Source organism: Myotis lucifugus, unplaced genomic scaffold (assembly GCF_000147115.1).
Source record: "Myotis lucifugus unplaced genomic scaffold, Myoluc2.0 scaffold_53, whole genome shotgun sequence".
Lineage (NCBI taxonomy): Eukaryota > Metazoa > Chordata > Mammalia > Chiroptera > Vespertilionidae > Myotis > Myotis lucifugus.
The window spans coordinates 997,651-1,069,739 of NW_005871101.1; the positions used below are offsets into that span (position 1 = coordinate 997,651).

Here is a 72,089-nt window from a genome sequence, read left to right on the forward strand (position 1 = left end):
CCTTCTATGGTGGGGCTCTGGGAAAGCTGGATGGAGAGTTACTCTATCATTCCTCTGATTTTCAAGAAATGTTTTAGAAGGAAGAGAGATTTACATACTTAGCAAGTTCTCCACAGCTCAGATATTCTTGGCCTCATCTTTAAAACTGTTCATCAAACCCTGGCTGGTATGGCTCAGTTGATTGAGCGTCATCCCATGCACCAAAAGGTCACCGGTTTGATTTCCCTTCACAGCCGATCAATGTTTCTCTCTCTCTCTCAAATCAATAAAAAAACATTTAAAAAACAAAAACAAACAAACATACAAAACTTCCCATCAAGTAGGTGTTGGAAACCATAACCTATTTGGAGAAAAGAAGAGGTCATATCAATAAAACTATGAAGTCATTCAAGTTACTTCTAGGAAAGAGATATGTTCTTATTTAAAGTATTCAATCTCCTTCACTTTCTGGGAAAAGACTTTTTGGCTGTCTTAGTTAAATAAATTCACAGTAATTCCTAGAATTTATGTGGTAGAAAAAATAAGCTAGGTTGTCTTTAGCCCTTCTGATAGCTACATTCATCTTATGACTTCATACAACCTAGTCTTTAGAAATATGGCCTGTAGCCCTTGTTATTATATATCAATTAATGTCTGGAAGACTTTGTAATCTTAATATTGACTTATTTTTGATGACTATAATTATTCTCCCCCCTTACATATCATTAAGGGCCTATTCAATTAGAAAGGACTTTCCTGCCCCAGGAGATTTAGAGTCAAATGAAAAAGTCATTTGGGAAGTGACACTCCAAGGCAATGTCACTATGATAATCCAAGGAGAATGTAACTGCAGGACACATTTCTTTTTCATTTCATGGCTGGCATGTTTATTACCTATTTATTTCACTCTGTCTATCTCTGGAAAAAGCTTGACATTTAAGATATTTTTTTTTCTTTTATCAAAGTGTGTCTTTGGGCTGTGAGGAGGAAACTTGAGCACTTATGGTAAGGCATTTGGCTATGTGTACACTAATGAAAACCAGCAATTTTACCTCCTTGTAGCAGGTTTTTTAATTTCATAGTATGGAGGATACTGATTAGTTGGTCTTCTGCATTAATAGCAGAAATCATAATAGGTGACATTCATTAAGTGTGGTCCATATGAGAGGCAGTGAGACCACTACTTTACATATAATCATCTGCACAACAACACTATGAAATACTAATAGAAAGTCTATGCTACTACTAAGGTAATATCATCTTCAGTGAGCAGATGAATGAGAGTGAGCTTAGGATGGGTAAGGGAATTGCATGTGGTCATGGGAAATAGAACTGGAACCAGAACCTGAGCAGTTTTATCCAGAGGCAGGTCCTTGGCCCTTCCATGAGCTACATCTATCTGCTCTTTCTAGGTCAACATTTGTGCAGATAGGAGAACATCTTCCCATAGCTAATAGGCTGTAGCTCACTATATGTTGAGCACTCCCTCTATGTAGAGTACTAAAACTCATAAACGCATGAATAAAAATCCAAAGAATGAAGTTTAATTTATGATGAAGAACATATGTATGCTGAAAAGACCAAAATAGTAGGGCAGAGTTTCTTTATTTTGGTGGACGAAAATTATTATTTCCTCAAAGCCTTGAAATCGTTGCTTAGGAAGTGCCAGTCTGCCAATATCTAATAGAAGGAGGTATAATGGTCTCTCCCCATCCCCTACCAGCAAAATTATCTCAGGAAACCATGAGGAGTTGTTAACAGGAGTTGCCACGTAACAGTCAGTGGTTTAGGAACCCCAAGAATGATATAATAACCTTAGGGAAGTTGAGATTTGAGAAAGAATTAATGCATACAATGGGTCAAATTACATTATATATGTGTGAAAAATGAATCTTGACCTCTTACCTCACACCACACCAAAAAAAGTATTTTCAGAAGAATTGTAGAACAAAATGTGAGAGGAAAAACAATAGCGCTTCTAGAACTTAACATAGGAAAATATGTTTATAACTTTGGAGTAGAAACATATTTCTTAAACAAGGCACAAAAAATACTAACAATAAAGGAAAAGACTGGCATATTGGACTTTGATAAAATTAAGAGCCATCAAAAGGAACCATTGGTAGTAAAAAAGCAAGCCACAAAATAGAAGAATATATTTGCAATGCACAAAACTCAGAAATGGCTCCTAACCAGAATATTTAAAGAACTTCTATAAATCAATAAGAAATAGACAACCCAGTAGAAAAGTGTGTGCAAAAGACTAGAGCAGAGGTGTCACAAAAGAAGATACTCAAATGGCCAATAAATATTATTAGACATCAGGAAAATACCAATGTAATTCCACTACACCTTTACTGGAATGGCTAAAATTGAAAAGACTGATAATACGAAGAACTGGCAAAGATATAGAGTAGTACACAATTGCTGGTAGGAATGTAAGTTGGTACAATCACTTGATTTATTTTTTCATTGTTGTTGTTAATCCTCACCTGAGGGTGATTTTTATAGAGTGGAAGGAAAGGAGAGAGACACAGAAGGAGAAATATCTATGTGAGAGAAACACATTGGTTGTTTACCTCCTGCACACGTCCCGACCAGGGCCAGGACTGAGCCTGCAACTGAGGTACAAGGCCTTGACTGGAATCAAACCTGGGAACCTTTTAGTCCAAGGGCAGATGCTCTAACCACTGACTCAAACTGGCTAGGATGGTACAATCTCTTTATTTTTAAAAAAATATATTTTATTGATTTTTCACAGAGAGGAAGGGAGAAGGATAGAGAGTTAGAAACATCGATGAGAGAGAGACATCGATCAGCTGCCTCCTGCACACCTCCCACTGGGGATGTGCCAGCAACCAAGGTACATGCCCTTGGCCAGAATTGAACCTGGGACCGTTCAGTCCATAGGCCGACACCCTATCCACTGAGCCAAACCGGCTAGGGCTACAATCTCTTTAGACAACAGTGTGGAAGTATCTCCTAAAGCAGGACATATGTAAGTGCTATGATTTTACTCCTAGAGATATACATAATAGAGATGCATTTATATGTTTACAAAAGACATATTTATACCAACATTATTCATAATAGCCGAAAATGAAGAACAGCTCAATTGACTATCAACAGGAAAATGGAGAAATGAGTTGTGGGTATATCTATACAATGGTATACTACAGAGCAATAAGAAGAAATGTACTACATGCAGCAAAATGAATGAATCTCATAAATATAATGTTGTGGGAGATAAGTTAGACACAAAAGAATACATACCATAAGATTTTTCTTTACATGAAGTTAAAAGACAGGCAAGACTTAAGAGCAATGGTGATGGAAATCAAGATAATGCTATTGCAGCAGAATTTCACCTACCCTAAATGATATGCTTCCAGAAATGCCACCTTTTCTCTGACCACTTCTGCGCAGAAGCTTTACAATTTAGTAAGATTGACTTCCCCGTGGTTGCTCGGACAGTCTAGAGCAGTGATGACGAACCTATGACACGCGTGTCAGAGGTGACACGCGAACTCATTTTTTTGGTTGATTTTTATTTGTTAAATGGCATTTAAATATATAAAATAAATATCAAAAATATAAATCTTTGTTTTACTATGGTTGCAAATATCAAAAAATTTCTATATGTGACACGGCACCAGAGTTAAGTTAGGGTTTTTCAAAATGCTGACACGCCGAGCTCAAAAGGTTCACCATCACTGGTCTAGAGTAAAGATGTCATGGATCGGAGCACCCTTTCAAACCATGATGAATAAGTAGTAGGAACAAAACATAAACGTAGGTTATCTTCATGTAATTAAAAGTCTGACTTCATTTTTTGATGTTGGAATGCTGACATCTTTCAAGCCTCACCCCTCAAAGCAAGTCACATGACTGCTGTTCACAAAGGGGTAAGAAGAGTGCCATCTACCATGCGATGAGCAGGAGGAGAACCAGAAGTACTTGAGTGAACTGTTGTCTACCACAGAGCATTGGTAGGTGAAGAAAGAACACTGTTGAAACTGAAAGAATAACGTGAGGAGAGATGTGGAAGGGTGGGTGGTGTGGCTCAATTAGATAATGCCTAAAATGAACATGTGGCACTTGAGATGAGAAAGAAGGATAGAGTTTAGTAAAAAAAAAAAAAAAAAAGAAAAGAAAGAAAGAAAGAAAGAAAAGAAAAAAAGACTCAAAAATTAAGCATTTTGGACTTGTGGCATGGGTTGCAATGTACAATTTTGAGGATATTGGACGTGTGTTTTCAGTAAGATGGTTTCGGTAAAATAAGAAGTTGGGACGTTATTGTAATAGGTGAAGAATGGATGAAGATTTGAACTAGGATAGTGGCAGTGAGGATAGAAAAGTGGAGGTTGGGTGGAGGTCCAATTGGATATGAAGTGAGAATGGATAGTGAAAATTATTCCATTCTGTCCTGGATAACTGGAAGAATAGTGGTGACATTTCATAGGGCACAGAGGACAACATGGGGTAAATTAATAAAATTTCTTCTAAAAATATTGAGTTTAAGATGATGAAAGGACATTATTATTGACTGAATGTTTTATCCTCCCCCAAGTATTAGTACATATGTAGAAATTCTAACGCCCAAGTGATGGCCTTAGGAGGTGGGGCCTTTGGGAGATGACTAGGTCATGAGCATGGAGCCCTCTCATAAGTGGGATTAGTTCCCTTTTAAAAGAGACCCCAGAGAGTAAACTGGTGAATATAATAGAACCAGGGGCATAGAAAGGGAGTGGACTGACAATTCTTGGGGGGAGAAGGGTGTGGGGGTGCAGGAAGAGACTGGACAAAAATCGTACACCTATGGATGAGGACAGTGGGATGGGTAAGGGCAGAGGGTGGGGTGGGAACTGGGTGGAGGAGAGCTCTGGGGGGAAAAAAGAGGAACAACTGTAATAATCTGAACAATAATGATTTAATTTAAAAGAGACCCCAGAGAGCTTCTTTACCTTTTTCTGCCAAGTGAGGACACAACAAAAAAACAGCTGTCTATGAACCAGGAAGCCAGTCTTCACCAGACACCAAATCTGCCAGCACTTTGATCTTAGAATTCCAGCCTTTAGAACTGTTGTTTATAAGCCACCAGTCTATGGTATTCTTTATAGTAGCCTGAACGAACTAACATAGATATTCAAGTGTAGAGGATCATTGAAATGTATTGTCTAGCAGAGAGAAGAGTGAACTTTAGATCCAAAAGTCAACATGGAACTGGATAAAGTTGCTCAATGAGAGACTATAAAGTTAGAAGGAAAGAATAACGAAGACTGAACTTTGGAAAACATCTACCTTTAGGGAGCATGCCAAACAGAACAGGCATGAACTCTGTCAGAGACAGAGGAGAAGAAGCTTCAGGAATAGAGAGATCCAAAAAGAAGGGGAGTGGCTCATAGTGTCCCTAGTGCCAAGAGGACAAGCAGAAGGAGCACCAAAAAGACACCATTGGATTTGGCTGTTGAGAGGCAATGAGTGATGTTTGGGAAAGCCATTTTAGTAAAGAAGTGAGATTACACAGCAGGAGGAGGGCGGCAAAAAGGAGCAAGCAAATGTAGATTATGCTTTTGGTAAATTCAGTTTGTGATTAAAAAGAAGGTGACCTATGTGTGGGGAAATAGCTTAAGAGAAAGTTTCTGGAACGCTTAGCTGTTTAAGCATTCCATCGTATACACTTTCTTTAGTGCAAGGTTTTAATTAAAAATAAATTGTGTTGACCTAGCCAGTGTTTCTCAATGGTTAGAGCATCATCCCACTCACTGAAGGGTCTCAGGTTGGATTCCCAATCAAGGGTATGAACCTTCATTTTGGGTTCACTCCCCACCCCTGGTCGGGGCATGAGTGGGGTATGTGCGGGAGGCAACCAGTCAATGTGTGTCTCCCTCTTTCTCTCCCACTCCTTCCCTTCTTTCTACTCTTCCTGAAAAGCAGTGGGAAGAAATATCCTCAGGTGAGGATTAACCAAAAAATAAAAATAAAAATAAATAAATAAATAGTGTTAAAATCTAACTATAACTCTTGGTAAGTTCTATATCCTCAGTGCCTTATAGGTGTGGCCAAGGAGAATCCCACAAGGGTGGCACATAACTCAAGAGGGACAAGACAGAATCAGTCCCAGGACGTGTCTGCAGTGATCCAGAATTCTTCTACTGGCTTTGGAAACTGGCCAAATGTAAGGGAGAGCTGCCAGTGGCCATTTTCCATTACATGGGCTAGGCCTGCCTGAGAAAGATGCCAACACTGGGGAAAACAGTCTGAGGGTAGACGCCTAGCCCCAATGTGCCCCGTCTTCTAGCTGTGCCTGGAAGCAAGTTCTAAATTGTACATTTCTGCTCTGTAAGCCAATCCATCTCACTTTTTATTAAAACTAGTTTGAGTTGGGTGTTCTGTCATTTGTATTAAGAGAATCCTAAAGCCACGTACTTACATCCTCTGCAAGCACCTTCTACATCACAAGTGAGATTTTAAAGAAATTAACATGTGTTAGAACCTGTGAAGCTGTGATTATGAGAAATTTTGAATAGAATAGAATTGAACATTTGTCTTTAGATTTTTGATGGGTTTCATTGTAGGAAAAATGTAATAAGACAAACATTAACTTTTGAGTCATCAGTGTACACAGTTTCTTTGAGATTTAGTTATGGGAAACATATGCAGGAGATTATTTAGTTGTTTTCTTCAAATGGAGTCTTAAAAAAAAATTAATGGCATTGCCACTAACAAAGGATAAGTATTATCTTTGATCTTTTTAAGGGAGAAATTTTCCATTTTTATGATATAATTGCAAAGTTCCACAATCTGAAAGAATCTTTTCCCACACACGCTGCATGAGCTGGTCTTCCTTATTTGTTTTTGGATTAGTTCCCAATTGACATCAGACACAGCGGCACAACCCTTTTCTCTTTTGTGTGGTTCGGGCAGCATCAATCTGTGAGTTGTAAATACCCAACTCTCCCCTGAAGATTAGCCTTAACAAAATTGCCCTGGGGACAAGAGAGGAGGAATTCTTCCACTTGGAGAATTTTTTTTTTTTAAATCTAACTTTCAAAAGGAGCAGGAAGTAGCTTGTCCATAATAAATCACCAGCAAGCAAGTGTTCTGAGGAGGAAAAGGTTGATATTAACAGAGGCGGCATTTTTCTTTCAGCAGAAAAGATCTTTCAGTGAATTTGAAACTGACAGCCTTGAAAACCTAGTCAGCTAAGAATTTGAATGCCACAAACTCAAGAAGAAATGTTATTGTGTTTTATATACTCGAGCATGCTTCTTCCTCTAATTGGAAGGTAGTTGCATTGAAATGTTTAAATCATCTACAGCATTTGTAAGCTCCACACATGTAAGACCACAGTTCACTTTTTGTTTATATGTCAAGGAGTTTGACTAAGCCATTTAATTACCAATGGGAATAAGGAATAAATGGGGAGAAAATTGTGGCATGATGAAGAGTTGTTCTTTGGTCCCTGCCTGCAATTATACAGAAATTTTCTTAATACATTATCATATGTTAAAAAGAAAAAGGCAATGGCCCCAGGCAGGGGGAGGGGGGCGTCAGAGGATTGGTTCTTAAGTCTCACTTTACTGCTACCAATTTAGAATCATGGATAAATTAGCTAATCTCTCTGGATCTCAGTTTCCTCAGCTGTTACAAGGGTTATTGGGGAGGATTCTATTGAGACTTTGGTTAATGTCTGTTGCTATTGCCATGTAACAAATCACCCCACATTTACTGACATAAAACAACAACCATTTTACTGTGCAAACAGATTCTATCCATGGGTTAGATATCCATGCAGGGCTCAGCTGGCCAACTGTTTTGCTTCCAGAGGCAATTACTAAGGCCACGCAAAGGTGCTCAGCTGGCAGATCAGATGGTCTGGAGGGTTCAAGACAACCTTAGTCACATTTCTTGGCAGAGATGAGCTCAGTCTGTGGACTGGAGCACCTGCACCTGGCTTGTCCATCATGGCGATTTTTCCAGTCCGGTGGTCCCAAGGCAGTCCAACTTCCTACAGAGTAGCTGAATTCTCCCAGAGTGAGCAAACCAGGAGACCCAAGTGGTTGCAGCCTAGCCTTGGAAATCACACACCACCATTCTCACTGCATTTTGTCACAAGACTGTCCAGATTCAAGGGCAAAGGATACGGATCCCACCTTTTGATGAGAGCAATGTCACAGGATTTTGCGATTATATTTTAAAACCATTACACCTATTTATCAGATCCCAAATAGTATTTCTATTATTCTTTTCCAACAGTATGTCCATTCCCTTCTTCCTTCCTCTCTCCCTTCCTCCCTCCCTACCTTCCTCCTTTCCTCCCTCCCTCTTTCTTTCTTTCTTTCTTTCTTTCTTTCTTTCTTTCTTTCTTTCTTTCTTTCTTTCTCTTTTTCTTTCTTTCTTCCTCTTTCTTTCATCAAATATTTTAGTCCCTACTCTGGCCAGACATATTGGGTAGCCTATAGTAAAATTGAAGAACAAACAGGAGCATGGAGTTTATAGTGCAATGAAGGACACACACATTGATCAAATGCAGGTAAGTATCTATATATATATAAGGCTAATATGCAAAGTCTCCCCTTGGGAGTTTGACTGGGAGACCGAGAGTTCGATTGCCCACTATGACGTGCACTGACCACCGGGGGTGGCGTGGAATGAAGGAAGGCCCCAGCCGGCAGCTGGAAAGCCCCAATGGGTCCTGATCACCAACCAGGCCTAGGGACCCTACTCTTGCATGAATTTCATGGACCGGGCCTCTAGTTTAATTATAAATTCCACTAAGTGCTACTAAGGAAAGATACAAGGATCTCTATGGTGCCACCGCAGAGGGACATGCCTTAATCAAGGTGCCGGGAGTCTTCCCTTAGGAAGAAATGTTCACTTTGAGATCTACAGAATGTGTTGAAGTTGTCTAGGTGAAGGGTATCAATACATCTCCACTCAATACTTTCTCTGGTTGCTCTGTTGCCCCTCCTCATTTAGAAGACCCTTACTTTCTACCCTACTTGACTGCTCCTTAGGAGTTGTTCATTTCAGAAGCTGCATGTTGACATTGAACATATCCCCAGCCTCCTATTTGTTCTTGCCCTAATGAACTTGCATTGGCTCCCTGCTCCTAGCTGAATCAGTAGGTTTAAGATGGCATTGGAGGCCCTTCCTACACTGGCTCCATCCTAACTTCCTGGCCTCATCACCTCATGCCTTTTTGGATTCCATTCTCCAGCCATACCAGTCAACTTGGTATTGCCAGGGCATGAATTAATTTCCAGGCATCTGATCTTTGTTCTCACTAAGTTCTCTTTCTGAGATGACCTTTCCTTTTGTCTCTACCCTTAAAATGCTTTTCATTTTTCCAGCTTGTGGTCAAGGGTCACCTCCATTATGAAGCCTTTCCTAATCCCTGGGCATAATGACTCTATCCTCCATGTGTTCTGGGTAGCCCTTTACTGATAATCCTTTCCCATTCTGCTTTGTTAGCTGCTTCCTCACTCCCACTAAATGTTGAGATCCATGAAGGCCAGAACCATTAAGAAATCATGCCTTTGTTTTCAAAAGTGCCTATCACCATAGTACTTTCCCCATAATAAGCATTCAGTAATTGTTATAATTGTTTGCAGAATGAATATACCATTTTTATCAGATTATAGGGCTATGAAGTATAGTGACTTTTGCTACCTTTTTATATATTTCGCATTTAGTATGGTGGGTAGAACCTGGGAACCCTGAGGAAAAAAATAAAGCAGAGCTGATATAAGGGACACACTCAAGAGGCAGAATCAGGTTCGGAGGAAGCCGGAGCCGGACCCGGCTGGGCCGGCAACATGGAACCGCTGTACCAGCAAATGCACAAACAGGTCCACCAGATCCAGTCTCACATGGGACACCGGGAGACGGCAGACAAGCAGTCTGTGCACTTAGTAGAAAATGAAATCCAAGCAAGCACACCAGATATTCAGCCAGTAAGAACGCCTGGAGATTTTGTCCAGCAAGGAGCCGCCCAATAAAAGACAGAATACCAAACTTCGTGTTCACCAGTTAAAGTATGATGTCCAGCACCTGCAGACTGCTCTCAGAAACTTCCAGCATCGGCGATACGCAAGGGAGCAGCAGGAGAGACAGTGAGAGGAGCTTCTGTCTCGCACCTTCACCCCCAACATGGGATGCGGCACCCCCTGCAAGGCTGCAACAGCCCCTGCGAGGCCGAGACGGTCCCTGGGAGGCTGAGACAGCCCTTGTGAGGCTGCGATGGCCCCTGTGAGGCTGAGACGGTCCCTGTGAGGCCGAACACAGGGACATGTTGTGGATGGAAATAGCTACATTTTCCATGTGTATGACCCGGCAACAAAAAGCGTACACCTATGGATGAGGACAGTGGGGGGGGTAAGGGCAGAGGGTGGGGTGAGAACTGGGTGGAGGGGAGCTATGGGGGGAAAAAAGGGAACAACTGTAATAATCTGAACAATAAAGATTTATTTAAAAATAAATAAAGCAGAGCCTAGCAGCCATTTCTGCACAGCCTGCACTGAACTGTCTGCCTGTACTGTGCTTCTGCCATCTGAACCAGCCCTTTTAAAAGGAATTCCTGGAATCCTATTTCAACCAATTGAACTGAGGCTTTCATCATCCAATTGGAACTGTACAACTCCAACCAATCAGAGCGGCTCTATTCTGGCCAAGCAGGACAGTGCCTTTTGGATCAATCAAGCTGTGAAGATTTGGAGTCCTCCTTTGCATGAGGACCAACCAGGGGCTGGGGTGAGGACTTCTGTCCATTATAAGCCAGCTCCCCTCTAGCTTGGAGAGCACACTTTCCCTTTCTACCCAAGGTTGAAGACTGCGATGTCCCACCAGAGCAGAGTGAAGCAGGCCAGCAGTGCAAAGCAGATCCACACAGAGCAGAGCAGACCTGGAGGAGCACAGCAGAGCTGTGTGCCTGGAGAGGGGTTGCTTCACAGCTGAGCAGTTTTCCCAGCCAGGCTGTATCACAATTGAATTGTTTTGCATAAAGTTTCCTTCTTCACCGCACCCCAAATTGGAGATTCCTGATGGTGTTGAATTGGTGCCAACTACCATAGGTTGACACACCCAATATTGATTTTTGAGTGTAAAAACGCTTGTAGCTTCCATATGTACATATTTTAGATACCACTGAACCAAAATGTTTTGTACACAATGTTGCTAACTTTAAAAAAAAAGTTGTTTTTTTTTTTTATTGATTTCAGAGAGAAAGGGAGAGAGAGATAGAAACATCAATGATGAGAGGGAATCATTGATTGGATGCCTCCTGCATGCCCCCTACTGGGGATCAAGTCTCCAACCTGGGCATGTGCCCTCACTGAGAATCAAACCATGACCTGGTTCATAGGTCAACATTCAACCATTGAGCCACACCAGCTGGGCAATGTTGCTTACTTTTTTAAGCACTTCCATTAAGTTATAAATTCTTTGGGATAAGAAATGTGTTTTCCCTACATTTGTGTCTTTTATACTTCCAGATACTTGTTTTATATATAAATCACTAAAATGAAATTAAAAATGCTTGTAACTATTTTTAAGTTCAAAAAATAATTATTTTCACATTTATTATACAGACATCACTGTGCTAAGCAATATGTAAATAGGGGTGCACATCCTATATAATAAAAAGCTAATATGCAAATTGTCCCCTCAACCGGGAGTTCAACCACGAGTTTGACTGGGAGTTTGACCAGGGGGCAGGGCTGGCTGGAAAACCGCCCATGGCCTCTCCCCCCAGCCAGCCCCACCCCTGATGGCCACCCCCCTTCATTGGGGGCTAGGCCAGCTGGCCAACCTCTCGTGTCCCCTCCCCCTGGCTGGCCTGGTCTGATTGGCCCTGATCAGGGCAGGCCGGCTGGACTCCACCTGTGCATGAATTTGTGCACCATGCCTCTAGTACACATATATATTAAAAGGCTGTGTTGACCTGGCTGGTCTGGCTCAGTGATTAGAGTATTGGAAAGGGCACCAAAGGGTCATGGGTTTGATTTCCGGTCAAGAGCATGTACTTGGGTTGCAGGTTCTATCTCCAGCCGGTTGGGGTACATTCAGGAAGCAACCAATCGATGTGTGAGACACATTGATGTTCTCTCTCTCTCTCTCTCATTCTCTCTCTCTCCCCCACCCTTCCTTCCACTCTCTAAAAACCAATGAGGGGAAAAAGTCTGTGTAAACACAGTTTGCCATGGATTTGGATATGCTATAAAGGAAGTGATCTAGCCTGAAAAATAACCACATTTAGCAATAAGCCTTTACTATAATTCAATAATTCTTAAGTAGGTCTCAATCTTGTCCTTCAGTACTGTCATTATACTGTGTTTCTGCTGTACTTGTTTGCATATTATTTTTTGTTACTTTTGAAGAGGATGATATGATGACTGTGTGTGGAGTGGTGGGGCCAAATACTAGAAGCAAAATTGATAGTCATAAAGTGTCATGCGATTAGAGCTAGAAGAGGCTAGAAGACTAGTGAATCCAGCTCCTTTATTCTACAAATGGGGAAACAGAAGTTCAGGTTCACATCTTTGCCTTCATAATTGAGGATGCTCAATTTCTGGGAGCCTGACATAAAAAAAGGAGACTTCACAGGTTAAAGGAAGCACAAAGTTTATTGACTGTTTTTCCTCAGAGGGTTTCTTCCAAACAACACTGTTCTGCAACATGCAGTTGGATCCTAGTCAGAGCTTAGTAAGTGCACACTTATTTATACCAAAAACGACATCATCCATTCATCTTGGAAGCTATGGTGCTCATCCCCACAGGTTCTCAGCCGTTGCTAAGAAGTCCCCTGATTTCATTGACCTCTGTGTGTCCTAGAGCCTTGACCTGTAAGGCTCCCTGGTGCCAGAATGTCTGCAGCTGTAAGATCAAAGACCCTCAGGGGGAAAATCCACTCTTAACTGAGATAAAGATGGGATGAGTTATTAGGAAAACCAGCTATATGCCCCAGAACCCTTGTTCATCTGGAAAATGCTTTGAACTGTATCCCCAATATAAACATTAAGCCCTACGACTTAAACACAGCACACGCCAGAGACACAGTCTTCTGCCGGGCCAGGCCACATGCCACCTGCCCTCCAAAAGGACTGGATATGCCTGGCACATAGTAAATGCTTAATAAATAATCTGTGAAATCAATGAATGAATGACATATACGTAATGAAAGTCACAAATATAGCAAAATTGTTAAAAGCAAAAGATCAAGTGAGAAGTTAAAAATTAAAAACAGGGTTCTGCCTAGCTGGTTTGGCTCAATGGATAGAGTGTCAGTCTTCAGACAGAAAGGTCCTGGGTTTGATTCCAGTCAAGGGCACATACCTCAGTTGCAGGCTTCTCCCTGGCCCAGGCCCTGGTCAGGGCTCCTGCAGGAAGCAACCAATTGATGTGTTTCTCTCACATCAATATTTCTCTCTGACTTTCCCTCTCTCTTCCACTCTCTAAAAATCAATGGAAAAATATCCTCAGGTGAGGATTTAAAAAAAATAATAATAAAATAAAAATTGGATTCCTATTTAAATGTAAGTCCTGAAATTGATGTCTAGATTCTGTTTCCAGCTTCCTGGCAAGCAAGGCAAAAAGGCAATGCAGTGGGCTTCACCTAATTCTCCTTGTGGAAGAGAACACAGAATTCCAGGGTGTCATATGCTTTCCTATTTCTGTCATTTATGTCCTGAGAACATGCAAAGGTCCTTTCTTGGTTTGCAGCCAAAGTGATTGTTTGCAACAGATTGATAATAACCCTTTCAAGTGGTGGTTGTCCAAAGTCTCTGTTTTAAGAGAGCAACTCCATTTTCGTTACCACCGCCTGCCTGCCTGTAACTGTTGTTTCTGCACAGTCCTCAGCCAGGACCCACTGTTTGAAGCTGAGCCCCAGAGCATTCTTAAAATATTTTCTAGCTCCTCTCTACTTACAAATGCCCTTCCTCCACTAGTATTATAGGGTAGATGCTAGGATATTTTTGCAGTCTGCTATACTTAGCATGGCTTATAATCCTTGGCCACAGTTATCTCAGGCACCCCCTTAAGAATCCCTTTACAAATAAAGTAACCTGAGTAGAATAAAATCCTTGGTGATTGATTGATCTGAGACTCGCAGTTCACTCACAGCTCTCTGCGCTGGCTCCCTCCTGACTGGTCTGTCTATTCCATTTAGATATTTTCTCCTATTTATGGCCAAGCTCCATAATTTTCTTCCTGTTGTTTGCTATGTCTATAATAGCATCCATCGCTTTATCTGCAGTCATCATTCAAATATGAGCTTATCTTCCTCATGCTATTTGCCAAACAGAGCATGTGAAGGTTGGTGCACTTTAAATTCACTCTTCACACTGACAAGTATTTCTTTCAGTTCCAGAATTTTAGATCTAAAGGGACCCTACAATTAATTTTGGCTCCTTCATTTTACACATGAGGAAACTAAAAGCCAAAAAGGTAAAATGATTTGCTTTGCAGTCCTTAGCCTGGTAAGTATTGAACCCTTTAAAGCTTTTTTATGGTGTTTATGTCTGTATCATCCTTGTTTTGTGAACTAGAAGATTTCATTTCCCAATTCATTGTACCTTGTACCCTGGAGGGCACTCTACATATTTTTCAACTGATAATAAATGAATGAATGAAGTAAAATAACATCATCATTTGTTTTACATTCTATTTCAATTGAAAAAGGATTAATGAATTAATAAGTACAATAGGGTCACTTTAAAGTAAAAATAAAATTCATAAGAACTTTCAGTCATGTTATTTTATGGCAGAATTGATAACATGAGTTTCTTCATTGTTCTATTTCAGCCTTATTACAGTATGTGAATTCTAAATACCTTTTTAAAAAATCTAATTCTGACAATTCCTTCTACTACAAATATCTGCTTTAATATTAGGAATTGTACAGATCATCATAATGGAAAGACTCTATCCACATAGGTAAATCCCCTCTTCTGGAATGCCAAATGGTCAGTGAGGGTCTTGCATATAAGAAGTGGATTTATAGAATAGAAAACAGTTCAGTCTTTGCAGAAGCTTCTACAAACAGGAGATGTGAGCCATGTTCGGAACAAAGAAGGGGTCATCTCCTGAAAACACAGGAAGCTTTGATCTTTTTCCTTGCCTTGAGCAAGGTGAAAGGGTAGAGCTTAAAGAAGTCTGATCTGTGTATTTAAGGTGAATGACAGTTTCAACATGTATGGACAAATGGTAGGGTTACTCAAATGGCAAAAAATACAGGCTGCAGATCTTGTGACTATACAAATACCAATTGTAAAATAAATTTTTTAAAAATAGGTTTAACAATTGGAAATAATGAGTTCTTAAAAGGGAGTGATTAGGTACTATGAGAATTCAGAGTAATAAAAACCCAGTAATTTCGGACAGTTTCTGTTCTTGTTCATAATTTAAAGTTCAATGGTTCTTTCTGGACTTGTTATGCTTCTTGGACTTGTAACCACTGATACTTTTGACAGACCTGGGAAACAGTGACTCATTTATGGAGGCCCCCACATTTGAGAGGTCACCACAGGGCAATGAAGGAAAGGTGTGACAGCTTTGCTTGTGTTTTGACTCATTCCTGGGAAATGTTAAGCCCTTCGAATATTTGCCAATTTTCCCGGAGATAGCATATTTGTCTCTGCAAGGTTCATCCAGTTACTGTGCAATGATTTGTGGAAACACTGCTGATATGTGAGTGTTGTGTAGATAGTGCCTGGGAACATCTGTGACACCCACCCACTCAACTTCCAAAGAGAGCTTAAATCTGTTTGGCAAACACAGCACAATATTTTGAAACATTGCTTCTAGTGGATAAACTCATCATGGATACTAGGATTTCACCTTTCTGAAGTCTTAACGGTTTGACTTTGAAAATGTTTTTGTAGTAGAAACTTCTCACTCCTGCTCACTCTCCTTCACTGACGGAAAGTGACTTAGTACTGATTTTGTTTTGAAATGGACAGAAGAAGCATCAGGAAGCTGTTCTCTTCGGTCACATCTGCAGTCACAGTCGTTGCTTGGCAGATTCTGATAACTCCCAGGAGAATCCAAGCAGGGCGACCAGAAGCAGCAAAATGAGAGAAGGTTCTAACACTAGACCCCTCATTCCACTGTCTCTAACGGTAACTCAAGCGAGTAGATCCACTCACCTGCCACCCAGTCACTGGAACCCATGTACAGGGCAGAAACCCAGTTATCCAAACCGAGTCACAAGGCCACAGATGAAGAAGCAAGGGCTGTTTGATGTAGAGTCCCATTGTATTGGCTCAAGCCCCTAAATCCTTCTTGCCTTGATTCAGGTCTCCACGTTGCTCTGGAGCAGGCCTGTCTGCATGTGGAATCCAGAGCAGGGTCTACCGTGTGGGGGACCAGGCGTGCCACTACAGTTATGCAATTTGCACACAGAATCACATGACCAGACTGAAACGTAACCCTGAGCCCCTGCTCTCCAAGCCATGTGTCTCACACAGCCTTGGCTCCTTGGCACCACCTGTTTGTAAATTCCCCCAAAAGTCTAAGTGCTGGGATGACCATGCCAGGAGGCTGTTTTGGCCCAAAACTCACAGACAGGTCCTCACATATACATTTCTGGAGATACCTCCAAAAGATGTTATACCTATAGCTATAGAGACAGCACCTCGGATTGAAGGCAGAAAACTAATTCATCATTCAACTTAGATCGTGTGCCAAAACAAGACCACCTATCTCTGGTCGTGAGACCTTTATGTGAATCTGAGAAAGGCAGTCCTGTACCAGCAAACATGATGGCAACAGAGAATGAGCCAGATTTAAATCCCTGCTCTTCCCCTGGGCCGACTTGCACATTCCTTCCTGGTGGCGCTACCTATACACCACTTTAAAAAATAAATCTGAAAATTATTTTGTAAGCAGCAAAATTATATTATATAAAATTTAAGACTTTTTGTCTTAAAGTGTCCATTGTTTTTACAATGATCAAAATTCCACAATTTTTGTAACGAAGCTTAGCATACGTTCATTTTAAATGTCTCAGGACTATCATAAAATAAAATGGCCTGGGTCTCTCCCTCTGACCTCTGAAAACCCCAGCCAAGGACCAGGAGGGAGGAAGAAAGGGGCTGGAGGGAGGCAGGCCTGACTGCACTCACTGAGGCTGCCTGTCAGTTCTAATCATTTTTCCTACAGGAAATGTCATTGCTTCATTGCATTGCAAGAAAATGATGTCATAGTGTGGGGGCCCTGATCCATTTCCTGACTTTTAACCTGAGTCTTGTAACCTTTTTCAGCTGTACTGCTCCCAGAGAAAATGAAACACATTGAAATGTAAAGGCCAGCGTGTCTCATAAAGGCCTTTGAGGCCCCAGGGTGGGGTTAACGTCTGCGTAAGGATTAATGATTAAAATACAGCTTTGTTTGGGTGTCACATCCTGGGTATGGCATGGACCCAGTACGTAGGAAAGCAAAGGGGAAGGAAATAGTATTCAGGATGCATTTGTAATTTCTTGGCAGAAACCCTTCCTTTCCCTATATTGAGTTTAATTAGTAGGGACAATGTTCAGTTTAATTAGGATGCCTTGTTTGGTTTGTTTTGGTGATGTTTTTTGTTGTTAAACTCTCTGTAAAAATAAAGAGTGGTCCCAAACTGATATCTTACATCTTACATACTGCATTTGTGTCTCTGTGTCTTAGAATTGGTTACAACCTCAGCCTAAACGATATTATTAAGCTATTTCCTGGAATGTCAAGGGCTGAAATTGCCCTGTCAAGAACGACTCTGTTCTTTCAGGGATTTCAGCGAACAAGGGCTCAGATTGCACTCTTGCTCTGTTATTATAAGTTTTCCCTGGCCGGAAACCACTGGGTCTCAGATAATTTGCATATAGCCAATAAGAGTGATCTACTGTTCTATGGAGGTTTTCACGATTGCATGACAACACCAGGGAAGAATCTCATATGGGGAAAGGGGATTTTTTTTCCCCTTTTCCCTAAGCCCCATTTTAAATAGTTTCCTTCCCACAAGCTGATGTGTCCACATTCAAAGAATTATAAGTAACCCAGCCCATTTTCCTGCCTTGGCCTCTGTCACTACTCCAGTAATATTAACAGCCAAACAAAACTGGAAACAGGCTGTTAAAAGTAAAGGTGCCGTATTCCTTCTGGTCTGTAAAGCAGACTTCTTGGCACAGAATGGTGAGCGTTAACCATTTAGTTTCCTTTAGGGAAGGGCATAGCAAAATGCCTGATTATTTCTTTGTGCACGCAAAGGCAAGAAACAACTCACAGTTCCTGATATCTGACTATACTTTTGAACAGGTTACACATAGTATTCCAGTTAAACCTAAAGCACTTGATATTGGACTACTTCACTTAGTGTCCATTTGAGATCCCCAGAATTTTGCACATTTTCCTCTTGCTAAAGTTCCAGGAAGCAACTATTGGACTTCACTAGTCCTACAGTTGGTGCCATAGCAGCTGGAACTTCAATTCTTAATAAAATGCCCAACAATCACCTTAAATCCTTTCAGAACAGAGTGGAATATGAATAAGAAAGCAAAATGTAAGTAAATAAGTAAATAGCCAAGGCGCCCAATATTGTATGGGAATGCTCAAATAATATTAAAACTAATTCAGACTCAATACTGATAAATTTCAAGCCCCTATTAGTGTAATCACCAGGCCAGGACTAGATATCATATTGTTGCATTAGGTGACAGATAATGTATTGATTGAAGAGCTGAGGCCTGGGAGGCACCTAAGGACCCCCAGACACCAATAGTTGATCTGTGTGTCCTTGAATATGGGACTTAGTTTCTTTGAGGATCATATTTTTCATGATATGCCTAACATGTTATATCTAAAATTTTCATTCTGTACTTGTCCATTCTCAAATGAATGGACTTTATAAAGACTGATGTTCAAAGGCGTCTGATAAGTGTGCTGAATGAATCCATAACACTAGACACCATTTTTGAGTGGGTAAGTTGCGTTAGATTTTCTGCTATATGCTTTGCCTTTATCATTTCACTGAATTCCCTCAGCAAGCCTGGGAATTACAATAGCTCCATTTGATGAGGGAGGAACTGAAGCTATTGCCTGAAATGACAGAGGACAAGGATCTGAATCCAGGGTGTTCTTATTTCAAAGTCCCACCCACTTTCTGTTACACTACACCAGTACATCAGAATTACCTGGAAGAGGGCTTCCTAAAACAGATTGTTGGGACCCAGCCCCAGAGTCTCCAGATCTTATGAGTTCCCAAGTGATGCTAATGCTACTGGTCTGGGTATCACATTTGAAAACCACCCCACTGTGCTGTTAGGAGCTACAGGTGGGACCAAAGCATAGAGAAGGTAAGAAGCAGATCTCTGACCAAATTAAGAAAGACTTCTTACATTGAGAGTGTCTCAACAGCTGGGTGGGGTTGCCTCTTGGGAATGGTTGAGCTGTTGGGGGCATATAGATCTTGGGACATTTCATGAGAAGTTGGCCTAAAGGGCCCCTAAGATCCCTTCTAACTATTAAATTGTTTGTCATGAGATGAGCTACAGAGAGGCCAGGAGGGAGGGTTATACTCTCCCTGCAGGGGATCCTTCTCATATGGCCACTATTCAAGGTTCCAATTGTGTTTGAAGATCTAAAGTCACTTTGGTAATTAATGGCAATGAAGAAATGCTAAGAAAAATGTTTCCTTAATTTAGGTAGGAAGGAATCACAGCTTAATGAAACCACTCAGGAATAAGAGGAATTTAAAGAAAACATTAATTTGATGCAAATTTATATTTAAGGTTTTAAAATTTTGATGCCAACAATGATGAAATTTCAATTTTTAGAAATTATAACATGTAAATCAGAAAAAACAAGGTTAACAATAAAAAAGAACTAAAATGTACAATAATTTCAATTTTTATTTTATAAACCCATAGAGGAAAAATGTTCAAATATCAAAATTATTTGGCAAATATTTCAAAATCATGGCCACAGATATAACAAATTTAAGAGGAACATTGCTTCAAATTTATTGTCCATTCTTTTGACCCTAGGAAGAAAAGAAAAATAAAGTAGTATTTATTTCTACAATTTATCAACGAGAATAGAGTGTCACTTCTGACATTTAATTTAGCCCCCTTTTTATGTCACAGGAACCCAATGAAGGATGACTCAAGTAATAGCATCATGGTACCACTTAAGAATTTAAGAGGAACCACCAGAGACAACAGAATTGGTTATACTGGAAGAAAGAAATAAAAAAGAAATATATGTGTAATGAAATATCTGGCGTAAGCATAAAACAGTCTAGAAGAACTGTTACTTTTGTGGTCAGGGGTTGTCTAAGGATGTGGGGAATCGCTGTTGAATATCTCTTTTGGTCATTTGCTGTTTGTTTTGTCTGGTTTGGATTGGTTCAGGGCTTTTCGAAAATTAACAGAAAGGGTAAAGAGCACTTTCTGAATGGCAGCCAAGAATTTAAATCTGATTAGAAGGAAGGGGAAGATAGCCAACATTTCTTGAGCACTTATCAAGTTCCATGCCAGTGTAAGGCTCTTAGTAGTAATTACATCATTTCATTTTGCAACATGTGAGGTAGGTGTTATCTTCAGTTTATAAATGAGGAACCTTAGGCTCAGAGAGGTCCAATATTGATTTGAACAAGGCTACTCAGATAGTAGGTGATAGAGGAAATAATTACACTTCAAACTGTCCGACTCCAAAAGTACCAGGGCATATCAGGTTCTCCATGTGTCATAAATAATGCTAAAAGCAATTTTTCTTCAATAAACCACTGCTCTTTGGTATGAGAATTCAAATCTACTTTGTTCCTTGTATTCCTTCTTGGAGCTTTTTCTTGGATTCCAGCGACCGTAGTAAATTCCTTCATGTAAATTGTTTTAAAACTTGAAATACTCCCGCTATAGGTTTAGGTAAGATTTTAGCTATGGCTAGGAAGACATAAAAATGACATCAAGTATTGCAATCCATGACTCTGTTACTCTTGATTTCTACATTCTTAGTCCCACATTTCCTGCTTACCTTAGACATTCCCTGTCCTCAAGGAACTCACATTCTTGGAGAGGAGCTGTATGCCTATGGATGTCACATGAAGGAAGTTGGCTGTAAGCTGAGTGTGAAGGGGAGCCACAGAAGGATGTAAGCCAGAGGAATAATAACAGCAGATTTGAACTGTAGAGAGCTCATTCTAGAGCTCATGCGGAGGATACTTCTAAAGAAAACTAAAGCTGCACTAGAGGCACAGAAGTCTTAATGAGAGAAGTTGGACGCCTGAACCAGGACCATCACAGATAGTACAGAGAAAGAGGAACACAGTGGAGAAATATTTAAGAGGTGCAGTTGTCAGAATATGGTGATTGACTCAGGTGTGAGGAGTCAAGGATGACCCCAAGTGTTAGGCTTGTCCTGAGTGTCCCGAGTGTTAGCAGCTGAGCTGGAGATACAGGAAGAAGAGCAGGTGTTGGGGATAAGGAGATGATCAGCTCCATTATGAACATCTTCTGTTTGATGTGTTTGCAGACACCCAGGAGAGTGTCCAAAAATGATCAGATGTAGAGCTCATTAGAGCAGGAGAGGAAACTGGGCTACATATATAGATGTGTGGGCCATCAGTCCAAAGGTGGTAACTAAGGCCACCAGCCTTTAAGGGTGAGCAAGGAAAAGAACCTTCTAAGAAGGTTCCTAGAGGAGGAAAAACCACAAAGAAGGAAGAGAACCAAAGCAAAAGGTCCATGGAAGTCAAAGGGAAGAGGATTTCATGGAGAAAGTGGTCCATAGTTTCAAAGGCTGTGGAGAGGTCAAGGAAGACTGAGGAGTTCATTGGGCTTTGCTATCTACAGGTCATTCATGGGCAATCCTTGTCATGGGAGATTCAGGAAAAGAAAAGTTGTTGAATAAATATGGGCTACATTGAAACTGTCTTAGCACTAGGTGTATTATAAACTCAAAGCAAGTTATCATTTTCATCTGATGTGTGACCAACAAAAGTCATGGAGTGTCCAATGGCAAGATCTAGTACCTCATTGGCCAAAGTCCTCTGATTTCTTCTAAATTTTCACAATGGCTCTTAATTAATGATGAGATATGAAACTGAAAATTTACCCTAAATGAAAAGAGTAGGACTCACACATTGAATCCAATCGCTCTGTCCTGTTTCTCATGGTCAAGAAACGCTTTTGCAACTTCCTGGGCCTCTCCCTTGCCCCACAGGCTAACTGTTATTAAGTCCCATTGATTCTACCCCCTAAATATCTCTCATGTGCATCACCTCTTCTCCATGTCCACCACCACTCCCTAATTTAGATCTTGTTCTTCATTTAGGTTATTGGTCCTCCTGGCTCAAGTCTCATTTCCTCTCAGTCCCTATAAGTCAATGGAGGACCTGAATGTGTGTTGCTCATCTTTCTGTCTCTACCCTCTAGCCTTTAGCATAATATTTTCCACTTAATATATGCTCAATAAATGTAGAGGAACAAGTACAAGTAACAAATATTGTATTTAGGGCTTTGGGTTCATACTCTTTGACACATGACAAGAGAAAAGTCATGTACTAATATAGTACTAATGAAGAGAAGATATTCCTTTTATTAAATAGGTACCTCATAATTCATTGCTTTAACTGGCAGCTTTCCTTTTCATCTAGGTTAGTTATGTGATGTAAGAGAAGAAAAACATTTTAAAATAATTTTTTTTTTTGCAAATAAATTGGAGTTTCTACTTATTCAATAATATAATGGTACGTTATTTGTTTTTTTTTAAGACAGCCGACAAGACAATTCTGGTTGGTTCAATCTGACAAATTGAGTATTAAGCAAAGAAAGCTTTTTTCCTAAAATGGTTAAAGTGATCTGGGAATCTGTAACAACTCTCATACCATCTCTCATGAATAATACTGCTGGCGTATATGACTTCTTGAGCTAACATAGTAAGGCCATGTGGTGTAGCCCAGCAACCTATCAGTGTGGCATGGGCAGGTAAAGAGCCAGCCATTGCTGCTCACATTTCTCCCTTCTGAATGTTAATCTTTTTCCTGGAATAGAAATCACAGGCTGAAACAGATCTGGAAAGGTCTTAAGATCTGGCTGGCCACGCTCTAAGGCAGCGGTTCTCAACCTGTGGGTCGCGACCCCTTTGGCGGTCGAACGACCCTTTCACAGGGGTCGCCTAAGACCATCCTGCATATCAGATATTTACATTACGATTCATAACAGTAGCAAAATTACAGTTATGAAGTAGCAACAAAAATAATTTTATGGTTGGGGGTCACAACATGAGGAACTGTTTTAAAGGGCCAGAAGGTTGAGAACCACTGCATGGTCTTAGAGACGAGGAAGCCAAAGTTCACCTACTGATGTGTGCCTTGTCCACAGTCCCCACTGCTCCCAGGGTCAGTTTGGGAGGGGAAGTGTCATTATGTCATTCCCCACCCTACACAACCCCATTGTTTTTCACCCTAATTACTTCCTCTGTTTCTCTCCCTTCTTTCCTATGGGGGGTGGGGGTTAACTCAGGCACCCAATAATAGCCATCAAGTATTCTCCTCTTTAGTTAACAAAATTTAAAGTCTCTAACATTGTTACATTTCTAAATGGTTTTGTGCTCCCATATTAGCACCACTATGATCATTCTGAAATATTTACTAGTATAAATTCAGTTTTCTTTGTTGAAAACTTAATTTATGTGATTATAGAGAATGGATGTTTCTGATTTCTACTCAAATTTCTGCCTTTTTAGAAAACAAATTTTTTTTTGTTTTAAATATATTTATTTGTTTTAAGTATAACACATTTTGATTTAAAATATATTAATAATAACATTTTGCATTAAGAATAAGGAGCGCCCTAGCTGATTTCGCTCAGTGGATAGAGTGTTGGCCTGCAAACTGAAGAGTCCCACGTTTGATTCCCGTCAAGGACACAAGCCCAGGTTGCTGGCTCGATCCCCAGTATGGGGCATGCAAGAGGCAGCCGATCAATGATTCTCTCTCATCATTGATGCTTCTATCTCTCTCTCCCTCTCACTTCCTCTCTGAAATCAATAAAAAAAAGATTTTAAAAAAAGAATAAGGAGCAATATTTTATATTAAAAGACTAAATTGACTTCATGTCAAAAGGAAAATGCGTTGATAATAATTTATAAAGTAAAACTTGACAAAAAGCTATTCTCAGGTTACTATCCCCTCCCCACCTATTGCTCTCTCTTTAAAAAAAAAAAATCAAGCATATTTTAATACACTTCAGTCTCATCCCTTCTCTTAGTAAGTGGCTGTCACCCTTGGCATGGTTCCACTGATTAAATAAAGTAAAAATATCCTGGAAAAAATAGCTTCCAATTCTAAAATATGAGTTGTTGTTGTTGTTGTCTGTGAGAAAGATTGTTCATGAAAAGCAAGACTATGCAAGGTCACTTGGCATAGGTAGTGATGAAGATGTATCACCTAAGAGGTGTGGCCCAGCTGCAAGGAACCTAGGTTCCTTTCCCTGCAAGACCTGGGAGAGAATCCTGGCTCCTTAACGTCCTCATCTGTAAATGGGAATAATGAGCTTTGAAGTTTTGTGAGGAATAAAGAGGTAACGCACCTGAAAAATAGTAACTGCCCAATAAATAGCACCTACAATTATTCTCCTATTATCCAGTTTTATGCCACTGCTATTATTATTCCAGAGAAAATGATGAGATCACAGTAATCATAATGCCCTGAATTGTGATGTTTTTCTAGATTGTTATTTTATTTATTTATTTATTTTTAATATATTTTTATTGTTGATGGTATTACAGATATCCCCTATTTGACACCCCCTCCTATTCCCTCCCCTTAGAGTTTTATTTTTCTACTGACCAATTTGAAGAGACCACATAATGGAATTTGTGAGGAAGAAGTACAAGGGATTCTCACTGTTCCGTGGTCCTGCTTGAGTTTTACTTGAGTTTAGCCCAAGGGGATTTAGTTCCCAGAGGCACCAGAAAGACCTATTATAGCCCACAGGAGGCCTCAGACCTTGAAGATGAGAGTCACAGGTAAACTTATTTCAAAACATATTTATATTGTTATATTGTATTTATACTGCTAACGGTGCAGTGCAGGTCCACTGGAAGATTTTAAGCCAGGACATTGCTGCTTGCTAATTTGTCTTCATTTTGGAAGAAGAGAGTCCTCCACTGATAAATATTCTGTCCCCATATGTTTTCAAACTGCATTTAAAGGGTTTACCTACATCTTTTATGGAAAGCAAGTATTTCTCAATTCATTGAAAAAAAATCATCTCACAGGATGAGGGGGAAAATATTTTCTTTCCCCCTTTCATTAAAAAAAACACACACAAAACCCCCAAACATAACAATGAATAATGAAAGGAAAACAAATGAAGCCATTCCATTCCATGGGGGAGGGGCGGAGTAGCTGCAGGGGACAGCTGCAGTGCGTCTGCTGTCCCAATTCGTTTCTTTCCCATCACTCGATGACTTACTGAACCAAGAATGTAGACAATTCTGGCTATGGTTTAGTTTCTCGACTTAAATTCTGTGTTGTGCTCATTTGCTTCCTGCGTTGTGTCCTAAGCCGGCAGGGTCACTTCAGCCCGCGTGCAAGGAGCCACACAGGCAGGGAGCTCCTACTCCTTTCCCAGCTCCACCCCTTCCCCTGAGGGCCTTAAAATTTGGAAGGGCTCACTGTCTTAGCCAGCTCGGCTACTATAACAGACTACCATAAACTAGGTGGCTTATAGAACAAACATTTATTTCTCATAGTTCTGGAGGGTGGAAGTCCAAGATCAAGGTGCTGGCTATCTCTCCTTATTTGGTGAACAGAGAGAAATCTCTGGCCTCCTCATCTTCTTTTAAGGGCACTAATCTCATCATGGGACTCTACCCTTCTCACCCCATCTAAGCCTAATTAGCTCCCAAAGGCCCCACCTCCTAATGCCATCACACCAGAGTAAGGGCTTCAAGATGAATTTGGGGAGGGTGACACGGACATTTTTAAATTGATTTCAGAGAGGGAGGGAGAGAGAGCTAGAAACATCAATTATGAGAGAGAATCATTGATTGGCTGCCTCCTGCACGTCCCCCACTGGGGATCAAGCCCACAACCCAGGGAATATGCCCTGACCTGGAATCAAACAATGACCTCCTGATTCATAGGTCAAAGCTCAACCACTGAGCCACGCTGGCCGGGCCACACATTTAGTCTGCAGCACTCACCCAATGCCTTTATAAGTATTTATCAAAATCACCAAACCCTTTGTGACTCAAGCATTTCTCCCTGTGGTTTTGGTTGGGTATCAATCAACTGCACGCTCATACCCCATCACTGTGTGACCTTCAGCAGGATGTTATCAAATGTTTGTGCCCCCTCCCCCTCCCAAATCCATATGCTGAAGCTCTAATCTCCACTGTGATGATATCTGGAGGTGTGTCATTTGAGAGGTAATAAAGTTTAGATGAGGTCATGAGGATGGAGCCCCCAAAATAGGATTAGTGCCCTTATAAGAAGAGAGAGGTCTTCCTCTCTCCGGGAGCAGGCACAGGAAAGGCCATGTGAGCACACAATGAGAAAACAGTCATCCATAAGCCAGGAAGAGAGGCCTCACCAAAAACCAACCATGATCCTGGACCTCCTGCATTCAGAACTGTGAGAAATAAATGTGTGTTGGTTAAGCCATTCCATCTATGGTATTTTGTTATAGCAGCTCGAGCTGACTGGGATGCAAGATGACTTCAATTCTAAGAAATAATGAATGTGGTAAATCCTAAGGGGTGTTTGATTCATTTCTGAAAACTTTTTGAACTTACAGAAAAAACTCTTAGAAAGATATTTTCTAAAATATTGATGGTGACAAATGTATCTAAAAAATGTATTTTGTGCTACAATAAAATAAAGTACAACTACAATTTTTTCCAAATCTTCCTTCAAGCCATCATTTATTTCTTTTTTACAAATTTTCATAGTTCTTTAGTTTCCTGATATGTACTATATTCATGTACGAGAATTTTAATTTTCAGACAGACACTTAAAAGTACAGCTTTTAAAAGCATTTTTGGGCCGAACCGGTTTGGCTCAGTGGATAGACTGTCGGCCTGCGGACTGAAGGGTCCCAGGTTCGATTCCAGTCAAGGGTATGTACCTTGGTTGCGGGCACATCCCCACTGGGGGGCGTGCAGGAGGCAGCTGATCAATGTTTCTCTCTCATTGATGTTTCTAACTCTCTATCCCTCTCCCTTCTTCTCTGTAAAAAATCAATAAAATATATTTAAAAAATAAAAAAATAAAAGCATTTTTGGTGTTTTGTTTAGAAATAAAAGAAGCATGAATCAGCAGCATATTTTACAATATTCAGTATAGTTTTCAATTAAATTTTAAAATATTACTTATTCCTTTTAGTATGTGAGGAATCTAACAATGTAATTATATGGAGGCTCATTAAAATAGAATCACTATATAGAATTCTGTATCCCAACAAATGACCCACCTTTCCTTCTAAGAAAGTTGTGTGGCTTCTAGAATTTTGAGAAATTAATACATTCATTTCAATGCTAGAAATGGTGCGTCATATAGCCCAGATTTCTACACAGTAACAGAGGTTTGCTCAGGCTGCCTGTGCTCCTTGTGGGCTCAGGGCAGTGCTAGTTATTAATACCTAACATCATCCCCCCATGTCAGCTACTCATCCTCCCGAATGAAACATGATCTGCCACCACTGTGGAGTGTGTGGTGTCAAGTTATCCAAAAACACTCACTAAAGACATGCTCTTATTAAATTTATCTGGAACTCTCCCCCAAACTAGTGCTGCATTCTAGGCAGATGGGAAAACTGAGATGCTGTCCAGAAGTGACACTAAGATAATTTTGTGTGAGGAAGAGAATTTTCATCAGAATCTCTTGGGTCATATGTTAAAAATGCACATTCCCTGCCTCCAAGCCCAGAGTTTCTGACCTAGTAGGAATGGTCTTGGATTAGATCCAAAAATCTGGTTTAATAAGATTCTGATGCCACTGATCCACTTGGAGGAACATGCTGTACAGGGTGGGACAAAAGTAGGTTTACAGTTGTGAGTACACAAAAGGCTTTATTCTTGAACTATGATTTATTCATCTTTGTATTATTTTCCATAGGAACAACTGTAAACCTACTGTTGCCCCACTCTATAGTTGTGCTGGATTCTACACCTAGCTTAGAAATCACACACCAAGAACTATACCCTGAGCAAGATGGGCCAAGGCAAAACTCTGAAGTTGGAGAACTTTGCTCTGTTTTCAATTAATTTTCTTTTTTCCCAGGCACTTTAGGTGGCCTCCCTGTTGGGTCTCCATGGGACTGACTTACCCAGTTCTTTGTAAATGTTTAATTTTTTTCTCCCTGCCTCCTATCTATGTTAAACCTAGATGCTACGAGTGTCATGCCTACAATGAATCAGGTATCTGATTAACTATCTATGCTGAGGGGTTATGGCTGCCAACACTTAAATGTGTTTTTCTCTTAGGCATATGTTCCTTTTAGCAAAGGGCTTTAGAAATTTGTGGCAAAGGGCTTTAGAAATTTAGGATGTTTACCAGAAGGGATAAATCTCAAATACTAAACTTCTAGATGCCCTGGCAATACAATAGGGGAGGTAATTTTGGTCTGTTCATCTCAAGCCTGGGCAAGCCTCCTTATATAATCAATTCTGTTCTGAAGAATGTACGGATTTCCTTTGCAGACTTATGTAGAACTTTAAGAGGACAAGAATGACCACAAAAGGCATTGAGAGTGTCAATTCTTATCTTTTTAGCTTTGATGGTTGCTGTTGATAGGATCAAATTGGAGGGAGGGAGAGAATTGGCTAACATTACTTAAATTCACCCGATTCTGCCTGGCTAGTGTGGCTCAGTGGTTGAGCATTGACCTATGAACTAGAAAGTCACTGGTTCGATTCCTGGTCAGGGCACATGCCTGGGTTGCAGGCTCAATTCCCAGTGTGGGGCGTGTAGAAGGCAGCCAATCAATGATTCTCTCTCATCATTGATGTTTCTATCTCTCTCCCTTTCCCTTCCTCTCTGAAATCAATAAAAATACATTTTAAATTCACCTGATCCTAATATAATACTGACTTGAATCATACAACCAGTATGAGAGTTTTCCCTGGGAAATAGTTCTTTCCAGAAAGAAGCTGTTCAACTCACAAAGCAGTGACCCAGGATCAATACCTGTAGAAATTTAGAATCAGAAATCACTTGTGCTCTTCTCCAATGACCCTGCTGTAATCCTCCTGGGGGTCAGAGCCATGCATATTAATGGTCTGGCAGAGGAGGAAAGGTTGAGTGACAAGGAGGCACAGAATCCATCTGGCCTGATTAAGAGAAATGGCTCTGGGTTCTGAATCTAGACGCACTAGGGTGACCTTGGGAAAGTTATAGAAACTCTTTAGCCTCAGTTTACCATCTGTAAAATGGGAAGTACCCTGATACACAGTAAACGTACAGTTCACTTTGCTATTATTTCATACAGTTAATATGGTTAGCCCTCCTGGGAAAAGTTAGGAAACTAAATTTGATGTTAGCCTATATCAGCCTTCCTGCTGGAGTAGGAGTAGAAAGAGGGGGAGAATTTCATATGTCTTCTCTAGTCAAGGAGCATGTATATCTTTCTGAAGGGGATAGAAGCCAAATTAAGATATCTGTATTTGACTAATATTAAAAATATGAAGGGTGCTGCTTTCAATTTCCACACAAAGCTCTTAATATTTATCTCAATTAGTAATTTTTTAAACAGCACATTGAGATAAAAAATTAGCTGGCGCTACCTACTGCCATACCTTTAGTTATCACATCAACATATTTCCATTCATTCTTACAAAAACAATTATTGACCATCTATTATGTGCCAGCCACTGGCTTCCATGATTATACAGGATACAGTGGTGAATAAGAGAGAAAAATGAAATGTTAACATACAAGGCTTCTCATTTTAGTATTCAGGATGGAATAAGAACCAGCCTGAAACTTACATTTATGTGTCCGTTCCAAAGAAGTCTTGCAGAGAGCTTGAGGAATACTGTCAGGGACACACAGAACATGGCAGAGCTCAGGCAGAGGTCAAAGGTTTGAAGCGTCAGGTGGTACTCTTCATAGTGTGGTGGATCCACACACACTGATGGGAATTTTGCATATGGAAAAGGAAAGGCAACCGCATAACCAAGATAATTGGTGCCTGCAACCCCTGATAATGAGTAGAAGCAATATGGGCCGAGGAGAGCCGATTCCAAGGCTACTGCAAAGTGAAGTGGACATCCTATAAGGCTCAGAATCACAAAAGTGAAACTAGCTTCCCACTGAAAATAAAGCAGAAACAAATAGTTACTTTGGGAACTATATTTTCCAAAAGCTTCTTAGCAATCGGAAGAAAGAGATGCCAGGTCTTAATCTCTCCTACTGGGAAGTGAAAGAGAAATGGGTCACAACCTTCCCTTAGGCCCTTGTGTTCTCCTCTTCTATCTACATTATGGAAGAATAACATCAGCCAACTGGGGCAAAAAATGAAATCAATTCCATCCAACAAATATTTATTTATCTCCTGTCATGTGTTGAGAACCAGTCTGGGGTGGGAAAAACAGACGAGTAAACAGAATCCCTGCTTTATCTATCCTAGGGCCTTGCCAATCAGGGTGTGGTCCATGGTCCACTGACACCCCCTGGTACATTGTTAGAAATGTAGACTCTCAGGTCTCTCCAGGATCTACTGAACCAGAAACTGCCTGTTAACCAGATCCCCAGGTGATTTACACCTACTAGTACATTAAAGCTTGAGAAGCAGTGCTGTAGCCATCGGAGAAAAGTTTTTAATGAGATCAAGGTATTGATCTATATTGTGGGATTACTTGGTTTCATGCTATTAAAATTCAAATTATTATGACTTTTCATTCTTTCTTTTTTATCCTCACCTGAGGATATTTTTTTCATTGAATTTTTTAGAGAGAGCAGAAGGAAGGGAGGAGGAAGAGAGAGAGAGAGAGACAGAGAGAGAGAGAGGAAAGAAAACATTGACATGAGAGTCACATATTGATTGGTTGCCTCCAGGGTGGGGATTGAACCTGCAACTGAGGTATGCCCTTGACCAGGACTTGAACCTGAGACCCTTCGGTCCACAGGCCAACGTTGTAACCACTGAGAAAAACCGGCCAGGCCTCATTCTTTCTTTAAGGGCAGAGTACAGGGAGATACCAAATTAGAAGGAGATACCAAATTGAGGAGTTGAGACTTGAAAATGCAACATTGAAAGCAGAGGAGCCTATAGATCTCTTTCTTCAAGATGAAACCCAGTAGCACTAACCCTGGTTCTATCCTCCCCAAATGACAGCACTTACAATAACCACAGGAACTTGTAGAAAATGTTTGGGGCAGGAATCAAATACAAAATTTTAATTGAAAACATAGTTTATTACTTAAAATTCATCATAGTAAGGCATTGATTAGACAGAATCTACACTAATAAAAGAGAAAGATGCAAATTGATTGTACCTTCGTGATGCCCACCAGCCAATCAGGAGTGAGCATGCAAATTAATCCAACAAAGATGGCTGGTTAATTTGCATACGCAGGCGCCGAGGGGGCAGAGCAGGACACAGGCATTCCGCACCGCCCCAGCTGCTCCAGGCCTCTGGGCAGCATGGGAAGGCGAAAGGCAGCTCTGGCCAGAGTGAAGGCGGTGCCGGCAGCCAGGGGAAGGAAGGCCCATTCTTGCACGAATCTTCGTGCATCCAGCCTCTAGTTCAACTATAATTGGAAATCACAGTCTCTATGTTCTATCCTGAACTAAGAGAGATTTGATCTCCAAACGATCTTCCTTGAAATAAAAGGGGTTCTATAATAAAACTGACACGTCCAGTAACAGAAAGTAACCTCACAGGGTAATCTGATCATAACTTCCTAAATGGGCAGATTATGGTGGGTAGTCACCTTCCAGGCACATAACTTCTTTAGTAAAAGTTTATCTTTGCCTTAAGCAAATCCTGTCTATTGTTCTTGCGTATCTAGATTAACACACCGTTGAAATGTCCCTTTTCAGACCCCTCCTTCTAAGACATAACCATTCTCAAGAGATCACATAATCGTGTTCACTATCCTGTAATCCAATCCCCACCTTGCTTTTTCCCACCTCCATGTAATCTCCCTTACGTTCTCTCCTTAATTTCAAATGAGTAAAAGAAACTGAAAAACTGTCCCTCTCTGAAAAGTTTAGATCTTGCTTCTTGGCAGTTGTTGTCATTTTGGCTCAAATCAAATCTTTACAGGTTTGGATATTTCTCACATCAACAATGTCCACATGTTTACCAAGTATCTCTGGGTCCACTCTTTGTGAGCCAACAGTAGGAGTACACCAGCTGTGATGGCCTGTGAAAGGAAGATGGGAAAATAACATCCATGATAGAATGTACCTCTGGAAAGAGTTCAATCTGTCTCACGATTTGACAACTTTACCATGAACTGGAAGGAACAGCAAATGGCTAAGTGGATGTATAGCTCCGACCTCCTCTTCATCCGTGATGACAATGAGGAAGAGAAGCCATAAGTGTCATAAAGACATGATTCATGCAAGCTCATTTTTTGATTTTTCTGTGTTGCCTTTGCCATCGAGATGATAAGCTTTGCTATAGTAGGCTATCATTGCAATAGAAGCTTGGCTTTATAACCCTTGCCATATGTTCTGTTTTGATTAATTGCTTATTGTTCATCTTTCTTACAAATTGCTAAAACTGCACATGGGAAGAACCGGAATGGAAAATGTGTCACAAAACCCTGAAAACCCTCAGCAGCAGCACTATGTTTTACTATCTGCTTCCTCTTGAAAAGCCTGCTGGTGGGATACAAATACATGATCCCTGTTTCTCAAGTAACAAAGATTATCATTAGAATGAATGCATGATGGGTCATATATTGTTCTGGCTGCAGTGGGGTCCAGCTTTTCAAAAGAGAGTTCTTTATAGTCTCCATTGAAGGAAAAAGGCCCAAAGTGCAGAATAAAAATAGTTAAACAAAGGAGGGAATGGTGTCACCAGAACTGAGCAATAGATAATGAAGAAAAAAAAAATCTGGGCTCATCTTTGATTCAGTGCCCGGTCTGATAAAGGAGACCTTTGTGGTCATTGAGCCTGGAAATCACTTATTCCCAACCCATAAATCATTTGTTCCTCTTCAAGAAACGTTTTGAGATGGAGAGAGAAAGCCAGGAAGAGATGTGCCTGAAATAAGATACAGAACGAGGGCAGGCCTAAAAATAGTACCATTTAGGTTTTTGACAGAAAAATAAACATGAATGTATATATAGTACCAACAAATTTAAGGGGGAGAAAAATCAGAGCTTTTACCAATGCGGTTTTGTGGTATGCTGCTTTTGTAGCCCCGGGTCTGGCATATTTATTATTTTGAGACCCAGCTTTTCATTTTCCTGGCATATTTTATTTTGAATGTTGGATTTAGAGAATTTGAGATGGGGGTGTGGGGGGTGGGAGAGCACACACACACATGCACTCACACAAAACTTCTCATGTAGCTAAGCCTGAAATTCCAGACTTGGCATCGCCATACCATAAAACTCTCATGGATAAAAACAGAACCATCTGTAGTCAAAAGAGGTTGGCTTGATTCTGCAAGAGGAAAGTTTCCAAGGGACCCTATGGAGGTCGAGCCAGCATAAATAGTACAACAAAACAGGAGAATTATTAAGAGCAACTGTAACACTGGCGGGCTAAGCCCTCGGCCAGTCTGTGCTTTCAGAGGCAAGGCACTCAAATGACACGTCACTCCTCTGTGAGCAACACTGAAGCAAAGGAGATGAAGCAGGGGGACGCCCCTCTGCTGGTTTAGCTCCAAATAGATAGCTGACATTATCAGCCGCTTAGATTCCAGGTTGCCGTAACTACTTTGGCACGAACTGTGTCTTGCCTTTTCTAACGTTGAAAAATGCTGTTGTAGCTGCCAGCTTGAATTTTACTTTGTTTACACAAAACTTTGAAAAAGATCTTTCATGGAGCAGGCTGGTGTGTGAATACCAGTGACTTGTTAAATCCACCCTGCAGGATGTGGCTCAGGAGCCCAGCACACTCATCTTTCTATCCCCCCCACCTCGTGACCTCTCACCCGCCAACCCCCCAACCCCCTACTGTGCATAGGAGGTAGAGTGGGAGTGTGCCTTCAGGAGTCACAGCCTACCCCTCTTATTTCTTTTAAAAAATTTTGTTTTTAGAGAGAGAGGGGAAAAGAATAAAAAAGAAAGAGATTTGAGGTAGGGGAGAGGTCAAGTGGGAAAAGGAAAGGTGAAGGAGGGAGTGTCTGAGAGGCACAAAGTTGGATAGAGCTGGGCGGTCAGATTGTGAGGAAGGAGGGGGTGGTGCTTGGGGACGTGCACTCTCCCTCAGCTTTTCTTGACAGGCTGTTGACATGTTCTATGGGCTGTTATGTTGACGTGCTCTATGGGCAGTTCTAGGGACAGTACTTGGGTTTTGCAATGGTTGCTGCTAACACTTTGGTTGCATGATAATTGTGAACCCTCCCACTTATTCTTTAAATTGTTCAAGTAAATGATGCAGTTCCCAGAAGCAGACAAAGGAAGCAGGAAGCAGTCACAACGGAAATAGAAACTTTTAGACAAACAATTTTAATGTGGGCTAATTTACTCACTTATGAACTAGAGGCCCAGTGCACGAATTTGTGCTTGGGTGGGATCCGGCCGGCTCAGGCCCAATTGGAGGATTGGGGCTGGGCCTGTTGGGAGGAGGAGACGGTGGCAGGTTGGCCGGCCAGCCCTCCCTGATCAGGGCCCAATCAGGGCTAGGCTGACTGGGGAGAAGGGCCCCAGGCAATTGGGCCGGCAGGCCAGCCCCCAGATTGGGGTGGGTGGGCCAATTAGAGGCCAGTGGCCTGGGGGAGGGTCTGTGGGTGGTTGGCCAGCCAACCCTGACCCTGATCGAAGTGGGGGGAGGAGGTTTGATCATGGGCGGAACTGGCTGGGAGGAGGGCCCACAGGCCTATGGAGGTGGTGGAGGCTGATGGGGGTGGGGCTGGCTGTGGGGAGGGACTGCGGGAGGTGGGCCGGCTGGCCCTGCCCCCTATTGGGGTGGGGGGAGCAATCAGGGGTGGGGCTGGGTGGGGAGAGGGGCTGCGGGAGGTTGGCCAGCCGGCCCCACCCCCTGCTCGGGCCCATTCGCTCGCTCAGTAGGCATCATAGCGACCAGTCATTCTGGTCATTATGGCGTTCCAGTTGCTGGCTTTTTATATATATAGATTATGGGTCTGTTATGAACAAGGGATGTGATAGATACTATGCAGACAGAATGATGAAGCTAATATTTATTGAGCACTTGCTCTACGCCAGGCACTAGCCTAAGCACTTCACATGTGTTCACTCATTATGACCCTATGATGTAGATCTGCTACTTTTTATTTTTATTTTATTTTTTTAGAAGCTATGGCACTTATTTAACTAATTATAATTCCTATAACTTTTCCATAACTATAACTTAAAATAATCTTCTTAATTTTATCCAATTTTGTATCATTAAACTTCTCTCTCTCCACCCCTTACCCCAGTCAATCATAATTGTCTTGGTGATCAATTTAAATTAAAAAAGAATCACTACCTTTTGCTGTTGTTGTTAATCATCACCTGGGGATATTATTTCCATTTTTTTTTTTTTAGAGAGGGTGGAAGGGAGGGAGGCAAGGGGGGAGAGAGAAAAATATTGATGTGAGAGAGATACATTAATTGGTTGCCTCCCACACTTGCCTGACGAGGGCTGTGGATCAAACCTGCAACCCAGGTACATGCCCTTGATTGGGAATCAAACCTTAACCCTTTGGTGCGAGGGCCTAAGCTCTAACCACTTAGCAACACTAGCCAGGGCTCACAGTACTTTTTAAATGAAGCACAGAGAAGCTAAGTAAGATGAGTAAGCTCACCAAGTAATAATTCTACAAACAATAGCTCCAATTCTCAGTGCAATTTACAGTCTAGATAGGAAAATAATGCAAATATGAGAATGTCCAAAAAATTAGGTAAAAGCGTGGGTGCTTTCTGTGTGAGAAGAGCTCAATGACAAGATACCATTTCCAGGGGGAACAACCACTGATGAAGTCACCGTGGAAGAGACAGAACCTGGAAGGGGACCAAAGCTTTGCTACCAGCTGCCCTTTGGGATATTGATTTTAAGGTGCTTATTGAGAAACAAAAGATTCAGAAAGAATCTTTGCCTCGCCCTCCTCCTTTCTTTCTGCTCAAGAGATTCTGATAGAAAAACCTGCTTTAGGAAGGAGGTCTTAACATTTCCTCCTTAGCCTACCTTGAATTAAGTATGGTGAATAAGTCAGGAGCCTGTTACTAGAATCCCCCGTGTCCCATTAGTTCTGGGTTGCCTAGCAATATTTTTTTTAATGTAGTGAGTTATTATAGATATCTTAACATTAAATTTCCAAAAACTATACAGTATCTCTATTCCCAAAGTTCTGTGTGGGAATTTGGAGGCTGGCCAGTGGTAAATTACATCCAATGAGACACCAGACCAGTACTATGATCCCAACTTACTCTTTGGCTGCATGATGTTTGTGTGGATGCCTAGCAAGAATTTGCCTGCCCTGTGTGTTCTGCTCTTCCTCAACTACGTGTAAATTGCCCATTCTCTTCGGAAATCTATGGCCCTGTTCCCCCTGCCCTTTTGCTCTTTTGTCTAAAATATCATATATACCCAATGTTGTCTCACTGTCTCTGAAATTTTTATGCCTATGTTAATGCCCATGGGCATGCATTAAAATTTTATTTTCTCCTGTTACACTGCCTCTATTAATTTGATTACTAGCCCAGCTAGAAGAACTTAGTGAGAGGAAAAGTACCATTATTTTTTAGCCGCCACAACCTGAAGCGGATTTGAAAAACAGATGTGATTTCAGTGGGAATCAGAGGGAAGGGTGTCCAGGCAGCCGGAGCAGCAGGTGCACAGGCAGGAAAGTGGCAGTCACTCTTGGGGAACAGTGAGAGAGGTGCCCCGCCCTGCGGGAGGATTGGTTCTTAGCGGAGACGAGTAGGAAATCAGGCTCAAAACCACACGAGGCCAGGTTGAGGAGGGCCTCACAGTTCAGGCTGACATATCCCAAACTTTGGACAGTGAAGCAACACTAAAGGTTTTTGATCAAGGAGATAGACTGACACAGCAGAGGTTTAGAAAGATGAGCCTGTTGTTGCATGCATGTTGGATTGGAATGGAGCGAGGACGAGAGGTCTCTGGAGGACCTTGGTCTTCAAATGTTTTTTGTTTGTTTGTTTTTGTGTGTGGGTTTTTTGTTTGTTTGTTTTGGCTTTTAACCACTATCCACAGTAAGAAATATATTTTGCTTCATGGCCAAGAAATAAATATTTTTATAGCTAACCAAAATAATAATAATATCCTTATTTTGTGTGACATACTCTAATAGTCTCATTCTCTATTCTATTCTATTCTATTCTATTCTATTCTATCTATTCTATTCTATTTCTATTCCTATTCTATTTGATTCATGTTTTCTAAATTCTGTTAGCTACATAACAGATTGATTTTATAATCCACTGATGGAGAGAGTCCCACAGCTGAGCTATCAAAGTTATCTAGGAATAAAACTTGGGCAGGGGTGGGAAGTGGTAAGAAGTTGGTGGTGGTGGTGGTAGTGAGGTACACAGTGAGAACAGGAGGAAGGAATGCATAGGGGTGCACCTCATAGGAAAAAATTAAAGTCACTGGGCAACTGATTGTGAAACTGAGGGTCCTCATAACTCTGATTTGATTTAAACTGTAATTTTAAAACAATAATTTTTTCCCTCCTCTCACTCTCAGCACACTTTACTGACCTGACCTTAGTCTCTCACCTTGGTGATTGTTGACCCCTGGGGCAGCAGAAAACAATGCCTTGGTTCTGACTAATGGTCACAAGGTTTAAGCCCCTGGCAGGCTAAAAAGATAACATCTTAATCTGGTATGTTTCAACTACTGTGCCAGGAAGACATGATGACCCCCTTGGCTACCTCTCCTTGAAACTGGTTCCGGGTTCCGGATTCCGGAGCTGACCGCGGGAGTTGTCCTCAAGACCTGAAGAAATAGGCCCTGGTCGGGTAGCTCAGTTGGTTAGAGCGTCCTCCCAATGTGCAAACATTGCAGGTTCGATCCCTGGTCAGTGCACATGTAAGAATCAATCAGTGGCCCTAGCCAGTTTGGCTCAGTGGATAGAGTGTTGGCCTTCGGACTGAAGGATCCCAGGTTCGATTCCAGTCAAGGGCACATGGCCAGGTTGCGGGATTGATCCCTAGTAGGGGGCATGCAGGAGGCAACCGATCAATGATTCTTTCTCATCATTGATGTTTCCATCTCTCTCTCCCTCTTCCTTCCTCTCTGAAATCAATACAAATATATTTTAAAAAAAGAGAATCAACCAACGAATGCATAAAGTAAGTGGAACAACAAATCAATGTTTCTCTCCCTTCCTCTCTCTCTCTAAAAATCAATCAATCAATTAAAAAAAGAACAACAAAAACATTGCCCAGGACCTGAAGAAATGATTTATTACCCTTATTTCACCTCTGACCAATCAGCTCTCAACAGACCTGGAATTCCTAACCCCCGGTGTCTTGTGATTTTGCTCTATATACTCTGTAACCTATGTGCCATGGAGGAGTAGCTCTTTCAGGACACAAGCTTGCTCATCTCCAGATTTGCCAATTCTAATCAATGATTTCCTTTCTTTGCTGCAAACCCCCAACTTCCGTGCATCTTTTGCCAGAGCATACAGATAGAATGAACTTAATTATTGGGCTCCGGTAACAACTGGACATGATCGGGTGGGAATGGGGCTGAGGGTGGGCTGAATTTGGGCAGTAAAACCCTAAGACCAGCAGGACAGGTCCTTAGGAACTTGTCAGACATGCAGAATCTCAGGCCTCATCCTATTCTTATTGAATCAGAGTTTGCATTTTTTTTAAAAAAATATGTTTTTATTGATTTTAGAAAAAGGAAGGGAGAGGGAGAGAAACATCAATGAAAGAGGAAACACCCATTGGCTGCCTCCTGTACACCCCTACTGAAGATTGAGCCCACAACCCAGGAATCCAACCTGCAACCTCTTGGTGCATGAGAAGATGTTCAACCAACAGAGCCACACTGACCAGGACCAGAATTTTCATGTTGACATGATCCCTGGGTAATTCATAGGCACATGACAGTTTGAGAAGCACTAGTTTAGATGAAAGGAGAGTCAAACATTGCTCCAAGGTTTAAAAAAGACAAGGAAGTCAGGAGAAGAAACTATTGTTTTTGGTGATAAGATAATTAATTTGTTTTGGACAAGCTGAACTTAAAGAAGCGCAGGATATCTAAGGGAAAATTGACCATCAGGTAGTTAGAAATCACAGGACTGTTGAGCCATGGTGCAATTGAGTCCCTCCTGTAACAGAGAAGGAGCCTGGAGTTGCATGGGTAGGTCTAGCCCTACCTTCCTCCCAAGTTCCCTTCTCCAAGCAGGGTTCTGGGTGAAGCACTTTTGCTCACTATTGGCCAAGCCACTGAACCCTCTAGGCTTCAGATCTTGTGAAACTCATTGTACTTTGGTTTCTTCATTTGAACTTGATCTACAAGGCAGGTTTTCTGGGATTTAAGTAGAGATCATTGTGTAAGGTGCTATGATCTCCTTGCTGCATACTTTTTGTCATGATGCCTTTAAATAACTGCTTCAGAAATTCTAGGAAAGCTGCTTATCATATGGCTGGCAGAATAGAAGTAGGAGAGTCTGAGGACCAATATTTGTGAAGAACTTAGAAAGCCTTGAATGAAAGGCACTGAACAAATACAAAGTGCTGGGCCACTTGTAAAAACCTATCTCTTACAAGTCTCCAAAGAGATATGTATTCTTTACAAAGGGAAATGTCAATATGATTGAAGTGTATAAATTATCTTTTCACCAGGGGAAGATACACTTTGTAGGCGAGTTGAGAAATGACTGGCAAAGAAGGTTGTGAAATGAGTCAGAGACCTTTTGAAGTTGACCCTGATCAGACAGAGCTATGGTTCAATAGAAAACTCAACTAGGAAAAAGAAATTATGTTTTAAATTTAAATATTACCAAAAGAGTGAACAATCTCATTGCTTTCCTTTTCATGAGGATTTTTTTCCTGCTTTAGTATAAATACCAGCTTGACCTTTAGTTTTTGCAACCTAATTAGAGTTCAACTATATAAGAAATTCTGTGCCACCAGTATGAGATTTATTCACTTATTTGACAATGTTTATTGAACAATGTTTATTGAATATCTAGTATGTGGCTCACTCTGTTCCAAGTGCTGGGAATACAGCAATAAACAAAATAGAAAAAATCCCTGCCCTTGTATAATAAACATTGGAGGAGGACAAACAAATAATAAATAAGTAAATTATATGGTATACTAGGGGCCCAGTGCATGAATTTGTGCACCTTGAAAGGAGCGGTGGGCCAAGAGGCTGCAGTGGACACAGGGATGGGTCTCGGCCCATCCTCCGCGCCCCTGCCCAGCCCCTCCTGCAGTGGACCCTGGTCCCCTGTCTGCCCACACCTCTGCTCCTTCTGCTGCCGCTCCCACACACTGACAGCACTGGCCCTGCTCGCATCCGCTGATGGCGCTGAGCGATCAGGACTGGCGCCGGGCACTGGCAGTGGGTGCGAGCACCTGGCAGGACCACAGCACAAGGGAGCAAAAAATTTTCAGTAACCACCAGAGGCTCGCCCTGATGACAGCAACTGGTATCCTACCTTGGTCTGGTATCTTGCTCACCTGCTCCACCATCCCTCTGTGGCCAACGCCTGCCATGTTCTGTGCACGCACCCCCTGGTGGTCAGCACATGTCATACCGGCCAGTTGTTTGGTTGTTCAGCCGTTTGGTCTATTTGCATATTAGTGTTTTATATATATAGATTAGATGGTGATAAGGGATATGGGGGAAAATAGAGCAGGGAATGCCAATTGGGGGGGGGAGGTTCTAGGCCAGGGGTGGGCAAACTTTTTGACTCGAGGGCCACAATGGGTTCTTAAACTGGACCGGAGGACCGGAACAAAAGCATGGATGGAGTGTTTGTGTGAACTAATATAAATTCAAAGTAAATATCATTACATAAAAGGGTACGGTCTTTTTTTTTTTTTTTTTTAGTTTTATTCATTTCAAACGGGCTGGATCCGGCCCGCGGGCCGTAGTTTGCCCACGGCTGTTCTAGGCATTAGTGAGAAAGTGACATTTATTCAAGGAATTAAAGATTAGGAAATGAGTTGTGTGTGGGAAGAGGCTTCAGGCAGAAAACAGGCTGTACAGTACAAAGGCCCTGAGTCAGAAACACACAGTACAAAGGCCCTGAGACAGAAACACACCCTTGGCATTTTTTAGAACAACAAGAAGCTAGTGTGATGGGAAAGAAATTAGTTAAGGGAGAGTGGCAGGAGATGAAGACCAGGAGGTAACAGGATGGGGAACTCAGCAAGTCATCAGGGAATGGGTTAGAAGAGTGAGTTGGGTGGCAAGGGATTAGGAACACAGGGTTTGGACAGTGAAAGTCATGGTATTAAAGCACTTGTATAGGGCTTCAATATTGGCAAAGCTCTTTATTATACAACTAGAGGCCCGATGCATGAAATTCGTGCAAGGGGCTCGGCCCTCGCAGCCCTGGCTTCATCTGGAAGGTCGTCCGGACGGTTGTTCTGCTGTTCAGTCTAATTAGCATATTAGCTCTTTATTATATAGGCTCTTTGTTCAAGTTGCATTTACTCTTTCTGAATATCTTAAGGTTAGACATTTCACATATGCTCTCTTTACCTGTAAAATACCCCATTTTGTAGGCTAAGACCAGAGTGGTAAATGTAAAATAATGTACTTAAAAAGAAACGAAAAAAGAAAAACATCACCAAATGGTCTCCTTATTCAGTTCCATACTCCCACCACCCGGCTTGCCCCCGTACGCACACAATAGTTAAACCTCGCTGGACCGAGTTCCATTAGCATCTGGACCTTGCATTATGCTCCATTGTAACTCAAGCATGTAGGAGGCTATCAACACATATTTATTTAATAGTTAGATTAAAATTATATTTCCTACGATCTCACTTTTAAGTACTACCCCAGTTAGAGTCTGATTTTTTAAAAAGACTTAAAGTGTTGCCCCTCCTCAGGGTGGCTACATTTTAATAGAAAACTTCTTAGGATCAAAAAGCTTCAAAATTGAATTCTCTAGTCTTCAGTGGTGAATGTCAGGTAACTTGGGAAATAATGAGAGAAGGATTTGTTGTGCTTGTGGGCCTCTGTAACTCCTAAGTCACACCACCCTGAATTTAGTGTAAGACATGCTCACTTCTTTGACCCATGAATCTGACGTACTGGTTTGATCCTTCATCTGTCAATCAGCCAAAGAGCAGACACTGAGCACCTACTTGGTGCCAATTTGTACTTGGCACATGCCCACCTCCCTTGGGAACTGGGAAGTTTGTGAAGTTCATCACCCAACATTTTTAAAAAAATCTATTTCTATTGATTTCAGAGAGGAAGGGAGAGAGAGATAGAAATATCAATGATGAAAGAGAATTATTGATCAGCTGCGTCCTGCATGCCCCCTCCTGGGGATCGAGCCCACAACCTGGGCATGGGCCCTGACCAGGAATTGAATGGTGATCTCCTGGTTCATGGGTTGACACTCAACCACTGAGCCATGCTGGCTGGGCCATCACCCAACTTCTTGAATTATTTTCAGGTCAAACAATTGTGAGGAGAGAAAAAGGGGAGAGAACTAAGATTTTTGGGCTTGCAAATCTGGGTGATGTAGACACATGTCAGCATTTCTAATAAAAGCGTTAGTCTGAAAGTTATTTCACCTGTTTTCCTTCTTAAAATTATTTTTCATGGTTGATATTTTCTATTGAATTTATTGGGGAGACATCTATCTTTAATAATAAAAGCATAATATACTAATTAGACTGGATAGCCAAATGACCTCCTGGAGGTCCTTCCAGATGACCTTCTGGACGAAGCAGGGGCTGCGAGGGCCGAGTCCCTTGCATGATTTTCATGCATCGGGCCTCTAGTATATATATATATATAAAAGCCTAAGCTACCATTACGACTGGATGACCGGATAACTGGCTGGTGGCTTTGACATGCAATGACCACCAGGGGGCAGATGCTCAACACAGGAGCTGCCCCCTGGTGGTCAGTGAGTTCCCACAGCCAACCTCCCATGGTGGGCCAACCTCCCGTGGTCCCTCCCCCAGGCTGGCTGAAATTGGGACTGGGTGAGAAGGCCTCGATCAGCCGGGAGGGACACCATCCATGTACAAATTCATGCACTGGGCCTCTAATTGGTTAATAAAATTATATAGGTTTCAGGTGTACAATTCTATAATATATCATCTGGATATTGTATTGTGTATTCACTACCACAAATCAAGTTTCCTTTCATCACCATTTATCTCCTCTTTACCCTCTTCTACCTCCCCCACACCCCTGATATATATACTTTTAATTTCAACTTCAAGATATTTCAATTTCTCAGAATATCAAGATGAGGAGATTAAAATAAAATAACTTTTTAAGAATTTCTTGAACAGTATTTCTGTTATAGTTTACATAAGATACAGTACACATGATAAAATGATTTTAAGAAAAATCCTACATTTAAAATGCAAATAATCTACACTAATAAAAGAGAAAGATGCAAATTAATCATCACTCTGCTACAGCCACAAGCCACGCCCACCAGCCAATCAGGAGCCAGTATGCAAATTAACCCAACTAAGATGGCCGGGGACACGGAGCTGGAGCAAGCAGGAGGCTTGGGTTGCCCCCGGCGATGGAGAAAGCCAAGCATCCCTCCTGCCCTGGCCGGCTCTGGGCTCCGCTCAAGGCTACAAAGTTTCAATTATAGAAGCTAAATAAATCCCAGATACCTGCTTCCAGGCCACTCTGGAAAAAAGAAAAAAGAAAAAAAGGAGAGGCTGGGAGCTTGGATCGCTGAGGGGTGTGGCCAGCCTGAAAATGGTCATCAGCCCTTCATCCAGACTGGCCAGGCACCCTAACAGGACCCCCCACCCAGAAGGGGGTGTGGGCAGCCTGAAGACAGCCCTCAGCCCCTCACCCAGGCTGGCCACACCCCCATGGGATGAGGGTCCCCACTGGGGGGCTTGACCAGCTTGCAAACAGCCATCAGCCCCTCACCCAAGATGGCCAGGCACCCCAGTGGGGACCCCCACTCTGAAGGGGGTGTGGCCAGCCTAAAAACGGCCCTCAGCCCCTCACCCAGGCTGGCAAGGCACCCCAGTGGGACCCCCACCCTGATCCAGGACACCCTTCAGGGCAAACGGGCCAGCCCTCATCCGTGCACCAGGCCTCTATCCTATGTAATAAAAAGGTAATATGCAAATTGACCCTAACACCAGAACAACTGGAAATGACTGGTCACTATGACACACACTGACCACCAGGGGGCAGACGCTCAATGCAGGAGCTGGCCCCTGGTGGTCAGTGCGCTCCCACAGGGGGAGCTCTGCTCAGCCACAAGCCAGGCTGATGGCTGCCAGCACAGCAGTGGTGGCAGGAGCCTTTCCCGCCTCCTCAGCAGTGCTAAGGATGTCTGACTGCAGCTTAGGCCTGCTCCCCGCTGGCAAGTGGACATCCCTCGAGGGCCCCCGGGCTGCCAGAGTGATGTCTGACTGCCAGCTTAGGCCCCATCTCCCAGGGAGTGGGCCTAAGCCAGCAGGTGGACATCCCTCGAGGGGTCCCAGACTGCGAGAGGGCACAGGCCGGCCGAGGGACCCCTCTGAGTGCACAAATTTTTGTGCACCGGGCGTCTAGTAGAAAATAATGTTCTAAGGTGAGTTCTGTAGAATGTTGACTTTTTCATATTGTTGGGAAACTTAAAAAGAATATGTTATTCTGTTTCCTCTTTCCCTCCCTCCTTCCTGTAATCTCTCAATATAGGTAATAAAATGTTTACCTACCAAAGCTCCATTCCAAATGGGACAAGCAATCCAGACACTCCATCCTGTGAACCAAAGCTTGTAAGAAAAGACTGGGAAGAAAGCAATAACTCCAGAGAAAACACTGAGAGCCCCTAAAGTCATGAGAATCCGACCAGCAGCCTGGTATAGGCCCTGCATTTTCCTCTGTGACTTGGGTCCTTAATCTCAAATATGTTCTGTTACTAAAACATGAGGGCATGTCAGGCCTCAACAAACACAAGTTTCTTAGAGACAGTAGCCATGACACATGTGGACTGTTGATCTACTTGGAAACAGGATTCTAATTTGTTTGACCTCTGATAATAAAACATAATGAAATAATCTTTTGACATAGATTTGACAAATAAATTCTCATACTAGTTTACTTTAGGGAGAGAGAGAGAGAGAGAGAGAGAGAGAGAGAGAGAGAGAGAGAAAATCAGTCCTCATTTTGGGTTACCGCCTTCATTCCCTTCATTCTGCCCTGTCCCGGGGAGTGACCACTTCCTGGCTTAATCAGATTCAAAGCCTTGCTGACTGAGCTAATTGTTTCTCAACTCAACCTGCCTGGTGGTTCCAGCATAAAGCCAACATCCTCTGTGCACAATAGATCCACATTCCCAGCACAATTTCCCACAAAACAAAGAAAAATAAGCACTCTGATCACTTCTCATTCCATTTAATTTAAGTGATTTAAAGCAAAAACCAAGACCTCTCCCCCTTTCAAAGTTCAATTCTATTACAAGTATTTTTTTATTTTTGTAATAAAATTTTTTGATATGAACTTATTCCTAAATAGACATATGCTTCCTTCTGGAGTTCCGCATTGTTTTCACTAAACTGGCTTCATGTTAGTCCTTTTATTAGTAATTCAATGATCAAGTGCAAAGATAGAAATGTATGCATTTGTAAAATAAACTTTGGGGAGGAATTTATTAGTTGAAGAAAATACTGATTGCCATTTATTCTTGAATCGTATTTTAAAATTTAGCAGTCAGGCTTATGTACATTTAAGCAATCGCCAAATTCATCTTTTGCCTTTGAGAAAGTGGCGCATATGGGCTTTTGACGGATAAGACATGTTAGACTGTCTCTTCCAAGATAATATCTTGAAAACACCGATTTCATTCTGAAGCTATCAGAATAATTATCCTATTCAATATTAATATCTTTTTTCTTACATAAAATGATGAAAAATAATTTTATGGGTAGAAATGCAATGGTTCAGAACATGGATTTTGACATCAGACAGAGCTAAGATCCTGTTCTCGTTCTGCTATTACCAGGTATGTGTCCTTGGGCCAGGTCAAGTTACATAACTTTCTAGGTCTATTTCTTCATATGGGAAGTGGGACTAAATCAGTGTTTCTCTCACCAGGTGGTGATTGAGAGGATTAAAGGAGACAATACATGTAAAATGCTCAGCACTGAGCTCCACATAGCAAAGATGCCCAGTAGTTCGTTGCCTGTTCTTACGTTGGGACATTTCATCTTTGGAGATGTTTCAGCATGGGACAGCGGCACAATCATGATTGTTGCGTTTATCCATCACCTAATGCTCATTAGGTTTGACTCTTCCTGATCAATTTGGTAAAAGCTCCCAAAGGACCCTCCCAAGTATGGTGAGGAGAGGAGCTTCTCTCAGATTCGCTGCCCTTTTTCTCTCTTTCTGTCTGTAATAGCCAGTCCACAGTGTGACCCCGATTTTGAAGCAGTTGCATTCCTGGATATACAGAGTCCAGGAAACCAGCTCAGGCTTTCTGCTGTAGCTGTTATTCCCCATCTTCTCTCAACACCGTGGGAGTATATTCTCTGATTTTTTTTAAATGTTTCTAGATAAATTCCATAAGGGCAGATGCTTGCAAGTCTGATACATCCCCTAGACCAGCAGTATTCAACCTTTTTCTTCCTATGGCACACATAAACCAATTACTAAAATTCTGTGGCACACCAAAAAATGTATTATATTTTTTGCTGATCTGAAAAAAAAATAGGTATGATTTTGATTCACACTGGATGGCTATTGTATTGGCTGTTGTCATTTTTTTATTATTATTATTTGACAATCTAAAGGAAATGAGGTCAGCGCCCCTGGCTAAATAGTCTGGTATTGCATGTTTTAAAAATCCTTGTGGCACATCAGTGTGCCTGCCATGGCACACCAGTTGAAGATCTATGCCTTAGATGTATAAGACATTTCCAACACCTAGAAGCGTGTCTGGCCCTGGGTGGTATACACTTGTTGAATTAGCTAATTAATACATAAGACTTTTAGCTATGCATTTGGGGCCCCAGGGGTCTGCCAAGTATGGCTCTATCTTTGTGTGCCCACTGTTGCCAGGGTGTGCTAATGTTAGTGTGCTCCCCTGATACAGAGGGAAGGGGTCTGTTCTGAAGACAGACTCGTTTGTGTTAGTATTTGGTTTGAGCTGTTTTGACTTCTCCCTTTACTTTTATCTCAAGGTTATAGCTACATGGTATGTCAATATACTGCGGGTCAGACCACTCTCTCCTGTTTGCATGTTTGGAAAATAAAGACTGTTGAAATACTCATGTTAAACAGTACAAAGATGGCAAACAGAGAGGATATTTTTGTTTTAATGGGGGGGTGGGGGCTCTTGTAGTGTTTATAACACTGACAGGCTAACCCTGACACTGCCAGTATGACTTGTAAACCTGAATTTATCAGTGATTTGAAGAGTCGTTGCCACTTCATATAACCAAGAGAAGGGACAGGTGGGACCGGGGATTTCTCTCTGTGTTTTCCCAGCTGCACCTTTCTGCAGGAACCTTTCCACATGATTTCCCCTAAAGCAGCGGTTCTCAACCTGTGGGTCGCGACCCCTTTGGGGGTCGAACGACCCTTTCACAGGGGTCGCCTAAGACCATCGGAAAACACATATATAATTACATATTGTTTTTGTGATTAATCACTATGCTTTAATTATGTTCAATTTGTAACAATGAAAATACATCCTGCATATCAGATATTTACATGACGATTCATAACAGTAGCAAAACTACAGTTAAGAAGTAGCAACGAAAATAGTTTTATGGTTGGGGGTCACCACAACATGAGGAACTGTATTAAATGGTCGAGGCATTAGGAAGGTTGAGAACCACTGCCCTAAAGCAAGCAGGGTGTCAAGGAGGGCGGCTACTGGGAAAGAGGAGAAAGTGTAGTTCTGCTCCTGGCTGGGCTTCCTCTCTCATCTCTGTGTTTTCAGTGTCCAGCAGCCAGCAGGTTCACAGCCCCTCCTCCACCCTCTTCCGGGGCCCTTCCTCCCCATTTGGCAGGAAGTTACTGGAAGGTGGGTCTGTACTCTCGGTGGTAGAAGTAGTGGAGTCCTGGTCTTTGCAGGCTGCTTTGTAGACCCTACTTTCCCCCTTACCCAGGGACTCCCACTCTTGGCTCAGGGAAGTATGGTAGAAGTTCCACCGAACTCTTCAATCCAGCTTTGCCACACACACACAAAAACTCCCTCTGCCCCAACAAACTGACATTTTGATGCCAACACTCACCCATCCATCCCCTGCAAAAAAAAAAATGTACCTGCTCCTCCAAAGAACTGGGATAATGTCAGTGATGCTGAGGGAGAGAAGCTGATATGGACCATCTCTACCTGTTCACTTCCCTTCACATGGAAACCCTAGAATATCAACTCTGGGTGTGCTATAGTGTTGGGTGTTTTTGTTGTTGTTTTCATTAGGTTTCAAAGGGGTCCATTGTTTTTGCCAAGATAAAATAAAATAAAGCTATAAACAAGAAATAAAATTAAGATGCTTTGTTTTCCCAGCAGCTTCAGATGGCTAGCGTCATTTGCTCACACATCAGAGAGCTGGTACCAGTAGTAGAAAGAGTGTGAGCTTTGGCATCACAAAAACCTGGGTTTGATACTGAGGATTACAACCGATATATCAATACTTTGCTAACCTCAATACAGCAACTGATTCAAACACCATGGAAAAGGATGCCTTCACAATGGAAAATATGGCAGTCACCACCTTCACCAAGTGATCAAACTTGATATCACTGATATCGGCTTGAACTGACACCATTGCCTCCCGATGTGATGCAATGGAGATACAAACTGTCACCCATATCATGTTTTGGGCAAAAATGTTTAGCCTGAATCCAATCCCCCAAAAACAATCAGACAAATTCAGATTACAGGGACATTTTACAACTCACTAGCCTGGACTAGTCCAAATTGTCCATGCCATGAAAGATAATAAAAAAGTTACTGGCATGACTGGGAAAATTTAAATCTGACATTTATGTTAGACAATACTAGTGTATCAATGTTAAGTACCTTGAGAGTATGAATGCCATTATAGTGATGTAAGAGAATGTTCTATTGGCGAAAGTAGGTAAGTTAATGTTCTTTAAGCGTTCTTTCAACTTTTCTGTAGGTTTGAAAATTTCAAATTAAAAGGTGGGAGAACAAAAGGGGGGGGAGATTTACCTTTATTAATGGCATAAAGTGAATGGCCTAACTTTTACTCAGTCACACAGCCATGATGGCTCAATAATCCTTGAATATTGCCGAATGTAGGTCACAGCGGAAGGAATGTGAGGCGAACACTGCTCTACTCTCCTTTAGCACCAGATAGAAATTGCCTCCCTAGAATAGGAACGATGGAACAGGTGTGTGAAGTTATACTGTGCAGATACACCACTTATGCAGACACAAAAATATTTTTCCTTGCCTTTCCAAATATTCCAGTTTCTTCGCTGGATAAAAACCTTTCCAAGGCTCTTTCATAACGCACATTTCCCCAAGCTTTTTACTAGCTGTTAGACTTCAACTTGGAGTGAACACTCTCTTCTCATAATGGCTTGGGTTTAAGGAGAGTGAAGTTCAGTTTTTATCACCCTTCACTGGGAATTGTCAATTTTAAAGCCTTCCCATCTGCAAGATGTTTGGGCCTACATAGAGATTTGTGCATCAACTTGGACTTACCTAATTCAGATTTTATCTGCCTTTTGTAAGGCTGACCCTCAAATGTGTTTTGAAATCATCTGGAATTTATCAGAATTTTCCCATGTTTTTGCAAAGCAAAACAACTTAAGTGTGTCACCGGCAAACTGGTGCAGCTAGCTGTCGGCCCCCCCTCCCTAGCCTTGCAGCTGCAAGGAAATGCTCTTATTGGCAGGCTGGACTGCACCAGGCAGCCTCCCACAGGCTACTGTCTGTCTTTTTTGGAAGGGCCACTCACTCCTATCTTGTTTTATCCTGGAGACAGAGGAGCCACGGATAGAACTGTGATGGTGACAGTGGCTGTGATTGATTGGTGCATTGGCCACCAAGGAGAGGGGAAGAAACTAAGCAAACAGGAAGAGAGAAACAGTGGGGGTATCTGAGGAAGAGGAGTGAAGAAAAGATGGAGAGAGAAAAAGAACAACAAGAGAGCAGTCAGAACACAGAGGAAAACATTTCTGAAGCCAAAAACAGCTTCTTGCGTCATTCCCAGATCCAAAGCCTGGGTCTGGACAGAGTTGATTCTGGGACAGAGGAGCGATGGAAGCTATGGGCTGTTCGTGTACATTTTATAAAAGATGTTTGTAGGAAGAACAAAAGGGAAATAAATAGAGGAAGAGGGCAAAAAAAAAAGAAAAGCAGAATGAGAAAGAAGCTCTAAGTATCCTGAAATGCTCTCAAATTGTGCTTATTTTAAGTCCTTTTTAGGGACAAACCTTAAAGTCCTCTTAAACAGAAAATGTATATTCATTTAGTTCCTTCTCTGGGCATTCTTGGAAAAGAAAAGAACCAAAAGTTGCTTTATTTCAACTTTTCTGTAGGTTTAAAAATTTCGAATTAACAAGTGGGAGAACAAAAGGGAAAAACAGATTTAGCTTTATTAACTGCATAAAATGAAAGGCCTACCTTTTAATCAGATATGCAGTCATGCTGGCTCAATAAGCCTTGAGAATTATTGAGAACAATGAGGCTGCCATTGTTCAGTGATCCAGTTATGTGAAAGGCAAAGGGAGGGAAGAATGGTAGGATGCATTCACAGAAGCCGCCCCCAGTTGTCAACATTATTCCCATTTAACAGATGACAAAACTGAGTGTGTGTTTTTTTAATAGTTTTTATTTTGTCATTGAGTTTTAGAAAGAGTGGAGGGGAGAGACAGAGAGAGAGAGAAACATTGACTGGTTGCCTCTATCCACTGAGCCAAAATGGCTGGGGCCAAAACTGAGGTTTTAAGATGTTCAATAACAAAAGCAACACAGCTAGTGTTGGATCCTGATTTTAAACCTAGGAATGCTTGACTTCAAAGTTTGTAATGTTTTTCTCTACTAGATCAGTATACAGGTGTACTATGTCTTTTAAAACATACATACATCTGAAAACCACAAAGTATACCAAAGCATACAGGGCTGAACTCAAACCAAGGACATAACAGGAATGGAGATGATGCTGCATATGCACAAAGGAGACATTATTAGAACTGCTGATTCTACTCCCAGTTACAAAGAAAAGAAAACAACAACATCACAGAGATTTCTTGCTATTTCTATTTTAAAATTAGAACAAAGGGGAGAGCTAAACCAAAGTTTCATTTCTGTGTATTGATGTAAAAATCCCAGAATTCCTAACTAGTGAATTGCGGTGGCTATTTTTCCATTTTTCAGTGCTTCCTGTGTGGGCTCTTGCCCTTAATGTGGAGATGGACTGGGATGGATGGTTGTCGCAAGCTAAATGGCTGCTTCAGGAGGCGTGGGTTAAAACAAAAATGATTAAGATGAGAAAGAGCCTGGTGCAGTAGAAAGAGACCAGGGCTGTGTGGCCTTGAGTAAATCCAAACCTCATAATCTCGTTGTCCTTCTCAGCAACATATGGAGGTTAGACTAGATAATTTCTAAGACTCCTTCCGTATCTATAATTCCATGACTTAAATTCCCAAAGAACAAACGTGCCTCTGTAGCCAAAATGCCTGTTCCCAGGAAGCCTTTATCAGTAAGAATGTTATGTCCTGGAGGGCCAGGAACCGCCAACTAGACCTCCCTCCATCTGGTACATGAACGGGCACGTAATAAGCGCTTGCACACTGGGTATTGGCCAGTTGAATTCTTGCTGGAGAGATTTCACCTACAGCTCCTCTAAGAAGGCCTTACTTGGACTCTCATGGCACAGATCGGCACTAACTGGGAGCCAGCATCCACAGGCTGAATAATTAACAGCTTCTGAATAGCAAATTGGTGATCTCACCCCAGCTCTGGTGACTGTGTCATAAAATTATTAAAACTTGTCAACAGACACAGCAGAGGCCAAGGAAGGCAAGAATGGAAGGAAGATAAAAATGAACTCCTCTTCTTACCTAGCTTCTTGAAAAGGCATGAAAAGCTGGGAGGGAGCTAGTAGCATTTGTAGGCATGGAGCTCCTGGTACAGATGAATGGAGAGGTGAGACCTCAATGAGGATTTGACACAGCAGAGAATTCACAGACAAATAAATCCCCATCCACTGGCCAGAAATGACTAGGTAGGGTGAGCCTCTCCAAACCAGTATCTGATTTGTTAGGAAACAAAGTCTGTACTCTGTGTTTTACAAGCAATGGTTAAATATCAGGTGCCTCAATTGTCTACCTCAGTGGTCGGCAAACTGTGGCTCGAAAGCCACATGGGGCTCTTTGGCCCCTTGAGTGTGGCTCTTCCACAAAATACCACGTGCGGGCGTGCACATACAGTGCAATTGAAATTTCGTGGCCCATGCGCAGAAGTGGGTATTTTGTGGAAGAGCCACATTCAAGGGGCCAAAGAGCCGCATGTGACTCGCAGTTTGCCGACCACTGGCTACCTGACTTGATTCTGCATAGCTCTTGGCTATTTGCTTACTATGTGTCTTCTCAACCAGAATGAAGGCAAGGACTTTTTTGTTGTTGTTCACAGCTATGTCCCAGAGTCAAGAGCAATGCCTGGCCCATAGTAGGTGCCTAGGTATTATTGATGAATGAATGAATTTATGAGGTCACTGCTAATCACAATCTCTAGTTTATCTGGACCATTTTGCTGTGAAATCTATCTCCTCAGGCCTTCACTTAGAAACATGTAATATCTTTATACCTTAAATCTTTCCATGAAAATCCACACAGAAACACAAGGAAGGTTTTCCAGGTTAGGTTAACAAGCTGGGAGATTGTGCTGTAAATGCATGTGCCTTGTGTGCAGATATGGGAGAAGTGCATTCAAGTCACCCACTCTGGGATTATCTTGGACTTGCCTGTGACACACTGCTGCAGGACTCTGATAAAAAGAGGAAGACACCAGGTCACAGACTAACCGCATGAGACCAGCAAGAACTTCCGCCTCTGGGAGAAAGCTCTGATGTGCACCTTTTAAATTTACTGGCAGTGCTAACTTTCGAAGAAGTTCATGTTTATGGTGATCTACCTAATTTAGTAATTTTTTTCATGTATCTCTGCATATCTAAAAATTTTATCTACTTCTTTATCTGACCACTTTCCATAGATAATAAGTATTTCCCCCTAATCTGTAGAAAAATGAAATAATAAAGATATTAACAGTTTTACTTGGGAGAACTTGACTATGCTCCTATTGTATTTCCATACAGATATTGATTTTTCTGAGATAAGACAACTTGATAAATGAAGTGCATCCTTAAGACATAAGGAGTGGGGTAGCATAGTATAAATATCACCTATTGTTAGATCAATGGTATAATTTTTATACAAAGGCCCACAGTCTCATTTCCCTTTTCAACAACACAGATATGCAGATATCTTTATTTACTTACTAGAGGCCCAGTGCACGAATTTGTGCACTGGTGGGGTCCCTCAGCCTGGTCTGCAGGGATTGGGCCAAAACTGGCTCTCTGACATCCCCTGATGGGTCCTAGATTGCAAGAGGGTGCAGGCCAGGCCGAGGGACCCCATTGGTGCACAAATCCGTGCACCAGGCCTCTAGTATGCATGTAAGATCTTTGGTTAAACTCTTTCCACCCTCCCCCCTGCCACTTTTCCTCCAGATTCATCAGTCTGTTCCATGTTTCCATGCCTGTGGTTTCCACTCCTGCGTTGAGCGTCTGCCCCTTAGTGGTCAGTGTGTGTCATAGCTACCGTTCGGATGGTTGAACAGTCGGCCGGTCAGCTGGTTGTTTAGGCTTTTATATATAGAGATTTTGTTAAAGAGACACAATAGGAGAGAAGGAACTTTCTCAGGACTTCCCATCACATTGTCCCAGTGTACATAAGCCTTTTCTACTTCTTCCTCACAATCCACAAAAAGCTAATCCTATATAATAAAAGAGAAACATGTAAATTGACTGTCCCTCTGCTGTGCTCACCAGCCAATCAGGAGTGAGTATGCAAATTAACCCAACAAAGATGGCGGGTCTGTGGGCAGTGCACATGTACACAGGCGCTGAGCGGCTGCTTCGGGCTGGTATGCAGCATGTGGAGGCAAGGAGCGGCCAGGGTGGGGTGGGACGCCTGGCTTCCACCCAGCCCCTGTCCCTCCAGGCAGGTGAGCAGCGCGCGCTGGTGTCCTGCCCCGCCCAGGCCGCTCCGGACCTGTGGGTAGCACACTCGGAGAGCCTCTGGGCAGGGGAGGTGGGCCGGCAGAGGGCGACCTGTACTCCCCACATGGCGGTGGTGGCACCGTGAGCACGTCAAGTGGAGCCTGCGGGCCGAGCTGAAGTAGCGCCGAGGAGTGGCTGTGCAAGTTCCACCTCCTGGCCGAGAAGGTACAGGATCGCAGGGACACCCACCGTGGTGGGCCAGATTGACGTCCTCCTGACCGCGCCACAGGGGTTTATGGATCTGCGAAGCCACAGGCCTCCGGTGCGCACATCCTCTCCTCCCGCCCTGGCATGTGAAAATCCCCCAGCGTGCTGTCACCCTTGCGCACCTGCAACAGTCCCGGACCAAGGCACGTGCAAGTTCCCCCCACTCCTCCACCGCACTTCCATCAACCCCAGCATACCTACGTCCCCCACAGGACATGCACACGTCCCCTCTGGCATGCTCACATCCTTTGGAGAGTGTCTGGGTGTTCTGGGTGCTGAGGGTGGGCGCCTGTGAGATGGCAGTGAGAGGGCAGAGTGGTGATGCCCTGTTCCCACAGAGGCCAGTGCAGCTACGAGATCACCTCCGTGGGGCTAATGCAGGTGCTGAGGCTGGAGCAGGTCCAGACAGACACACCTGGTGGGCGCGGGCGGCCCTTGCTCAGGTGCCTTCGGTCAGTGTTCAAGATCAGGAACCCAGAGGAGGCGAGGAGTTCTGTCCTCTCAGTGAAATGGTGGGGTAGTTGGGGCGACTGCAGAGGAGGAATGTGCACTTTGGGTGCCAGCACCCATGAGCGAAGTCTGCCTTGACTGAGCCTCGCTTGCTTGGGGCCTAGAGCACTCCTGCCGGGCATCGGGTGACAGGACGTGCTTTTCCGAATTAATGAGAGAAAATGTTGATTCTCCTGCTGCCCACGAAGGTGGAAAGTGAAGTGGGGAGACATGTGGGGAGTGAGCGAGGTTCCCTGTCTGGGGGTTCCAAATCTGCCATTGGTTCTTTTCACCGCTGACTAGAGATATACAGGGTGTCCCCCCAAAATGTATACACACTTTGAATACCTACTAATTCCAATGGTTTTAAGCATAAGAAAGAAACAACAATGGAGCTGTTATCTGTTAAAAGTGTGGGCACAAACCCACAGTCAGACATTCTCTGAGGGGTCCCGCATTGGAGAGTGTGCAGGCCAGACTGAGGGGGCCCCCTTCCCTCCCCGCCCCCCATGCACGAATTTTGTGCACCAGGCCTCTAGTTGACATATAAGATAAAAGCTAGGCCTAAGCAAGTTCCCAATATCTAATGGACACGTTCACTTAAAAAGACTGTGGGGCAATGAGAATGAAAAGTACATGGTAATAACCCAAATGGAGAATTACAAACGGAGCTGAAAGGACCTGAAAGATCAGCCAGTCCATACCTGTCATTTCACAGAATAATTCTGTGGTTAAAATACCAAGGGGAGTCGGGGGGGGGGGGGAGCCATTTAATGGTAACATTAACCTAAAAAGTAATAAGCCAGTTGGGACCCGAGATCTTTCTGCTATATCTGCGTTTAGCACTAGGTGCTGCTCTTCTGCTATTTATAGACAAGCGTTTCTTTGATATGCAACAGGAGCTGAGCCTCCTAATTTGTGTTCTCTTCTGCAAATGCGGAGTTGTTTATTTTTTTAAATATTATAACCTGCTGGAATATTACATGTTTCATTGAACTAACTTCTTTTAAATGGTGTAGGCAGGGCATACTGAAGCCACTGACACAGCTGCTCTGGAAAGAGGTGATCAATACATGCCAGGGAAAGGCGACCCCAAAGTTAAATTTTTCAAGTTGTCCTAATTCAAATATTTACTTAAACTCTGTTTTTATGTTATGCGCAGTGCAAGGGGAATGACATTGTTAGCTGTGTGTTTCCTGGAACTGGCTGTCTGTTCCAAGGCCACAGATAAAGCTTGTTTATAGAAAAACAAAATATGGGAAAAAAAGTTTAGCACTGTTCTGTTGAGGGTTTAATGCTCCCACACAGACCAAGTGGGAGAAAGGACAACTTTCTAGAACCTTTCTTTCCCCATGGCAACGGAGGACGGACGGACGGAAATGCTCTAACCCCCTCTAGTGACAGATGAGTCATTCCTTAGATTAGTTCTGTAGTTCACAAGCTGAATGATAACACCACAGGGGGAAGCAGGTCATGCTTCAAGACGTTTGTACTTTAGGAAGAGGGCAAATTTTTTAATTCACATTTAAGTATCTAGGACATAAAGTTCAGCTATTAAGTGTAAATCTTTAACATCATTACTCGGTTCTTTCAACTTGGATACAATTTAGTATAAGCTCAGCATAATTGTTCAAATGCTACAAGTCACATATGTTATAATCATGTTTTATTGAGTTTAAAATCTTCTGGATATGTGTAACAAAACAATGTCTAGCATATTGTTGCCAAACATGCTATTTTTGTTTGTTTGTTTGTTTTACCAATAACTATTTGTAATACCAATAATCAAGCGATGATGCTGATAACAGTTCCAGGTTTTTAGCAGAAAGGGAAGTAGAGACCGAACCCCAGAGTGGGAGCATCGTAGCCACACTTCAGAGCTTAGAGTAAAGAGAAAGAAATAATTAATGCAAAGTTAGCGGCGAGGATCTATAATATAAACCAATGATTTTCAACCTTTTTTGTCTCATGGCACACATAAACTAATTACTAAAATTTTGTGGCACACCAAAAAATATATCTTTTGCCAATCTCAGAAAAAAAACTAAAAGGTATAATTTTTTTCATTTGCACCTGATGGCTATTGTTGTGTTGGCTTGTTGTCATTTTTAAATTTGACAATCTAAGGGAAAAGAGGTCAGTGCCCCTGACTCAATAGTCAGGTATTGCATGTTTAAGAATTCTTGTGGCACACCAGTGTGCCGGGGCACTCCTGTTGAAAATCGCTGCCATAGACCCTTCAATCTGGTCCTAAAGAGAAGGTTTCTTCTAATTTTGATAGTTTTGGTCTCAGGCTGAAAGAGCTAAGTACTTGGCTGAAGTTTGACTTTCTTATAAAATGTTCTTTTCACCTCTCTCTCCAGCACAAACACAGACCTTCTTTCTAAAGATTCTATTTCCTTTATATCCTTTGAGGATACAGCTATGCTTTGTGGTTTTTATACCATATTCACTTAGGATATTTAAACACAGGGTGAGCCCTACTTTTTCTCCCAATTCTCTCTTCACAGAGGTTCTCCTTCAATGATAATGTAAAGTAGTAATCACTGTTATTTTGGCCTGTCTTTTGTTAAGCTCCATAGTAAAGTGGGCAACTTTTCTAAAGTGATGGGTCAAATTCCTGATCCATGTTCTTGTAAACTTGGGGTGAGGTGTTTATGTGTTAAGAGAATTGTTTATTTCCTATAAAGGGGGAAGAATTTTTGAAAGACTCCGTTTTGGAAATCAGTGTTTAACCAGTGGCAGTAAGGAGAAGCACAGAGTGGTAGCCTGAGCGAGTTTCTGCCGCCTTTAGTCAGACCCACTTCTATATGGACCTTGGCTAGGTACTTCTAGGGGTGTGTGTGTAGGGAGTAAGACATACTAAGGGCTTTGAAAATAGACTTACCATTCACACACACACACACACACAAATCACAAAATGCTTGCCTTTGGTTTTCTTAATGCTAAATTGACCAAAGTTGCGGGGGGAGAGGGGGTGCTGTGTGTGTGTGTTTTAATATATTTTTATTGATTTCAGAGCGGAAGAGAGAGGGATAGAGAAATAGAAACATCAATGATGAGAGAGAATCACTCATTGGCTGCCTCCTGCCCCAAATTGGGGATCAAGCCCACAACCCGGGCATGTGCCCTGATGGTGAATCGAACCATGACCTCCTGGTTCATAGAACAACATTCAACCACTGGGCCACACCAGCTGGTGTGTGTGTGTGTGTGTGTGTGTGTGTGTGTGTGCATGTTTAAAAACTGCTGAAAGGGCTCCTCTAAGGCCATGGACTAATCTTTTCCATCCCTTCCTATCCTCCTAGCAGGTTTCATTTGCATAGTTCCAAAAAGTTGAATATTGGCCCTGCTCTTGCTTAAAAATTGTTTCCAGCCTAGCTTAACAATCTCTATTTCAAGTTCATTCTAAGATCGAGACAAAATGGCTCTACCAAAGGCAAAATAAAAATCAAATTCTTACCCTTTGCCTCATTTCATGTTTTATTATTCTATGTTTCCTAATAATAAATCTTATAAATATTAAAATCAGTACATGTTCTGAGTACTAGAGACAAATTCCTCACGATGAATGATAAGGCAAGCCATGATCCCCGGAAGACAATAATTTCATGCCACGTACAATTTACATGTTTTTCTCCTTTCTTGATCTAGGAAATAGGAAAAAACAAAACACCTGGAAAACATTATAGAACCCAACAATATGCATTTTTTGGGTCAACGATAAACCGTGGGCTTTTAATGCCCACAGCAGGGTCAGAGAGGCCTGAGCTGAAGCTTGGGGGTGTGCTCACTGATGTACAGATGTGCTACTAAAAAGCTTATTGAAGTCAAATATTATTAAAGTACTAGAAATGCCTGCCCATGACCCGCTAAGCCCACACATACTGCAAAGAATCCATTTTATATATTTACAATAATAATAATAATAATAACGGCAATAAAATCTTTCCTCAAATCTGCTTACTTCTTTTCTTGTTAACTTTGGGCTAGAGAAGATAGTAATTATAAGAGAGACATTTCAACAAGCACATACATTTTTGTCAAATACAGGAAGTATTTATAACATAGATTTAACTATGTTTTGAAAAACATGCTTATTTCGATTAGGCAAACCTTGTGCTCTGATTTCTTTATGAGAGAGATTTGTAAGATTTAGGGGTGCACTTTTAGGGAGAAAGTCTTCCTTTCGAATACCCATGTTAGTAGCTTTAGAATGAGTAATGGGTAGGTACTCTCTAATATACAGGTGGTGTTTGAAACAGAGGATATTACTATAGCACAGGTGAGCTGCCTTTCATCACTATTTCCTCACGATGAATGAGAAGGAACTATGTTCATTGAAGTGCCTCCCATTTCTTTTCAGATTTTTCATAATAGTTCAAAACGCTCTGACTCCCTAGACCACACCGTTTCCCGCTGGCTTTACTCCCACCTGCAGAATTGCAGGGCTCAGAGCCAGTTCTCCTGTGTCCCTCTGGGAGTCTGCTATTCCTGCAGCGCAGGCTCCCACACTCATTTCCTCCAGCTGCCTCTAGGCGGCCCTGTGCCCCGTGCCTTTCTCCAGCTGCTGAAGTTAACTCTGCAGCTGCCTGTCCTTGGCGGAGGGAGGGTCGCGGTCTGGTCTAGCACATTATCTTTTGACCAAGCCTCTGGCCTTGGCTCTCCTACCATGGGAGTTTTCTTTCCCAGGGGAGTCCTCAGCCTCATAAAACACTGCTGGCTCTGGAAGCTTGCTAAGCATGTTTGAATTTGCAGTAGTTTAGGCTGGCCTGGGGGCCACAGTTATATAAAGATTGGGGCTATTACTATCAGTCACCAACTATTTTATGCTTAGCATTCCCACTCTATAGAAAGATGATAGGGAGAAAGAAAGGGAGGGAAGAGGAAAAAAGACAGAGGGGAGAGAGAGGGAGAGGGGCAGCGGAGGGGGACAGACAAAAAAAACGAAGGTAGAGGAAGGAGGGGAGGAAAGGAGGAAGGAAGGAAGGAAGGAAGGAAGGAAGGAAGGAAGGAAGGAAGGAAGGAAGGAAGGAAGGAAGGAAGGAAGGAAGGAAGAGGGAGGAAGGAAGGAAGGAGAGGGAGGGAGGGAAGGAGGGAGGGAGGGAGAGAGGAGACAAAGAATGACTGCAAACTTTATAAGATGACTAATCAGAGAGCCTATCTGATGCCAGCTGATAGACTTTTGGCAAACAATCAACATCAATCAAGCCAGCCAGCCAGCCAGCCAGCCAGCCAGCCAGCAAACTCCTCTTATAGATGTCATTGTAAAAAACACCTTCTCTGCCCAGGACCAAATCCAAGTTCATGGTTTTAGCAAATGAAAGTAGAAAACTTCTATCCATTAACCTCAAATTCAGCTGTGGCCTGGACTTTATAAACAAGCTTAGCTCTGACAATTGTTTAAAGTCTTTGTGCAATATTTTTTTACAAATACTCTCATGGGGGAGGAAGTTACAAGTTAGGGAAATTATATAAGGTATCTGCTCTTTAGCCGATCTATGTATTAGGTCCAAAGAAGAGTGTGAACTTCTAGAACACAAGCAGCCATCGTATTGTTATACTGGAGTTGAGGAATGTCTCCACAATTCTCGGTGATGAGCAACATCTCTCCTTGCTCCCCTCCCCCACTCAATGCAGTTGGGGCAATAAGGGCACACATATACAAGTAATAAAGGTTGTCATCTAATCAGAGAATGGGGAAATATTCTTTACCCTGTTCTAGGTGTGACACCTTTAATTTTTTAAATTATATTTTATTATTTTTAAAAATATATTTTATTGATTTCAAAGAGGGAGGGAGCGGGGGAGAGAGATAGAAACATCAATGATGAGAAAGAATCATTGATCAGCTGCCTTCTGCACGCCCCCCCCCCCCAACTGGGGATAAAGCCCACAAATTGGGCCTGTGCCCTCACTAGGAATCTAATCGTGACCTCCTGGTTCATAGGTCGATGCTCAACCACCAAGCCACGCCAGCCGGGCTGTGTGACATTTTTTTAATGCTACCTAGCATCACGGTATCTTTGGGACACCCATTTTATTGAGTGAGCAGTCAACTAAAGCACTGAGGTCTCTCATTGAGTCAGCTCTCTAGTTATCTCCCATCCATAAATGTAGAGTTGATTTGCTGAACTATACACTTAGCACTGTTTAACTTCTTGGTTAAAACTCACTCTCCTGTTCTATTGCAATCAGTGTGAATCTTGATTCTGATATATTGCCTTAGTTTCCATCTTCAAATTTAATAAACATAAATTTTTATTTACATCTAAATAAATACATGGAGCTAGCTGGACTCTTGTGGCAATCCACAAAAGTCATTGCTCCAGGTTTATAGTCATGCATGATAATAAACATTTTTGGATATGCTTATGCAATCAACTTTGGTTCCACATAAATAAAATAATCAGAAAAACCATGTATATGTATTCTTTTCATTTACCACCCCAGGCTTGTTTATAGTGACTAATTACTAGGGCACTCTTGCTGGCTCATTGTGATTCTTCCTCATCAGAAAAAAATAATATTCATGAGTAGTTTTTTCTTTACTAAAGTATAAGTGGCTCTTTGAAAACTGGTTTTCAAAATACTAGTAAATGCAAACAGAAGAAAACAAAAGCCACAAAAATGTCACCTCCTATGACTGTAAACATTTGGGTAATTTTCTTTCATCTTGCTTTCTCTCTATGTCCATTCCTGTCTCCCTCCCTTCCCATGCACACACTTTATTCAATGACCTCCACCGTTCACTCTGTGCCTTCCCTCTCTCCAACTGAAATAATTGGACAATAACCACCTGGCACTTTGAGAAGATATGGGCACACAACAAAATCATCAAAAAAAGGTGAGAGAATTTTTCCAAGAGCTGCAAGACTAACTGTAAAATTGAAATGTCTGCATGCATACTTACAGAGTAATTATTCTTGAAACAGGTCAGAGGAAAACAAGGAGGGCTGAGGTGTTGACTTGGAGTCATCACAGCCAGGAGCAGCCCAAGATCAAGAGAACAGAGCCTCATCCAGTCACCTGCACAAGGGAGCCACAGGGGTGTCAGGTCAGTGCCCAGGCGTTCTTGCTGCTGTCCAGTGGAAGCCACCAGTCAACAGTGGCCAGCAAATGGTCTTTCTTGCAAGATATACTCTTCTATGGTCACCACTCGACACAACTTTCTCTTCAATGGCCCCAAATAATATCAGAGGAACAGATAACTCAACTCTCATTAGCTCAAAGCCTTACCTTTTGAATGAATTTGAGGCCCAAGTAAAACCATTCCCATCTGCCTTCCAACATAACCCCTTCAACATGTATATGGTTATATGTACACCAGCACACCTATAGCTATACCTATACCCCTATACTTACATACCTCTGTCTACCATCAACCTAAGGTTTTGCCAATGTAGCTACCTGATAAAGTGAGGTGCTGCCATCATCCCCACAGCTGGAAATCTACAAAAGCCCTTCTCACCCACTATGCTTTACTCTTCAAGGTCAACCTCTCTCACTGCTCTGAGTTTTGATGCCCTCAGGCCTCCCAGTACCAGGCCTGGCAGCCCAACAGCTGCTCACAGTGTTGAGGTGGAGGGGTTTTTGGTCCATATAGCTTTTTCTCCTTAGGTGCACACAAGCTTTGAGATCTTTTTGTGTTTTATTTTATTTTATTTTAAAACTCCCAGTGAGGTAAAATATTTTGTCATTCACTTATTTGCCCTTTAATTTTCTTTTTTGTGAGCTGACTGTATAGCTCATTTTTCTGTGTTTTTATTGTTGTTGTTGTTTGTTTGTTTTTTTATGTGCCCCTAAATTACAAACCCTTTTCTCAACTGGTTGGGAAATAATCTCTGTAGAGCAGTGGTTCTCAACCTTCCTAATGCCACCACCCTTTAATACAGTTCCTCATCTTGTGGTGACCCCCAACCATAAAATTATTTTCGTTGCTACTTCATAACTATAATTTTGCTACTGTTATGAATCATAATTTAATATCTTATATGCAGGATATATTTTCATTGTTACAAATTGAACATAATTAAAGCATAGTGATTAATCACAAAAACAATATGTAATTACATATGTGTTTTCCGATGGTCTTAGGCGACCCCTGTGAAAGGGTCGTTTGACCCCAGCTCCCAACTGCAAATGCACAAGTCAGTCCTTCTATTACATATGTGTTTTCTGATGGTCTTAGGCGACCCCTGTGAAAGGGTCGTTTGACCCCCAAAGGGGTCGAGACCCACAGGTTGAGAACCGCTGCTGTAGAGGTCAGATGCCTTGAAGTCACGGAAGAGTCTTAACTAATTTCCACATGGAATAAAAAATATATATATTCAGGTCTAACTTATGTCTTCCCCTTGACTACCTATGGAATTCCCACTTTAGTAGCTTTTCTACCAAAATTCTGAAACCCTAATAAATCCTGGGGCTCTTTCTGGCTCAATTCCAATAGTCATGGTCACAGAATCACAGTCCAATAACCACAAGCAGTACTTTTAGAAGATTTCTTATATTTATATATCACAAAGACCAAACAAGGGAATACGGTTCATACCACCAGCAACACATGGCTCCAGCCCCTTCATGCAGCCACATAAGACCCTCTTGGCCCATGCTCTAATACTTTCCCTCTACCTTACTTCCCACTCAGGTTTTCTTCCTCTCTCTTCCTTACTCTCTCCTACATCTTCATCACGTAGATTAGCCTAGCCTCTGTCTGTGTCCTCTCCCCTTTATATCTCCCTCCCCTGTCTACTTCCTTTCTACCCATTCTCCTTATTACAGATCACAAAATACAAGGGTAAATAAGCTGACTAGGCACATTCACACCTTGATCAATTTTGTTCTTGTGACATTTGGAACGTTTGACAAAGCCCACTGCAGCCTGCTAGTACCCACAGGTCTCTGATAGCACCAGGAACTACAGTTTGCACCTGCATGGAAATACCTCTACATCAGTGAGCTAGTAAGACTTCAACCAATTGACCCCAACCTCGCCAAGGACAATCCTCCCTGTCAACGTTGGCCAGCTCCCAACTGCAAATGCACAAGTCAGTCCTTCTCTCATGTGCTGTGCTTTCTCTCCTTTGTCTCATCAGCTCCCAGGGTGGTCAGTGTGTGTAATAGGTCTTTTTGTGGTAACATGAGGAAAGAATGCCAAATGCGCATGAGAGGAGAAATTTAAACATGATGGTAAGATTTTATTGTGAACTAAGGGGAATTAATACTCCCTCAGGGACCGAGAGGGTGGGCAGGCCCAGCATTAACCTACCTTTGAAGCTTTCTCACTGTGCTCTGTTGCCCCATAAGCCAACTTCTCATCCTGAAATGCCTACAGAACAATACCATATGTCTTGCACTCCTGTGATGCTACTACACTCCGTGCAGCCTGCTGAAAGGAGGCTACTGTGGGATTTGGGGAACGTACCTTTGGATTATCAAAGTTGTCCCTCTTTTGGCCAAGACCTCTTTGAAATATTTTATCTTCAGTTTAGATATGTTTGTGACTCTCCTGTTGATGAGTGTAAATTACATGCAAATGTTACAAGGCAATAAAAGAGGGCAGCACTTAATGAATGTTTGTTGAATTAATAGGAATATTTGTATGGGACCGGTTGCAGATAATCTAAAAATATTAAGCATAAGTTGTGGGCTTAGATGGGACCCAGATCCATAATACCAAGTACAATCAGTGGACCAATGCAGGCCCCAGGGTATGCAGAAGGTGAGACGAGAGGGTCCTTTGATGTGTGAAGAGAAAATACCCCCTACCTCCAGAATGGAGAATGTTCTGACAAAGGCCCTTAAACTGGGCTTCTGGCCTATATGTCATTCTAGACCCAACAGAGGGATCAAAAACCTTCAAGTACCCCAAACTTTCATCTTGGAACAGCTTGAGTTCTCCTGCTGTCTGCCCATCTATTGGTAACCCCACGAAAGCTGTCTAGGCTGTTCTTTCTTCCTTGAGGGTCCCTTCACACCCACCACACAAAGTGAGCAGCTTGTCCTTCTCCATCTCCTTCTTTCTGTTCTGGGGGCCTTATGTCTCTGCTTTTAGTTCTTAAAAAAGCTTTGTTGGGAAACTGACTGTTAAAGAGGAAGCAATAAATAAACTTCAGTAGGGTTTTTAAATTTAGACCTTTCACAGCCACTCATTCAACCATTTCCAACTTTGTCTCTTCTGGCCTGCTGCTATCCTTGTTTCAAACTACCTGAATTCTTAGCTCCTTTAAGCGGGCTCTCTGGGTTATCTGTCAGTCTTGGGCTTTTGCTTCTCCCCTCATGCTTTCTCAAAGATCAAATTGGGCTTCCGGGCTCTGCAGTACTTGGAATAGTCCCACCCTGGCTCTTGGCCAGTCTGTTTCTCTGGACCCCATTGTGAGCTCTTGCTTAGTCGGAAGGGTGCTGGAACAATGCTAAGTGGTCTGGAGACAGTGTGGAACACTCCTACACTCACACTCTTGTTTCCCAATTGCTAACCACCCTTTTAACCTTATGTAAAATCCCCTACATACCATCATCTAGCACCTTCTCATTTTTAATTCTTGACCTCCAGATTAATGTTTCATTTTGAGTGTGGGTTTTAGAACATGACTGGAAGTCTCAATGCCAACACTCGCCATTATCTTTAGTGCCTTCAGTATCCATGTGAATGACCCATCAAATACCCCAGCTTCAAGTTTTTTTATCTCTTCAGCTGTATCCCATCTAAAGACCTGGTTGGCTTTAGCTGCCCACTTTCATGGCCCAGGATTATCTGTGGCCAGCTGGACTGGATCAGTTATAAATCTGAAGCAATGTGAAGGGGCATAAAAAAAGTGATGGTCACACTTGGTAAAAGAAGGTAAAGGCTATAGTCTGAGAAATACCTCGAATCTAAGGGGCTAAGTGTAGGGGCAAAGAACATGGACAGCAATTAAACTAAGAACTAAGGTATGATTATATTTTATAGATCAGGGTGATGAATTCCAGGCCATTGGCATAAATGTATTTACACACACACAATTGTGAATGAAACTTCAGGGAGTTTATAAACCCCAGATTAAAGATCGTCATCTTGAAGGATAAAATTTAAATTAGGAGCATACATCCAAGACTCTTAGGATATGGTTGTACTCAGCCTTGCTTCCTTCTGCCCCTATCCTTCCCAAATGTTATTTTGATTCACTTGAAGTTTCCTGAATGCACCATGCTACTTGTCAATCTTTCCTCTCTGCTATTTCCCCTTTCTTCTTCCCTACATTTCATTTTCAAAATTGATAGCTGCCTTTATAATTATTCCCTAGCATTCCCTCCCATCAGCTGGTGAAATTTATTTCCTGAGTTTTTGTTGTTAAAAGGATAGTGGAGTAACATGTTTGGGTAGAGGGTCTGTAATTCAAAGTTAGCATGGAAGTCAAATAAATTGTCCCACCAAAGAAATTATATATTTACTAGAGGCCCGGTGCATGAAATTTGTGCATGGGGGGGGGGGGTCCCTTCAGCCCAGCCTGCACCCAGGCAGTTGGACATCCCTCTCATAATCCTGGACTGCTGGTTCCTAATCGCTTACCTGCCTGCCTGCCTGGTCACCCCTAACTGCACCCCTGCCAGCTTGATGGCTCCTTACTGCCTCTGTGTGCTGGCCTGATCACCCTTAACTGCCAACCCTGCTGGAATGCTCACCCCTAATTGCCCCCCACTGCCCACCAGGTTGCCCCTAACTGCACCCCCACCGGCCTGGTTGCCCCAAACTGCTCCCCCACCAGCCCAGTCATCCCTCACTGCCCCCTCTGCCAGCTTAATCACCCCCAACTGCCGCCCCTGCTGGCCTGGTCACCCCTCATGGCCCCCCCACCAGCCTGGTCGCCCCACGCAGCCTGCTTGTTCAGTCATTTGGTCATCCCTCACTAACCCCCCTGCCAGCCTGGTCATAGGCAGCCATCTTGTGAGGGCATGAGGATTAATTTGCATATTACCTCTTTATTATATAGGATAATAATATAAGCATAATATGCTAATTAGACCAGATGGCCCAGGGCTGTGAGGGAAGCCTGGGTCCCAGGTGCCAGAGGGAAGCTGGTGCTGGCAGCCAGGGGGAAGGAAGGCCTACTCTTGCACAAATTTTGTGCATTGGGCCTCTAGTGTGTGTGTGTGTGTGTGTGTGTGTGTGTGTATCACATATGTAAATAACATACAGCATATCAAGGGTGTCCCCCAAAATGTATATATACTTTAACATCTGATAGCTCAATTTTTCAAAATTTCTTTTTTTTATGTTTTAATTGATTTTTTTTTTTTTTTTAGAGAGAGAGAGAGGAAGAGAGAAGAATAGAGAGGTAGAAACACTGATCAGCTGCCTCCTGCACACCCCACACTAGGGATTAAGCCTGCAATCCCAGCATGTGCCGTGACCAGAAATCAAACCACATCCTCTTGGTTCATGGGTAAACACTCAACAGCTGAGCTACACCAGCCAGGTCTGATAGCTCAATTTTGAAAATGAAATGAATTTTAATAAACACTAACTTTATAATTATTCAAAGAACATGTATACATTTTTGGGGGACACCTACATATGTTATATATAAATATATAATACATAACATAAATACTACTTGTAAAACATATTTATATTTTATAATATACAACATAAATATAAAACATGTATATTTATATGTAAAACATTTTTATTTTATAATATATAACATATATAGATATAAAACATATGTGTATATATATATATATATATATTTCATTTTCCACTTTGTCCTTACAGGGGATTTTTGACTTCTGGGACCACTCTGAGCTCAACTGAAGCTGAGAGCTGAGAGGTTTCTGAGAGTTACTTTTGTTATATCTGTGGTGTGAGGGTAGGGGTGTCTTGACTGGCCTTACAAATAGCCTAAGGCATGAGTTTGAAAGTGCATCTTTAATGTGCCAGATTGCACAAGTGTGAAAACCTAGACCAGCAACAATTTAGTAATAGTGTCCATAGGATAAGATTTCTGCTGGAAAATGAAAAATTATGCAGGGGGGTGAAAATGTTTTCAAACCCCTTAGCTGTTAGTAAATGTTTGCCAAGGAAACACTTCCAGAATCCTCTGGAGGTTCTAAAAGATTAGAAGGCACTTGGGCAGGGATCCAAGTGGCTCTCACCCTGGGAAGTTTTGCCATTCTTACTATCATTAAAGAAACCTTTATAACAAGTCCTTCCATTTCTGTTCTAAGTATAAACATTTGCTGGTATAACAAACGTAACTTTCCAAATCTAAACTTAAATAGGAAAGTGCAAATTCAAATAAATGTTTGTAGAAACATTTTACTTGAGAAATGCAAAGAATAATGTGTAATGAAGTCTGAAACTAGATGATTTTGAAACTAAAGGTGTAATATATGATTTCAACCAGCACTACAGTTATGAATTAAAATGTTGAATTGGTTGTACATTTATGTAGATCAGGGGTGGGGAAACTTTTTTCTGTCAAGGGTCATTTGGATATTTATAACATCATTGGTGAGCCATGCAAAATTATCAACTTAAAAATTAGCCTGCTCTATTTGGCCAAACATTTAATTAACTCACCCCTAATGCCTTGGCAGGGCAAGACCAAATGTTTTCATGGGCTTTATATGGGCCCATGGGCCAGACATTCCCCACCCCTGATTTAGGTGAAGGCTGAGTCAAAACTTTATGGGAAAGAAATTTGTCTTTAATTTTGAAATAAGAATATTTACGGTAGAGGAATTGGTCTAAGGGTGGTAGAACAGGGCAAAATTGCAAAAGCTCCAACTTATATTTCATCAAGAAATAGAGAATTTGCCTAGCTGAAGATAAAAAATGCAGCTGTAATGGAGCTGATTGACCCCGCTAATGTCTTCACTAATTCATCTCTCCATAAACTTGATATTGTCAGAGCATTACTAATTTCCTTACTGAGTAAGGCTCATCCTGAGTATTTAGTTCTCCTTCCTTAGTTTTCCTTAATATTGGTTTCCTTTTATTTATACCAAGATGCAGATTCCGACCACTTGCAACACCTACATGACTATCACTCAAGTCCATCCTTACTTGGGCTGTGGCTTTGTCTTCATGCTTCTACCCTCATCCCCATGCAATTTATTCTCCATACTAGAGGCCCGGTGCACAAATTCGTGCACAGGTGAGATCCCTTGGCCTGGCTTGCGATCCGGCCGATTAGGGCTGTCTCGCCCAGTCCCAATTGGGGCTGATTGGGGCCAGCTGGCTGGTGGGAGAGACTGTGGGAGGTTGGCCAGCTGCAGGAGCTTGGCTGTGGGAGCGCACTGACCACCAGGGGGCAGCTCCTGTGTTGAGCGTCTGCCTCCTGGTGATTAGTGCACATCATACAGACCAGTCAACTGGTCATTCAGTCGATGGGTCGGAATAGTCATTTAGGCTTTTATATATATAGATAGCAGTTAGTGTGGTCCTTCTAAAACAAAGTCAGATTATGTCAGTCTTTGGCCCAAAGCTTTTCATATCAATCAATGTTAAATTCAAACTCTTTTTTCTTAGGAACTTGTTCCATGCCACCCCTCGGACTCATTTCTATCACTTTGCTCCTTGCTCACTCCACTCTATTCACCTTTGCCTCCTTACTCTCCCTTGAAAACACCAAACACATTTCTATCTCACGGCCTTTATACTTCCTAGTCCCTCTGCCTGGATGCTCTTTCCCCAGACATTTACTAGTATTTGCAAAGCTTGTTCCTTTTCTTCTGCTCCAATGGCACCTTTTCAGAGAAACCATCTCTGTCAATCTCCTTCCAACCCACCCCAGAAGTCCCGGTCTTTTCTTTACTCTGGTTCATGTTTCTTCATAGTACCCATCATATGCTGACATATCTCGGTCTGTCCTTCTACAGAAAAGCACAGAATTCATCTGTTTTGTTCATGTAGTATCTTCAGCTACCAAAAGAGTGCCTGCAATATAGTGGACTTTATGACTTATAAATGAGCAAATACTTATACTTGCTTTCCCCCACCTTCATGCATGTAATCTTCCTTAAATTATCCTTAATTCCAAATAGATAAAAGAAGACACAAAATGCCATACTCTGAAGCATTTTCTCAGTTTGTTGAGATCTTGCTTCCAGGCATATCCTCCTTTCGGCTCCAATACACATTTATCAAAATTCTCTACAGATTTGGATGTTCTTACATTCACAAAATCTCAGAAGATGTGCAAGATTTGGAAAAATTACAACCCCCAACAATCAGTAAATCTCTCAGAGGAATAGAAATAATTACATAGTCTATCTAAAATTTATCTGTGGCAGTCCATCACTTAGGTTTATCTCTAAGCAACACATGACCTTTTCCTATTTTATTTCTCTAGCTCAAAGAAAGCAGAAATTCAATTATTATGAGGGCACTTACATAATTATATTTCTACTTATAGTTAAAAGACCTATTGTTGTAGGTTAGTGCCAAATGGTATTTTTTTTTTAATGTCACTTAGGAATTTGGGATGCAATTTTATAGCCTGCTGCTTCTCAATCAAAAGCACTATAATTCTGAAGACAAGCTTGTAAGAGTGCAGTTATTTGTGTGCATAATACCAAATCATCTGTGATTAATAAAACTTGAGAAAGAAGGGGAGGCAAGGGGATTCAGCCTTTCAGTAACATGCTTGTCTTACACTTGCCAAACGTCTCTTAGGCAATACTCTCTATGCTCAGGGGGCCTTGTGTTTAATTGTAAAAATCTGTCAGTATCATCGGATTTAGAAGACATCAATCATGTCTGTCAACAAGGAAAGAGTGACGGCTGTGTGACTCTTCTATCATTAGGAAAAGATGTGCTCAAGAGAGAAAAATGTAGGGCTGAGCAACTATAGGTTACAGGAAAACAGAGTTCCAGACTGTAAGGTCACCCACCCACCCCCACTTTGGACTGGGATATTATATTTTTCATTTCATGCAGTTCCATGTGTGGAGTAAGACATTATGTAACTTGGCCGGTCTTGGCTGTGCAATATCCAGTAAGTGCTTTAAAGTGGCCATGGTTATTAACCATTTGGTGCACGTGGACACGATTGCTTCCTCTGGCTTTGGCGAAAGGCATTATTGTGTAATGAGGCTAGAGCTGGCCTCTGTTCAAAACTATGTTCCAAAAGGGCTGCTAGTCCAGCCACATGACAACTGGTTCTCTTTTTCTTAAGACTTTATTTTAAGCAGACTAAAAACATCAAACTTGCTGTATCTGGGCTGTTCCGTGGGTGCAACGGGGATTTTCCATGTTTTACTCTCGATTTGTGATTTTATGCTAAGATTTCTGAATTATACCTAGCTGGAGCTTTAAAAGACACCAAGACACAAAGTCCAGTCTCCTGCATTGTAAATTGGGTGACCTTAGGCTGCTTGCTTCACTTTTCTGGTTTCCTTATCTGTAAATCAGCCATAACGCCTACTCTAGGCGTTGGAAGAAGGCTTACAAGTAAAGCCCCTCCTTTAAAATTGTCACCTCAGGCAAGTCATTTCACCTTTGTGATCAGCGGTGTCCCTACATGTAAAATGGGCTAACGGTACCTACTAGCTGCAATAGATGAGAATTTGATAATAAAAGCAAAGCTCCTAGAACAGTGCCTTGGCGCATGGCGGCTCAAGAGTACCTGAACTTAATGATACTAAAGCTAATTAGCATCCCCTATTGATGCTGTTGACTTAATGAAAGGTTGGGAAAAGAGAGACTAGAAAACCAGGACCGGGTCAGAGGCCAGGTGACCTGAGCCTGTCAGCTCCGTGGGGGTGACAGCCTGCACTACGAGGCACCCGGACTGAGAACCGCCTCGCCCCACCCCTGCCCGGGCGAATCCGGGTGGTGAGTTCCGGGCGGCCGCGGAACCAGGTCCCAGTGCAGGCCCTTCCTCCTTCCTCGTCCCACGTCTCCAGCGG

The 72,089-nt window shown here is 42.0% G+C and overlaps 1 protein-coding gene and 1 non-coding gene across 2 annotated transcripts; both read right to left on the minus strand.

Moving 5' to 3' along the window:
• Positions 1-19,871: 19,871 nt before the first annotated feature.
• TMEM212 (transmembrane protein 212) lies at positions 19,872-45,113 on the minus strand. The gene is made up of 4 exons (XM_006088892.3): positions 44,955-45,113; positions 32,270-32,329; positions 29,947-30,270; positions 19,872-19,993 (listed from the first exon to the last, which is right to left on the minus strand). The coding sequence occupies exons 1-4, from the start codon at positions 45,111-45,113 to the stop codon at positions 19,973-19,975; spliced, it is 564 nt and encodes a 187-aa protein (XP_006088954.2). The 3' UTR covers positions 19,872-19,972.
• LOC111826080 lies at positions 36,435-36,557 on the minus strand. The gene has a single exon (XR_002829325.1). It is a non-coding gene; the product is annotated as a small nucleolar RNA SNORA23 (small nucleolar RNA).
• Positions 45,114-72,089: the final 26,976 nt, after the last annotated feature.

What these genes read in the sequence shown, in the direction of transcription:
- TMEM212 (XM_006088892.3), bottom strand. Translation starts at nt 45,113, where the DNA reads ATGCAGGGCCTATACCAGGCTGCTGGTCGGATTCTCATGACTTTAGGG. An exon ending in CCATTTGGAATGGAGCTTTG is followed by an intron (nt 32,330 to 44,954) that starts GTAGGTAAACAT and finishes TTCCTTTCACAG; the next exon opens with GCCATCACAGCTGGTGTACT. An exon ending in TTTGGAACGGACACATAAAT is followed by an intron (nt 19,994 to 29,946) that starts GTAAGTTTCAGG and finishes TTTTCTTCCTAG; the next exon opens with GGTCAAAAGAATGGACAATA.